At 50.6% G+C, this 69,312-nt stretch overlaps 2 protein-coding genes and 2 pseudogenes across 11 annotated transcripts; 1 reads left to right on the top strand and 3 right to left on the bottom strand.

Annotated features, from left to right (window-relative positions):
• Positions 1–4,450: 4,450 nt before the first annotated feature.
• On the bottom strand, positions 4,451–5,180 carry LOC306648759 (archaemetzincin-2-like; annotated as a pseudogene). The gene has a single exon. The product of its transcript is annotated as an archaemetzincin-2-like (transcript).
• Positions 5,181–7,185: 2,005 nt separating this feature from the next.
• Positions 7,186–9,773, bottom strand: LOC306648760 (vomeronasal type-1 receptor 4-like; annotated as a pseudogene). The gene has a single exon. The product of its transcript is annotated as a vomeronasal type-1 receptor 4-like (transcript).
• Positions 9,774–17,557: 7,784 nt separating this feature from the next.
• ZSWIM9 (zinc finger SWIM-type containing 9) lies at positions 17,558–36,425 on the bottom strand. Of its 4 annotated transcripts, none has more exons than XM_079119046.1 (4): positions 36,307–36,425; positions 34,806–35,089; positions 30,742–31,054; positions 17,558–20,383 (listed from the first exon to the last, which is right to left on the bottom strand). In XM_079119046.1, exons 2-4 carry the CDS (start codon positions 35,078–35,080, stop codon positions 18,386–18,388), a joined length of 2,586 nt encoding a protein of 861 aa, XP_078975172.1. In that variant the 5' UTR covers positions 35,081–35,089; positions 36,307–36,425; the 3' UTR covers positions 17,558–18,385. The 4 variants fall into 4 exon arrangements, with proteins under 4 accessions (XP_078975172.1, XP_078975171.1, XP_078975173.1 ...); XM_079119045.1 differs by having other exon boundaries at positions 36,134–36,312; XM_079119047.1 differs by lacking the exon at positions 36,307–36,425 and adding an exon at positions 36,130–36,246.
• Positions 36,394–68,670, top strand: LIG1 (DNA ligase 1). 5 transcript variants are annotated; one of them, XM_079119041.1, is made up of 28 exons: positions 36,394–36,540; positions 41,398–41,456; positions 42,607–42,696; positions 44,992–45,127; positions 45,631–45,757; positions 48,197–48,307; positions 50,445–50,552; positions 51,250–51,375; positions 51,624–51,699; positions 53,340–53,420; positions 53,662–53,718; positions 54,285–54,457; positions 55,171–55,337; positions 55,581–55,657; positions 56,107–56,198; positions 56,396–56,495; positions 57,242–57,327; positions 57,966–58,081; positions 59,160–59,255; positions 61,053–61,163; positions 61,637–61,708; positions 63,434–63,578; positions 63,685–63,767; positions 64,856–65,008; positions 66,431–66,484; positions 67,154–67,297; positions 68,233–68,325; positions 68,441–68,670. In XM_079119041.1, the coding sequence occupies exons 2-28, from the start codon at positions 41,440–41,442 to the stop codon at positions 68,522–68,524; spliced, it is 2,775 nt and encodes a 924-aa protein (XP_078975167.1). In that variant the 5' UTR covers positions 36,394–36,540; positions 41,398–41,439; the 3' UTR covers positions 68,525–68,670. The 5 variants fall into 5 exon arrangements, with proteins under 5 accessions (XP_078975167.1, XP_078975168.1, XP_078975170.1 ...); XM_079119042.1 differs by lacking the exon at positions 36,394–36,540 and adding an exon at positions 36,575–36,598; XM_079119044.1 differs by lacking the exon at positions 36,394–36,540 and adding an exon at positions 36,921–37,080 and having other exon boundaries at positions 51,253–51,375.
• Positions 68,671–69,312: the final 642 nt, after the last annotated feature.

Below are 69,312 nucleotides of genomic sequence, written 5' to 3'. Positions count from 1 at the left end.
TTCATTTCAAGGATTTCCATTTGGGTTTTTTTTTTCTTTTCTTTTCTTTCTTTTTTTTTAATTTTAATTTTTATTTAGCTTTTAATTTTTTACAGACTGCATTTTGATTCATTGTACCCAAACAGGGTACATAATTTCATTTCTATGGTTGTACAAAATGTAGATTCATACCATTCATGTAATCATACATGTACATAGGGTAATGATGTGTGTCTCATTCCATTTTTCATACCCCCCCTCTCATTTCCTTCTACATATTCTAAAGTTCCCCCATTATTCTCTCATTCCCCACCCCCACCCTCAGTATATATCATTCTCCACTTAGGGAAAACATTTGACCTTTGGTTTTTTGGGCTTGGCTTATTTCACTTAGCATGATATTCTCCAATTCCATCCATTTACCTGGAAATGCCATAATATTATTCTTCTTTATGGCTGAATAGTATTCCATTGTGTAAATTTTTTTTGAGAATCTTTATCTCTTTGTTGAAATGATCTTTTGCTTCCTGCAGTTGCTCTTTCAACTGTGTATTGGTGTGATCATTCATTGCCTGCATTTGCTCTCTTATCTCATCCTTTGTTTCACGAATCATCTTAATCATGTATAATCTGAAGTCCTTTTCTGACAATTCTTCTACCATCCTGTCATTGGACTCTATTAATATAGAATCTAGATTTGTTTGGATCATTTTCTTCCCTTGTTTTTTCATGTTGTTCGTGTATTTTCCCCTCTAGCTGTGCAGATCTGGGGTATTGCAGAAACCTGCCTATAGGCTTATAGTGATCCTATAGGTTTCCAAAACCTTTTTTTTAAGGGGGAGATCAATATTAGCAGTTTCCAGTTCAGACAGTATGCAACCTGAAAGCAAATAGCCCCTATGAGGACATTAACAATATTGTCATAATAAACAGAATGAGTTCAATTATTTTATTCAGTATAACAAACAGATTTGCAATAAGATCGGCAGTTTCTAATGGAGGTCAAAGAGGATGTGAAGGGGTATAGGATGTAGCTGTTAATGGGATAAGAAAAGAAAGAAAATCTACACTATAACAGTCAGATAGTATTCAAACCTCCCAGTCTTCAGTAGCCTGATGTACAAGAAGTACCTGACAATGAGCTTCAAGTCTCCAGCAGGTGTCTCAGGATGAGATTTGCCCCACCTAAAGATGGGAGATATGGCTTCCAGGATTATCCAAAATGGCCACTCTGACTTCCAAATGTGTTGGCAAATTGGGAGCTCAGCTTTGGGTGAGCTTATATATTTTGACCAGCTCGTGGTCAGCTGGAGGTCCCGGTTGGTCAGGCAGGGTTCCTGGAGGTGGGTTGTGGTTGGTCTGGTTGCAGGATCCTGGAGGCAGGGTGCAATCAGTCAGTCTGGGAGTCCTGGTGGTAGGGTGCAGTCAATTGGTCTGGGGGTCCTGGTGGTGGGGAGTGGTCAATCGATGTAAGGGCCCCAGAGGCAGGGAGTGATCAGTCTGGCTGAGGGATTCTGGAGATGGGACTCAGTCTGTCCAGCCAGGTGTCCTACAGGTGCTGACTGTTGTTCCCATATGATTTCCTCTATGGATGTTCTGTGCACTATTCAAAGTAAGGGTTTGATGTCTTCCAACCATACTGTAAAACTATTTCTCCATTGCCATCTACTGCTTGAGAGGACTAGTAATGGAATCACCATATGATCTAACTATACCACTCCTATCTACCAAAATGTATTGAAGTGAGCATACTATAGAGATACCTGCATGGCCATGTTTATAGTAGCACATTGGTCCTTGACCTTTCAGAGTTTGATTATTATAGTCTAACTTGGGCAGAACCTGCTTACCCGTGACCTTCCTGTGCCTGTATTTGAGCATCTTTCTCCAAGTTGGGCACATTTTCTGTTATTGTTTGTTTGAATAAACCTTCTAACTCTTGGTCATACTTGAGTCCATCTTTGGCATCAATGGCAGGAGGATTGGCCTTTTGATGGTGTGTCATACAGCCACTAAGTTTTCTTCGGGCTCATTATTTTTACTTTTTTTTTGCCTCTGTGTGTTTTCAAGTAGTTTGGAGTCTTTTTTTAAGGCGACTGGTTCTTTTTCTAGTTATGTATTCTGCTGATGATGCACTGTACTATTTTTCACTTCTTTATTTTGTTTTTCATCGCCAGGATTTTTGTTTGATTTGTTAAAAACCACAGTCATGGGGCTGGGGATATAGCTCAGTTGGTAGAGTGCTCGCCTCGCATGTGCTAAGGCCCTGAGTTCAATCCCCAGAACTGAAAAAAAAAAAAAAAAAAAAAAACCGCAGTCATAGGTCAAAATAGACAACATATGGAACCAATCGAGATGTCCTCAGTGAATGAATGGATGCATGTGTACACAGAATGAAATACTACACAACAGTATAAAATAAAACCATATAATTTACAGTAGCATGTGTGAACTGGAGTACATTATGTTACATGAAATAAGGAAGACAGAGAGAGAGAAATGTCCACTTTCTCTCATTTGAAGTAGTTAAAATCATTGATCTGAATGTAAAGATCACTGGAGGCTGGAAATGATGATTGGAAATGGACAGAGGAGGCTGGGTAAGGGGCACCAAAAACAGACAGAATCTCTAAGTTCCAGTATTCTATAACACAGGGGGTAAATATTCTCCACAAAGCATCAATACCCTACAAGATATTTTGTGAAAAACTGCAAGAGGGGCTCCTGCAGTCTCCAAACATAAAGAAATGATAAGGAAATTAATATTATAGCCACCCTGATTTGAAGAATACATGCTGTATATATGTGTTGAAATATGAAATAACACCAGGGGTGGTGGAGCCTGACTCTAATCCCAGTGGCTAGGGAGGCTGAAGCAAGAGGATCTCAAGTTCATAGCCATCTCAGCAAAAGTGAGGCACTAAGCACCTCAGTGAGACCCTGTCTCTAAATAAAGTACAAAAAATGGCTGGGGATGTGGCTCGGTGCTCAAGTTCTCCTGAGTTTAATCCCCAGTACTGCTCACCCCCAAAAAACAAAGAAATATCAAATATCACACTGCACCCCATAATGATGTACATTTATTAAATTTTACCAAAATTATCTAACAAATAATCCTGATTCAGGGTAAGATTTGGGTTTTTTTTTCTTTATTATGAAAATTTTTAATTCTTTCATGTTCCTGTGCATATTTAAGTGATTCTACAAAAGATAAAATGAAGAGTTTGTGGATGTACAATGTTTGGGATGATATTCTATCAGTATACATTATACGGATTTGAATCTTATGACAAAAAAGAAAAGAAGGAAACACAGAAAAGAAAAATGGAGGCTGCTCATCATGAACATCCACACCAGGCAACAGGAAAGGAAGGGGTGGACAGGAGGCACACAGAGGATCTGGGGCAGTGATGGCACTTCCCATGACGCCCTGTGAGGTGCACAGGCCATTCTGTCTGTCAGAAGGCACAAAGTGGCTGGCAGAGGAGTGCCCACCTGTAATACCAGCTCCTGAGGTGCCTGACTCAGGGAGGGCTGCAGGTTCAGGGCCAGTCTCAGTAATGAAGTGAGACTGGCTCAAAATAAAATTTTGTGAAATGGTTGCTGATGTAGCTCAGAGAAAGAGTGGCCCCAGGTTGAATCCTCCCTCTCTCTCTCTCTCTCTCTCCCTCCCTCCCTCCCTCTCTCCCTCCCTCCCTCTCTCTCTCTCTCTCTCTCTCTCTCTCTCTCTCTCTCTCTCTCTCACACACACACACACACACATACACACATATACACACACAAGTCATAGAATGAAAAAAACCAGGAGAGAACCCAGATAGAAATGATGGCTTGGGATAATATTAATAATAAATATGCTAATATATGTTCCATCATTTTGAGAAGTGTTCCACCCTGGTCAATAGACTGAGATAGGGGAGCCTGTTGACCTCCATGATAGGGGTAAAAGGTAGGCGGCATTCCATTCAGTTATGCCATGAACCCAAAACTGGTCCCAGAAATAAATTTCACAACAAAAAGTAAACTAAACTTCTCAGTGACAAGTCTGCCTGTGTCCTGTGTTGAAAACGTGTAGCATCCTTAACACTTTTTTCTTCAATTATTATTTTAATGTGCAAATGTTTCTTTTAATTACTCCTTTCTGAAGGTGCTTATTTGTGAACAGCAAGGCTTTTTATGATCCACTCTTTCCATTCCTTAAAGGCTTCCACCGGTCTTGGTGAATTCATGTTTTCACAACTGTGTTCTGGAATTGCTCTCGGTGTGACACCAGGAACATCATGCACCCTCTACACCAGCACTTTCTATCTCTCTGCAATATCAAAGTCAATGGCGCGCTGCAACTCGTGTAGACAGACAGGACAACAGTCAGCTTCCTCCAAATGGCAGAGTCTGGCATTAGGCATGTGAGCTACTGGCAGCCTCAAAGTCCAAATATGTGTCCAATCTCAAGGGCTAAAGTCTTACAGGATCACAGCAGCAAAATTATTTCAGAAATAAAGAAGTTATCACAAATGAAACAGTCACTGAAATATTTTGGGGGGGGGGATTCTTCACCGTGCCTTTGTAGTGTGAGCTATGGAAATCACTGCCACATCTAGCGGAGCTGAATATCCTTATACCATCTGTCAAAGTAGCCTGTCCAAAGACAAAATTCCAGATGTCTCTTGGATAAAAATCAATCATTGTTATTCCCACAACACAGAAGGCATCTTCAGTTTTCTCCTGTTTTAAGAACTTCAGGATATTTTCTGCATGAATTTGTAAATTGCATGTGTGATCATTCACTCTGAAAGAACATGGTGTTGCAGAAACAGAAACCAGTTCTAGGAATTTTACAGTTGAGCCATAGAAAAGTGCTGCACAGTCACCCTTGAGCCATTTAATATGTCCTTCACTGGTAACTCTGGTGTTTCCTAGAGATCCAGTGGATGGTACATAAATGCTGTGCTTCTCTGGAGAGGGTATCTCTCTGTAAGGATTACTGAAAACTGTTGAAGTCTTGGGGAGCCTCAGGATGATAGGTGACCAATCTGTGGATGCAAAGTAACAGGTCCAAAGAGATCACTGGTTGGCTGGAAGGCTTCATTCATTCATTGCTGTTCTCTATCATCTAGTTCCTCATACTGTATCACAAGCACTGGATTCATAGAGATGAGGGCTGTCTTTAGTGTTTGTTCAGAGTGATGTAATATTTGCATAAGGACAGGTCCCATCCCTTCACATCATGTTCTCATGTACAATATGAGATAGGGTAGATTAGGGACCCTCTTCCCAGGCCCTACTGAAGCCAGAGTTTTGCAGTAAAACTCAATTTACCACTTGCATTGGCAGGTAGCATCTGCAAAGCTGCAGGCATCTGCAACTAAGAAAGGTGGCAGCTGACCCCAGAAGCTCATCTTCAATTTTTTCTTCCTTTTGAGTTCTTGTCCCATTAGTTCAGAGAATGAAACCCACAGACCAGGATGAGTGATGTGAAGGTGGAGTTCACTGGAGAGCAGAACACTTGCAGCACAACAGAACCCAACAGCAGGTTCCCTTGGGCCCAGTATGCTGACCTAGGGGTTTATGCAGCACTCAGTCCACCTTTATGATAATCAGGGTTTGGAAACATACGAATGCTGTGGATCAATTCCTCAGTCCCAACTGTCATTCAGGTCTGCCCCACTTCCATTTTCTCTTGGCAGGTCAGGAAGTGGGAGGTTGATGTCATTGAATGGGGCTGCAGGAGTCACTGGAGGGTACATCTGCAGTGGGCATCCCTACTGTTTGCAGGCCAACTTTCCATGGGATGATGGGTCAGCTTGCCCCGGCTTGGCGCTGACCTGCCAGTCTGCAGCTCCACCACTCAGCTGCAGCTTCCCTGCTGGGACCAAGAGGCTGGTTGTGTGGGTGGCAGCCAGGGAACCACGTCACTGTCTCACCCTGATCAGTACAACTGGTGAGGTTAAGGGCCTCCCTTCCTTTCTGTCCCCTCATGCAGGAAAGGAACCGTGAGCCATGGAGTTGGAAAAATTGGGAAAGGATTCAATCTACAAATCCCTGTGTGTGTGGCATTCTGAGGATCTAGAGAAACCCTGACTTCAACAGAACAAGGACTTCAGGTAGGGGAGCTGAAAGTGAAGAACAGGGGTGTGGGGCAAAGACTCTGCAAGGTCCATGGAGACAGCACAGGGGAAAGGGTGTCACTGCCTCCCATGGAGAATTACTGAGAGAAGACACACGTCAACCCAGACATGAGAGACTGCATCCCGGTAGGAAATCCCATTCTAACCTGAGTGGGCATCACAGTGGAGAAGCTTGTCCAGACATCAGAAACCCCCCTGGCAGCTCACTGCACGTTCAGGAGTGACTCTCCCAGGCCTCCCAGTTCTCCTCCCCAGCTCGATGGCCAGAGCTCTCCTCCTATTACAGACAGGATTCCTGCACCATGAGGAGCCTATGTGGTCCCTTTGGTTGTCATGTCTGTTTTACACAGCTTTTTCAATATTGTGACTAAAAGAGCTGACCAGAACAATTTTAAAGGACAGAAGATTTATCTGAGGGCTCCCAGTTTCAGAGGTCTTATTCCATAGAAGGCTGGCTCCATTCCTCAGGGCTCAAGGTGAGGCAGAACATCATGGAGGAAGAGGGTGGCAGAGAGAAGCAGCTCGCATCGTCAGAAAGCACAGAGAGAGAGAGAGAGAGAGAGAGAGAGAGAGAGATTCTACTTGCCAGATACAAAATATATACCCCACAGCCATGCCCCCAATGAACCACTCACTCCAGTCATACCCCACCTGCCTCCAGTTACCACTCAGTTAATCCCATCAGGGAATAACTCACTGATTAGGTTAAGACTCTCACAACCACATCATTTCTCCTCTGAACCTTCTTGCATTGTCTCACACATGAGTTTTTGGGGGACACCTCACATGCAAGCCATAACAATGTCTTATGCCCTCAGGACAGTGGTGCACATCCAAGCCCAAAAATGTAAGGTGGGCAATGGGCATTGGTGGGATACACACGCAGGACACTTTAATAGAAGTACGATGCAAACCGCAAATTGCATTTTACATTTTCTTGTAGCTTTATTTAAAAAGAGCAAAAGCAAACAGATAGAATTTCAACAGCATATAGAAAATACATACATTTTACTCAAAATGTCATAATTCAGAAATGTAATCAATGTGAAAATTGTTCTAGTGATACATGTATACATTTATTCAAACTAAGAGTCTATTTTGAGTGCATTTTAGATTATAGAATAAATAAATTCAAAGGGCAGCATTTCAAGTGCTCAAGTACTACATGTATCTCTTTTACCCAGATGAATCATAAGGGACTCTTCTCTTTAAACACAGGAAGTCAGTTCAGCGTTTAAATAGTCCATGGCAACCTTTTATTTTACTCATTGAAAAGATTGAAATAAATTGAGAAATAATTTTATTATTTTTCATCAGCAACAATGGTCAGATGTTTGGGTAGCATAAAGATAAAACTGCACTAATCCCCTCCAGCCTTGGAATTCTCATGTGCATAAAAGGAATAAAGAGCCAAAGAGTCGTTTGAGAAATAAAAGAACACAAAGCAACTTACAAGCAGCAGGATGGTGCAGGTGGCTCTGTGTTCAGAAGATGTCTGGGAGAAGAGGCGGGGGCTGTGGATGTGTTGGGCTCTCCTGTGGTGTCTGAGGAGGAGACTCACCATGTACAGGCTGGTGCAGACCATGAGGAGCACAAATACCAGATCTCGAATCATTTTCATACTCATAAATATCCCTGAGTTCTGGTTGCCTAACTGCCTGGTTTGACAGTGTGCAACAACACAGCTACAACCAACCAGAGTGAGATTGCTCCTGGCTGTTATAGTTTCAATGATGTGGATGTAAATGAGCATGTTGAGGATCCAGAAGAAAAGGAATGAGGGACATGTCCATATAGGGAGCCTAAATTTAAGCCACTCCCACTTAGAGTTACTGGGACTGACCATGATGGCTTGAAATGCATCAGGAGAGAGGTGGTGCAGATGGAAACACCCCAGTCACTCTCTATATATACAAGACTGCTTTGCAACCAACATCATCCAAAAATCTTCTTACTCCAAAAGATGATGTGATATCTGGTACCAGTTTGCACATGATGGTCAAGGTATTGGCCCATGTGAGCTGTGAGAAAATGGGATCCACATGAGGCCGAACTAAGAAGGCGTGCATGTACAACAAGAAGAAGAGTGAGTTCCCCAGGACACCAAGGCACAGCTGAGAGATGAGAAAATGCCAAAGATTGTGTCCCTTGGAAACATTATCTTATTATTCCTTTTCAGTGCTGGGAATGAAATCCAGATTTTTGTGCATGCTGGGAAGGTGCAGTATCATTGAGCTACACCCCCATCCCAGGAACATTAACTTAATGATGGCTTAGAAGTCCTAATGAGGTAAACTGGGCCTGCAATGAAAAATGAAAAAGAAGGTGAAATTCAAGCCACCTCACTGCATTCTAGGATGCTGAGCAGAGGACATGTGTCCTGCATGAAAGGCTGGTGTGCAGGTTATGAGACATGTTTTCTTCTGAGCCCCAGGCTGTGTTTCATCTTCCACCTACATTTCTGTAGCCTCTTCTCTCTGAAGAGCATGATCATTCTACCAGACAGACAGACTACCCTGTGTTCTTGAACCTCTGTCTTGGAGTACTCATGGCACACATGAGTACTTGGAGGAAGCTCCAAGTCAATGACTGCCAAACGCTCATCCTAAACAGTATTTTCCACCTGGGGACTTTTCACCTCCCTCCCTACCCATGGGTCAAACAGCAAGGATCTGAGATATCTGTGGTTCTCAAAACTTGTACAGAGCTAATGGCATGCAGAGGCCAAGATGGCTGCTCAATGTCCCACAGTGCTCCAGACAAACTCCATAACATAGAATATCCAGCAGAGTCAACACTCATACCATGGTTGATAATCCAGTCAAACAAAGGCCCCTGTACCCTGAGGACCTATGTCATGTGTAACATCCACCCTTTGGCATGATCTGTACTGCAATGATCCACCCTCATTATCCTGTTAAGGAAGTAGTGCTTACATTTTTTATTGAGCTCCCACAGTGTTGGAGTACTGTTCCTCCACAAGCCTTCCACCAGCTATGCAATTTATGTTTTATGAGTTTCACTTGTTTGAAATTGTGACTCTTGACATGGTTGACTATGGTGACCATACGGACATTTTTGAAAATGCATATTGTCTTTAATATGTGATATAATGGTTTCAGGTTCAAATGTAACTACAGTGATCATCCATAACAGTAGAGTCAAAGATCAACTTCAAAAGATACAAAAATTAAGTGATAAAATCAACATATTTAAAAGTAAAAAATTTTATGCTATAGTTATAGAAAGAATTTATTTACTATGATAAAAATATCAACTACATCCATGATATTGAATTGTGGTTTAATATGGAAAGCTTTCCCTTTCAGATCAGAGTAAAGATCTGCTCTCAGTAATTCTGCTCCTTATGTTTGCAGAGGGGCATTATTGTCAATAAAGGTACAGTTTATAATAATTGCAAAGAAACCAATACTATCTTTCTTCATAGATATTAAATTTTATGGAGAATAACTGCAGAAACAATGACTAAATTATTTGAATTATTAGAGGGATTATTTAAGGTTATGGAGAAGAAAGTCAGTATAAAAATCATTTGGATGACTGTATTATATCACAAAACTATTATTAGAACACCATTTTCAGAATGGTGTTCCATTTCAGAATGATACCATTTAAATAGTATAGAATAAGACAAATGTCAGAAATAACATGATAAAAAGATGTTATGCTTCCATTTGGAAATGATGTGATAAATTAAATGACTATAGCATTTTAGTAAAATGAATTTAATTTTTAATTCTTTAATTTTTAAAAGGTGATATATGTATTATATTTATCATTATATAATATGTCATATATATGCTCTGAAAGCACAATAAAACTACCGGTAGAGTAGAAAAGAGAGGAATAAAATGCAATAGATGTAAATTATCTGAAATGGAAATAAATACACATCAATTGAGCCACTGAAAATGAAGATGAGAGCATGAGAAAGATCACAGAACCCGGGAGACCTAGGACTGGCAGGGGACTGCGTGGACTTCACATAGGTGTTCAGAGAGAACTCAAGACCTGCATATCGAGAGAGGGCGGCGGAGACTTCAAACAAAACTCAATTGATTCGTACAATGATGGATATGCAGAGATACAACGAATCCTAACACAAAACACACGGAATGAAAGAATGGAGACAGCACAGGCATAAATGAAAGAAGAGAGAATTAGAGATAGAACTAAGACAGGGGAACACAGAGGTACTTCAGAACAGAAATATTAGAAAGCAAAATGTGAAGATAACTGGAATCTCTGTGTGTAATGGGAACACAGACACCTCGCTCTCTCCTGAGGTTGAGGGCCGCAGGGTCCCTGTTCCAGACAGTCAGTCTCCCAACACAGTGAGGCGTTTTGGAAAGGCTGGGTCTGGCCCACAGAGACTGTATTTCAGGAACAGAATGACAGGACCTCTCCTCTCGGGGGATGTCGATCACCTTGTCACCTGCTGCCTCGTGACCTTGTTTACCAGGAATCATTTTGATGCACACAGAGGAGCAATGGATCTTCTCCCAGATGCACAGTGACTCTGGGCGTAAATGTTAGGTTTATTAATTGGGAGTGCCGAGTCATCACTGGAAGATGTGTCTTCCCTGGATGAACTTCTTCAGAAAGTAAACTTGAGGATCTAGAAAACCACAAAAAGTTTCCATGCAGCTGATGGATCCCAGCTGACCCTGAGCAGGACTGCAGAGGACATGCTTGCTGCTCCAGGGGAGGCCGCTGTGCCTCCTTGCTCCACGCTCCATGCAGCACAGGCCTGGCGCAGGGCAGAGGGCTATACTGCAGCCCTGACATTGCTAAGGATTGTAACACACTTGGTTTATTATGGAATTCTTTTACTGTTTTAAAACTGTTTGCCACTACATAAAATTGAAATTGCACCCCAAATACCACTGTTAATTTTTTTTACACAATATACAATGCAATGAAAATAAACAAAAGTAACGCATGTACATATTCAGTACAGAGTAATTAATACAATACTGTCATTACTCTGAATACCTAAAATGTGTAATAATATATTCCTTATTTTGCCTAGGGGTCAACAATTCTAAATGTTTTATATATTATCCTTTACTTTCTAAATTTAATATTGGTATAGGTTTGATTTTAGAAGCATGTGTGTTTGGGGTTTCATGGACTTTCACTTTTTATAGATGGCAAAAATTCTGTTTTACACTCTGTTGTGCAATGGTCAAGTATGGCTTCAGGAAGAGACAGAAGGGGCTGAGGAAAACAAAGTTCATTTTACTCACAGGTCCTAGAGACAGGATGGTAAGTAGGAGTTCAGGGACACCAAGACAGGTATAAGAAAGATGCCACTGGAGGACAAATGGGGAGACAGTCTATGTTCTGTGCACTGCTTGCCCTTGTGCTATAGCACAAACCCCAGCAAAGTCACTTTCAGATGGTTTTATTTTGTCTATTTGTGATTTCTATCTCAAATACAGCAGACTGATTTGGTAGCACCAAAAGCTAGTAATGCTAAAGACTACTAGCCCTGAGACACACAGCAGCAAAGAGCTGCTGAAGAACTCCAGAGAATGACCAAGAGCTACAGGAGAGCTGCTGGGAGGCATTAGCTCTGGCTGTGGTGAACTGCTAACAATAAGAACCAAGAGCTACTGGCACTCAGAGTTTGGAGCTGTTAGTTGCACTAAAGGAGCTGTACTTTGCTTTTCTATCCAAACTGAACAGAAGAACCCTCAGCCACTTGGTAATGATAGCATAAAAATACTCAATCACTAATACTCTTTCACATATATGAATACATAATGTAGGCCAAGATCTAGTTACACACATGGTACCTTCGAAACTCTCCCATTTTTTAAAAAATCAAATATATACAATAAATTCCCCTGGTAGATAAAAAAAATTCTAGAACTTCTTGCTCATTTATGTATGAATGACTGGGGAAATAAAACACTTTATGCACACTTATTTGAAGACTTGGTGGACACTACAGAAGAAAATGGATTTTATTTGAATTCCTGAATTGTAATGACAGATTTGGAATTAGGTACAAACAGGCTTCCAAAAATGAATTTCAAGGTGTTACCAATTAAGTTTGTTTTTTCCATCTGTCCAAAGACATTTGGAAAAAAATTCAGATGAATTCATTGAACATGTGATATGGCAGCTGTAAAAACTTCAAACTACAAGTGACTTGTCTGCAAAGACATTCCTTCCAGGAAACTTGAATGAGTTAAAGCGTATGTTCAGGTAGAAGCCAGCAAAGTCACAGACAGGTTGGAAGAAAACCACAAGGGCAGAAGCATAAGAAGACACACAATGGTGCTGCCGTTGGAGCGCGGTGTTATTTCTGCCATCCCAGCGGTGTGTAGATGAGTGCGCGGCGAATGGGTTTCCACGTGAGCCAGACGACGCGGGAGCCTGGGCAGTTATGCTTTTATTCTTCTGACGGACAGCACAAGAACCCACGATATGATTACAATTTTAAAATTTCACTGAGACTTGTTTTGTGGCCTATGTTGTGATCTATCCTAGAGACTGTTCCATGTGCTGGGGAGAAGACCACTTTCTGTAGCTGTGGAATGGAACATTCAATAGCTGTGGCTTAGGACCATTTCATCTAGGGTGCTGCTTAACTGTGCTGGCTGTTTGTTGATCTTATGTCTGGAAGATCAGCCCATTGCTGAAGGTGTGGTGTTGAAGTTCCTATTATTGTGTTGGAGTCTGTTTCTCCATTAAGGTCTATTGATATTTGCTTTATATATTTGGGTGCATATATGTGTATATATATATCATACGTACAAAATTGTTGTTTTCTCTTGCTGAATTGTCATGGTTTGGACCTAGAATGTCCCCAAAGTCTCTCATGTTCAGAGGCTGGGCTTTGGGAAGTGATTGCATCATGAGGGCCCTGACTTCACTGCTGGAATAATCCACTGAAGGGTGAGTGGACTACTGGGAGGTGGGACCTAGTTGGGGTCCACAGGCCATGAGGGGTGTTCCCTGGAAGGGTTTTCTGTCTCCAGCCCCTTCTGTTCTCTTTCTTCTGCTGAGAAATCTCCTGTCGACCATCTCTCCCAACCGGTGACACCCCCTCATTGCACGCACATCAAGGTGCCCACTCCACCACCCAACTCTCCACCCAGTGGTCTTCTGCCCACCCAGAGGCCCCACCTCCTTTCTCTGACAAAGGTCTTCCAGTCCCCACTGTACCCTCCAAAAAAGAGTCCCCAGTAGCTCCCTCCACTCCTTTTAGAGCCCTTTGGTCTCCTTTGCCCTCAGTATTTCCACCCCTCCTCCATGACAAGTGATCTCAACCACCCAGATGGTCCCTTCCACGCTCAGGGTCATTCCCTTCCTTCATTTGCTGGAGATGCAGAAGAGAACAGGCAGCAGGTGAGGCCAGGACCCACGGTGAGGTGAGGCAGGGAAGCCCCTCAACCCCTGGCTCCCAGTGCCCTTCAGATTCGGCCAGTGTCTCCCACGTTGCCGCCTCCCTCTTGCTCTCCACCCCCATCAGTGCCATGCTGATGCCATGCACCTGTGTGTCCAGGACACTTTCAGTTCACAGGGCTCCCGTCCACTGGAGCACTGGGCAGCAGCACTTCAGGCTGCCCCAGTGCACACACGTGGGGTATTTCTGGTGTAGGGGCTGGTACTTAAGAGGTTGACTCAGTTTGACCAGTAGCAGGAGACCCTCTCCATGCTGCATCACCAAACTCCACTCAAACATCAGCCCAAAGCTTCAGACTCTCAAAAAGAAAAAGGACAGCTGGGCATGGTGGCACATGCCTGTAATCCCAGCATCCTGAGAGGCTGAGGCAGAAGGATTGCAAGTTCAAGACCAGCCTCAGTAACTTAGCGAGGTCCCAAACAACTTATCAAGGCTCTGTCTCAAAATCAAAATCAAAAGGGCTGGGGATGTGGCTCAGTGGTTAAGCACCCCTGGGTTCAATCCTCAGTACAAAAAAAAAAAAAAAAAAAAAAAAAAGGAAGGAAGGAAGAACAAAAGGGAGGGAGGGAAGGAGAGAGAGGGAGAGGCTACTACAGAATAACAACCAAGCACTGGTGTGTCCACATGCACACTAGATGGTTTAAAGACATTACTTTCAATTCTCAAAACAACCTTAGAGGGTTACCATTACCACTTCCACATGGCAAAATTCATGCTCAGAGCAGAAGAACCTCAACAAGTGGGTGACAGAAATCAAATGGAATCCGTTACGCTGACTCCACCAGGCACTCTTTCTGCTAAAGGAGAGCCAGTGACAACAAAGTGCCCTTGTTCATTCTACTTCCAAGCATCTCTTGATCCAGGTGGCTCTCTCTGACTCTACTAGCACTGTCCGCCCATTTTAGGGCTTCTTCATCCTGATATCTCTCCTAGGGATGCCTGCACAAGTCTCCTGGCGGGTCCGCCTCCATCCTTGCCCCATAGTTTATTCTCGCAGCAGCAGAAGGACGTTCTAAAACATGTTACTCTTGCATTAAAGCATCCAATAGCTTCACAGAACATTCGGAACTAAACTTGACATGCAGGATCCTGCATCTATATCTCATTCAGTTCTCACCCTCTCACTTCGCTCCAGGCAGGCTGGTCCCCAGTCGCCACCGCAGGGGACCAGGAGCCCCCATTCCTATACCGCTCTGACTCCACAAAACCCCAGTCCGTCTCAAGTCGCCTTGGCCTTTCTGACCACGGGATTCTCAACACCTGGCAGTGCCTGCACTTCCTAGGCGCTGCACAGATAGCTGTGAAATGAGGGGTTGAGCGCCCCAATTGTCCCTCCTGCATTTCCACTTCCCTCAAAGCATCCCAGTTACCCGATCAGGTACCGATTTCTTGGTGATCTCCCTAGATCCCCTCATTACAGACGAATCTCAAAACATTCCCACTCCTTCGAAATACCCGCATCCCCTAATATCAGCTCAACTCCCTTATTTCAAACTGATTCCTCCATCACGCTCTCCATTCCTCCAAGAACACCCCAATTCCCTAGTTGGTACTCTCATTCCTGGCAAAACGTCTTTAATCCCCTTCTCCTTTCCCCTCACCTAACCCCCCCTCCCCCCACGGTTACTATGGCACCGTCGACCTGTGGCTCCACCCCCGTCTGTGCCAGTCAGGGACCGCCCCCCGTTGCCATGGAGACCAGAAGACCGCTCCTCCCTCCCCCAGTCTCCCTCATCCACAGACACGGCACCCTGGGCCCAGACACCTCGGAACCTGAGAGGCATGGGGGACCCAACGTGGGAGTCCTCCTCCGCACTCCTCTCCCCGCCCCCGACCAAGCGCCAAACGGCCGGCACAGGCTCAGACGCAGCGCCCAACATCGGATCCTACAGCGCGCGCGCTCTCTGCCAAGGGACGTGGGTCCGGAGGGCGGGGCGGCGCTCGGCCTCCTGGGAGTTGTAGTTCCGAGGCTGCTGCAGCTTCACTAGCGATGATCCATGGGTGAGCGGGATGAGGGCAGAACAAGGTTACCGAAGACCAGCATCTCAGAGCACGCATGATCGTCACCAAAAGCAACGAAAAAATGACGAGACGCCAGCCCTCCTAACTAGTTTTCCACTTTTATTCTTTGATTCTTCTAACCCAGAGTTTACTTTGCACCAGGCACTGGTGTACAATAGAGAATAAAATCGATCTCTTATTTTGGTGTTTGGGGGAGATTGTTAATAAACGCAAACACAGGTCAGTGGAAAACACGGTATGTTAATAAGTGACTGGGTGCTTTTGGTGATGCATACTAATTCATTTATTCCCCCCCTAAAGCCCTGAGGTAGGTACTATTATTATTCCCAAGCCTTGATACAGAGAGGTCAGGCAACTTAAGGCCACATGGATGGAGCTGGGATTTCATACTTGATAAGCTTAACCACAATGCTAAATGGTAAATAGCCCTATGGTATAATTCCAGGAAGTGGTGTTGATAAAGTAGAGAAAGAGGGTAAAGTGACTTTGGAAAGAATTCTCAGGGATGGCCTTCAGGAAGATATAATCCTTCACCAGAGAACTGAAGGGACTGACTTTACTTGTGGGATGGACATGTGGGATATAGAGGTGGTATACAGAGGACTAAAGGCCACTAACCTTGGTGGTTGTTTTTTTTTTTTTTTTTTTTTTTTTTCTTCTTCTTCTTTTTCTTCTACTTCTTGCATTTCACAAGAGCAAAATATCATTATACATGTTGCTACCTCTGCCGAGAATGTACTTCTTCATCCTTTTTTCTTGGACAACAAGTCCTTCAAGTTTCAGTTCTAGAAGAATCATCTGCCCTGGCCTGTTCTGCTGACCGTACACCTCTTCCTGCTCTGTATTTCAAATGAGCTCCCAGGAAATGTTGATGTTGCTGTTCTGTGGATCACACTTTGAAAAGAGAGAGTCTACTCAACCCCTAGACGGCCCAAGACAAAAGCCATTAAGGGCTCACTGTTCTATATCTCTGAAATGCTGATGTTAACAAAGCATTAATGTACCCAAGATAAAAGACACCTTTATTAAGTCCAGTTTCTTCCTTGAGATTTACTGTATGGGTGCTGGTAGAAAAGTCTTTTGGGATCAAGCCATGATACCAGAATTTCAAGTAGCTATATTTCTTGGCCAAAAGACAGAAACTTTTTTGGAAGGAATTCACAAAGAACAGGAGAAATGAGAGGGGAAACCTGACATTGTTGCAGCATTCAGCAGCAGCTGAAGCCATGGACTTCTCACAACCTGAACCTCTGAATTGTCTTTGACCTCAAATTCCTTTGTTGCTGCTCAAAGTGTCCCCCCTGACCTGTCAGCAACTGCATCATGCTTAAATTGCAGGGCCCACTCCAGATCTACTGAATCCAAACGCATCTCAACAAAAGCTTGAGAAGTACTCAGTCACCTCAACCTGGAATTTATACCCTGCATCAGTTGTGACAACAGAAATCTCACTGAACTTCCCTCAGTCATTAAGATATCTTCCACTTAAGAAGTTCCACGATAGAGCAGACTCCAGGAACTCCCATCAGCCAAGGATCCAGACTGTCTTCATCTTTCAGCTCAGTCCTTTAGTGTGGGCTCCTCCTCACACCAGCTCAGGGTGGTCGCAAGCAGGTCTAGACCTGACCATCTCATTCTGAGACTTCTTAGGAATGAGGGAATCTTTCTTAGAAGCTCCACCCCAACCTGAGCACTCTTTGCCTAGGAGTGGTCACCAGTCCATTCTCAAACCAATCACAGGCAAAGATGATCAGCAGGGACCAGTTGCTTGAGGGTAGCATCAATTCCCATCTGAAAGATGCCACCGTTGCACACTAGTCCAGGGGAGATGAGGCCTGAGCTGCTGTGGAGCTTGATTCACTGTGGCTCCTCCATCCACCTGGCCCTAGGAGGCTTTGTTGATAGAAAATAGAGGGATACAAGCCAGCTCAATTTTCTTCTGGGTCTGAGTCTACCACTCTCCCCCTGAAGCCATGAACTCAGCATGGAAACCAAAATAATACTGCTTTATTCCGGTCTTGAAGCACAACAGTCCGGACAGTTCCCCTCCCTGCAGGGAGAGTCTCCAGCTCATCCCTCCAGACTCCCATTGCCCTTTCCCCCTTTTCCAGGAATGGCCAAGCAGGAGGTGAAGGAAAGCCAAGTCTCCAGGTCTTGGAGAAACACCCAGATCATTCTCCTCTCAGTTCTCTCTCCAACTCTCATGACTTTCTTTTGTCTCGTCCCCTTTTTAAATTCCCTCTCCTCCCTGTCTCCTTCCCCCTTCCTGGTCCCACCCTATCCTCCTCTGCATTTCCTTACTTCTCTCCCACTTCTGCATCTTCTCGAGTCCTCTCTGTCTCCCCTCTCTTCTTCTCTCCCCTTGCCCCTCCACGTCTTCCTGTTCTTCTTCTCCAGTGCTTTCCCCTCACCCCTGCACTCCCTGCCAGGACCAGTTTGCTTCTGTGAGAACCTCCCACATCCTGGTGTCCTCCTTTGCCCTCCAGCTCCTGCCCCTCCCCCAGCTCAGCCCCTTTCCTGCTTCCCACCTTGGCCTGACCCTGTTCACACCTTTCATCACATGCGCCCTCTTCTGAGGGCAGCCCTCTGAATCTACCCTGGCCATCAGCACTTTCCTCAGCTATGGCTCTAGGACCTCAGAGACCATTGCCAGCTTCCCCCTTGGACCTAGAGAGGCAAACTGCCAAGATGAGGTCCCTGGATGACCCAGGAGGTGACCAGAGGGACTGGGGTACCCTCCTTGGCCTCAGCACTGTTATCTTTGGGATTGAAGAATGCCCTCCAAGTGGAGGGTGGCAGGTGGAGCCCAGAAGGGTCAGGGCTCCTGGGCGCTCCCCCAGCAATCCCTGAGCAGGTCCATGTGGAATAAGGCTGCCCCCGTGAGGAGGCGTGCTGCAAAGAGGTGCCGGCAGGGCAGGCGGCGAGCTGCGTGGATGGAGCAGCTACAGTGGGTCAGTGCCCCGTCCAGGAAGAAGTCTGAGGTGCCATCCTTGAGAGCAAAGCCAGCTCCAGTCCAATGGAAACCCCGGGTCCCATGCTGCCTGGCAAAGGCCAGCTCCTCAGCCACCAGGTCTGCCAGCTCTGGCCCACAGGCTGCTCGGAACTTGGCCAGTGGCTCCCAATCTACCTCCTCCTCTCCTGAGGGGCAGCAAAGCCTCTTTGGTTCCCTTGGGCCTTCTTCACTTCCTTCCTGCAGGGCCACCCTTACAGGCGGGGACTCACTCCTCATCACTGCCCGCTCCGGGTTGCCTTCCAACACAGTCCCCATGGGGGCAGTGCACAGGACTCCATTCCCCAGCCCTGGACCCCTCCCTCCTCTGTCCCTCGACTCCGGTGCTTGTCCTGCTCTGCTTGTGGGGCCCACAGACCAGGCTCCCTCTCCTTCCCCATTTGCCACACCTGTGACCCTCGTGTCCTCAAGCTGGACCACAACTATGTCCTCCAGGCCGCGTCTCCTTTTGACACCCAACTTCCCTCCCCTCTCTTCTGCTAGCTCTGGCCCTCTCCTCCCCTCCCCTCCCCACTGGGGTCCCCTTCCATCTCCCTTCTCAGGGACCAAATCCAGGGGCTTCTCCAAATGGAACCCCCTCCAGTTTCTGAGACCCAGCCTCTTGCCCTTATCCAATTCCACCTGATGCCCCTTCCAGTCTCCAAGTTTCAGACCACTTGCCCTTTCCTCCTGCAATGGGCCCCCCCTCCAGGGGCTTCCTTCAAGACCCCCAGCCTTCTCAGACTCAAATGGGGTTCTTCCCCTCTTGTCTGTGGTCTCTAACACCCTAATCCTTTGATCCTCCAACTGGGCCCCCCTCCAGTCTCTGACCTCTGGCCCTCTCAAGCGACCTTTCTCCAGCTGGGCACCCCTCCAGCCACCCCCATCCAGCCCCCTCACCTTCTGGTTCTCCAGCTGGACCCCTCTCTGTTCTCTCGCCTGCAATCCCTTCCCCTTCTCAGTTTCTAGCTGAGCGCCTCCCCAGTCACTGGTCTCCAGGCCCCTCACCCTCTCATTCTCCCCTTGGGTCCCCCTCCCGGGCAGGCTCTCCAACCATGTTGAATCACCATCAGCGCCCTCAGAGGCTGCCTCCCCCGCCGCGTCCGCCCACTGCATGGCCACCAGGTCGCGAAGGCATTGGGCCACACTGTGTGAGGGACTGAGGCGGCGCAGAAGTCTCCTGCGGTGGCCACGCACCAGGGCGCAGGCGTCCAGGTCACGGGACGCCTCATAGGCACGGAAGCGCACCCACATGTCATGGCGGGGTGCCCAGTTGTGTTCGAAGTATTTAACAAAGGCGGCCGGGCCCTGGGCACGTAGCTCGGCCAGGGCCTCGGAGTAGGCTGCATAGGATGACGCGCCCGCCAGACGGCAGAGCAGTGGCCACAGACCAGGGTCCTCCTGGCTGGCACCTCCCAGCTCCTGAGCCTTGCTGAAGAGCGTCTCGAGGCCCTGCGCGCGGCAGATCTGCACACGCGCACAGGGCAGCAGTTGGCGCACAGCCCGGAGCTGCGCTGCCACTTCGGGTCCCGCAGTGAGGCAGCGCACTCGGCCCTTGACGTCAGGTGCACTCTGAAGCAACGAGACAAGCACAAAACGCAGGAGGCTTGGCGTGCCGGGGCGTGCCACACAGCATGCAGCCTGACGTGCGCGTCCTGCGCCATCCACGCACAGCACGGCCAGCAGGTCCAGCGCGCCCTGCAGTCCCGGCAGTCGGTCCACCAGGAGTATGCGTGGGAAGCGCCGCAACAGCGCCCGGGTGCGCGATGTCAGGAAGAACACAGTCTCTACCATAGCTTGGTCCTCTACGAACACCAGCTTCACCTGCGGGCGAGGGCAAGGAGGCAGGAAAGAGGTCAGGGAAGGCTGGGGCTGCCCCCCAGCTCCCCAGACGGCGGTTTCCTCCTTTGGGGAAACACGGAATCCATTCATTCTCACTTGCATATGCATTTACCCTTTTAACCAGCAGGAGGCAGTGTAGGGAAATGGCAAACAAAACAAAACCAAAAGAATGCAGATTGTCTGGGTTTGAGATTCAGGCACCAAGACCTATTAGCAATATGATATCTGCATACACACTTTTAGGCGAAGCTTCCGTTTTTCCTACTGGGGACTAAGTGTTAATTCCTTCATGAGTTGTCAGGCGGCTTCGAGCAGTGACTCTCCAAGTATGGGCCCTGTATAGCACCAGCCGACGGACAGACATGCACCTTTTTGGGCTTGCCCCAGACCTACTGAGGCTGCAACTCTGGGTCGAGGCCAGAAATCTATTTTACTGCTGGGGCTTTCCGGGGCTCAATTAGGAGGTGGTCTGCTATTAAATGGCAGATTGAAGAGGTAGATGGTCCAGATTTGAGTCCTGCCCCCACCATGTCCTAACTGCTTGATTTTATCTTTCAGTATCTTAGTTTCAGTTCCTCCTTAATCCCTCTGGGTTCTCAGACTTCTTGCCCTAGGAACTGAATATTCATTCCTTCCAGCCAGGAGAGGCAGCAACTGTTAAAAAAGCAAAGCCCCCTGAGGCCAGACTGCCTGGCCAGTTGTCCTGGAATCCCACCCCCTCCCTACCTCTTCCTGGCTGAGTAGCTCCCACAATTTCCCAAACCTCCCTCTCATTTGTAAAGTGGTGACAGAGTCCCTCTGTGTACACCCTGCAGTGGGCAGTGGCAAACCTGTAATCCCAGCACCTTGGAAGGCTGAGGCAGAAGGATCACAAAGTTTGAGGCCAGCATGCACAACTTGGCAAGACCCAGTATCTGATGATGATGATGATGATGATGATGATGATAATAATAATAATAATAATAATAATAATAATAATAATAATAGGGCTGAGTATGTAGCTGGGTGGTAGAGCAACCTTGGATTCAATCCTTAGTACCACCAAAAAAAAAAAAAAATCCCTCTGTGATTGGAAGGATGAAATGCATATAGAACATTTCCTGGCACAAATAACATGACCACCATTACTCATTCGACAAGTTGTAAGTGCTCTCTAAGAGTTGAATATTATAATAATGATCTCCGCTGCAACACCACCATCCCAGCTAAGCCAAGGTCCCATCTCTCTCCCAGTCCTGTGGGACACAGCACTTGCCATCCTCTAGGACATGCTGTCTTTATTTGCTAATTCACCTTCTGCTGTTCACCCTCCCTAAGATGTAAGCCCCACAGGGCCAGAATGTTGTTCCCTTTTTCATCCCTGATGCTCTTCACAGTACCTGTCCCAGGAAGCCAACTCAAAACATCTGGAGGGAGGGAGTGAACTAACGCAGGAGGGCACAGTGGTATCCAGCGGCCACTTCTCAGGAGTGCAGGTCAGCTAACAGACTCTCCATTTGAATCTCAGGTTTGCCTTCTTTTTAGTTGTGGGACCCTGGGCAGGTGACATCCCCCAATGGGCCTCAGCTTCCTTGTCTGGCAAAATGGGCATCTGTTTAAATGGGGATGTCCTGGTGACGCTAAAAGGAGGTCAGTCCTGTCCAAGTCTTGCATTAATGCCTGGCACGCACGAATCCCAGCTACAGACCGTTCACCCCATGCTCAGGCCCCAACGCACAGGGCTGATGCTTCTTTTCTCTCCTTCCCCATCCTCCACGTGCAATCCACACCTAAACCCCAGAACTGTTCCTCAGAATGAGTCCAGATCCTGGCCACTTCTCCCTGACCCCATGGCCACCATCCTGGCTGGGGCCGACACATTCTCCTACCTAGATTATTATAGCCATCTCCTCACTGGGATCCCAGTATCCATCTTCACCCTGTCTGTTCCCCAAAGTGGCAACAAAGAAGCATTTTCAAAACTCCCATCGGATTGCCCTGCCCACTGCTTGAAAGAGCTTCCCAGGCCTTCCCATCCCACTCCAATGAGGATCAAGAATCCATACCACAGTCATGGGCCTCGGGAGATGCTACGGCTTGAATATGGATCGAGTCGGAGGGCTTCAACCTCGTTCACCAGGGTGGCAGCACCGGGACGTGCCGTGGGTCTTTAAGAGGTGGGGCCTGGGCTGGGGATATAGCTCAGTTGGTAGAATGCTTGCCTTGCAAGCATAAGGCCCTGGGTTCAATCCCCAGCACCACAAAAAAAAAAAAAAAAAAAAAAGTGAAAAAAAAAAAAAGAGGTGGGGCCTGTTGGGAGGTCCTGAGGTCACTGGAAGTGTGTCCCCCCCAAGGGAAGTGAGGGACCCATCAGACTCTTACTCTTCCTTTCTCTCTCTCCCCTTCCTGGATGGACATCTGGACACTTGCTTTGGCATTCATACCCACCACGAGGTGCCATCCTCACCAGAGCCCTGAACCAGTGGGACTGCTCCACCTCGGACTTGGACCGTGCAGAACCTTGAGCCAAACACTATTTCCCAGGCAGCCCAAGCCCGGTATTGGTCATGATGATACAAAGCTGACTATTAGGAGGAATCAGCCCTTGTGATCTCATCTTCTGTCTCTCTCCCACTTTGGTCTCTGCCACTCTGGTCTCATTATTGCCCAAAGGCCACTTGATAGGGAGGAGAGATTGGGAGTTATGAGTCAGGGTTCCCCTATATCGTGCCAGTGGCTAGGGTCCCTCAGCCAGTCCCTAAAAGAGCCAATGCACAGCTGCAGGAGGAGGCAGGATTGAATCCTGTTTAACCACACATCTCTCCACGAACCATTCTGCCACCACCATCTTACAAGACCATTTAAAAAGTGATGCACTATGCTCAGTTAAAAAAAAAAAAAGGTCTGGTATAGTTCAAAAAGAAGAATGAAACTGCTTTCTAACCCTGAAATAACAGATTCATCATCTTAAAGAACACTGGAATTCAACATATATATTTTTTTTTTAAATCAGTACACTTACCATTGCCTGAGTTACTAAAGTTAATGATTTTTCAACCATCATTAATTTTTATACTATAATTTTCTCAGTAGATGTTCAATCTAGACCTGCTCTGTCCTGCAAGCCATGAGTCACATGTTTAAATTTTAAGACTGGGGATGTAGAGCCTTTGCCGAGTATGAATGTGTCTCTGGCACTGCAAGAAAAAAAAAAATTAAACATATAAAAATTCATTCCCTCAGTTGCACTAGCCATATTCCACATGTTCAATAGCTACATGAGGCTAGTGTCTACTAGACAGCAGAGATATATGACATGTCCATTATCACAGAAAATTTCATTGGACAGCAGTGGTCTAGAAACTGACTCAAATATAAAAGCCATAATGGGTTTTTAAAAAGTGAACAATTCTACAGAATTAGGTAAGTTCACATCTTCTCCTCCCTGGGAGTCAGGAATAGACGGAGACAGTAAAATGCATTTGCCTTGAGACTTGTCCAGAGCAGGCAAACCCTAGACTAACTAGAAGCTAACTTCTGCTCTTCCAGGGAATACTCAGATTCCTGATCTTGGGTTTTCTTCCTAAAAAGGGGTCTATAAACTTTTATTGCATTTGCACTTGTTCCTTAAGCAACATTTACTGAGCACCTACTGAATGCTTGACCCCATGCTAGGCCTTAAGGAGACCAAAAGAGCAAGGCAGGCCCAAGTCCTGCCCTGCTGGACTAAGCAAGTCAATGAGCAATAGGACAGAGGGCACTCCTTTCAGCTGAGAGGCACAAGGATCAGGAAATTAAGAGCTCCTAGACCCAGAGCCAGACTGTCACAGAAATCCGAATCCAGGTTTGTCTACTACCAGCTGCGTAAACTTATGCACCAGCTGTGTGACTTAAGGAAAGCGTATTTCTTGCCCGTTCCTGTCTGCAAAGACGGGGAGCATAGCTGCATCTACACCATAAAGATAGCATGAAGGCTAAATGGGTTAATGTGCGTGAAGCATGCAGGCAGCGCTGGCGTGAGTGCTCACCAAGTGTTAGTGGTTACCTGAGCATGCGATGCAGGCTGAACAGGAAGGCTAATGGGACTGGGCTGCTGGGGCTCCCCCGGTGGAGTTAGGGTCATCACTGAGAAGGGACCCTTATTCCCCATATGCTGCAGATATGCACACTGAGGCTGAAAGGGCCCGGATGCGCAGTGAAGGAAGAACTCAGCAGACCTGGGCTGTCCACACCCTGCACACTTCAAAGAAAAGGTTTGTCCTTGGTCAGCTTCTGAGGGGGCCCCTCGAGCCCCGTGGTCATTTTGCCTGACAACATGTCTCTGTTCTGCAGCCTTAGGACACATCAGGCAGTCAATGCTAACGCTGTGATTCATGGTGGGGGCCTTGGGCCACGCTGTATCCCGTGGACCTCTGGAGAGGCTGGAGACTAAGGTCAGGCACGTATACATGAAAGACCCCCACCGAGAACCCTGGACACCGAGGCTCAGGTTAGATTCCCCAGATGGTAATGCTTCATGGATGCTGTCACCTGTCACTGGGAGAAATATGGACACATCCTCCCCTCTAGGCAGGACACCTGAAAGCTCACACCTGGCCTCCTGGGTTCCACCCTATGTGCCTTTTTCCCTTGCTGATTTTAATCTGTATTTTTTGCTGTAATAAATGATAATGGTGAGTCTAATGATTTCTCTGAGTTCTGTGAGTCCTTTTGTGAATCACTGAACCTGGGGATGGTCTTTGGGACCCCCAACTACTCCAGGGGAGTAACCTGCCAAGTCCACGGAATTAGCAAGTGGTCGGGCTGAGAGCCACGTCCAGGTCTTTAGGAATGGTTGGGGATCAAAGGCAGGCTAGGAGGAGATGTGTGGGTGGCACTTAAGGGTTGGTGGCAGTGAGGAAGGTGGGACCTGTAATGAATGTGCTGCTCTACCACAGGCTCACTGAGAAGTGTGATGTGCTGAGTGCAGGTCTGGACACCGAGGGGAGCAATAAGGCATCCCAGAGAGGGAGGGGACAGCCAGCAAAACCAAAGGAACAAATGTAAAGATGACGTCAGGCGCATAAATCACTCAGGAACACGACAGCATGTGTGGAGCGAGTTCCCTGCACCAGGCACAGTCCTGAGCACCAATTCCTGCAACCCTGACGACCACCCTGCAAAACAGAATCACCTCCCACCTCCTGGTGCCCCTCTCTGTACTGGAGACTGAACCCAGGGATGCTCTACCACAGAGCTACCCCCAGCCCATAGCTGTCAATGGACCTTTATTTTATTTTATTTCTATGTGGTGCTAAGGATGGAACCCAGCACCTCCCACATGCCAGGCAAGCGCTCCACCACTGAGCCATGACCCCAGCCTGAACCCCCAGCCCTTTCTGAGACAGGGTCTCATTAGGTTGCTGAGGTTGGCCTTGAACTTGTGATCATCCTGCCTCAGCCTCACAAGTTGCAGGGATTCTCTGCGTGGACCACCATGCCTGCCTGGGTCATCTTCCTGTTCTGGATGGGGAAATTCAGACAATGAAGTCCAGCTGCTTGCCTGGAGCCACCCAGACAGTACTGCCAGGCAGCGCAGGGACTTGACCTATCGGTCGTCACTGTACGCTTCCGACTTTGTGAAAGTGACCAAACAGGTTTGACCCAGCGTTTTCTGGCCTGAGGCACACAGTTCATGTGGGGAGACACAGAGCCCAGGGAGGAGCAAATTTTGAGGACCCTGCAGGTATCAAATTTTGCAGGTATCATCTCCAGACACACAAGTTGGTGGCAGAGGGAGCAACTGCCTTAGAAGGCAGATTCTACAAGTGCCACACCAGAAATCACAGCACTGTGTTCTACCTATGCCTCCTCCTATATCCAGTCCATCCTCCCTTTAACAGAAGATCAGAATAGTACTATTTTTCACTCTGATCTGCAGGGGGTTAAAAGTAGCTGAAGAGCTAACACCTAGAGGGCTTCCTACTTTCTGGGTACTATTTTCTCCTCTCCCTGTTAAACACAAACCTACTCCTCAGACAGCAATAAGGCGTTCTTTCTTGTTCTACAAGGTGTAATCTATTGTTATCGTCCCCAAACTGAGGCTCACAGAAATTAAGTAGCCTGTTCATAACTTGTCAATGCCCCAAAACCAGTACACAGCACAGCCAGAATGGGTAAAAAGCACATATCAACATAAATTAAGTTGCAAGCTGTTAAGTCCTTCCCAAGATGGCTGATCTATTCCAAAAACGGGCTCTTGACATAGAGACCACGCCTGCTGGGAGATGCAAGAGGTCCATGAGTCCACGGAGTAGGGGAACCTGAATCCACATCTAGGCAGGGCTTTGAGAGGCCCTTGGTAAAGTGGCTCCCCAGAAAGTCCTTTATCCTCTTCCAAGTAACTGTAGGTCTTCCTCTCCCAAGCACTTGGCAATCATGCACCTATCCTCACCACTTGCAGGCAGGGTCATGTGATTTGCTTTGGCCAATGAAATGTGAGCAGAAATTACTTTAGGCATGACTCCCGGACACAGCCCTGATAGCCCTCCCAGACACATACAGTATATCCTGTCCTTCTAGGTCCCCAGGTGAAGGATTAGCAGTCCTTCCTGCTTCCTCTCCTGGTGGGTGAGCAGGGAGTAAAGCTCAGTGAGCTAAACTACTGAGATGCCAGGGTTGTTACTATAGCAGACCCAGGCCTGACAGGGTCTTGAGCCGCTCCATCAATTGCCCCTTAATTTTTCTTTTTAAAAGAGACACAAATGGGTATAGTACATTGGGTTTATTTCCCATTTTTCATTTTCTTTTTAAAAATTAATTATTGGAGCTGGGTGTGGTGGTGCATGCCTATAACCCAAGGGACTCGGGAGGTTGATGCATGAGAACCACAAGTCTGAGCCCAGGCTCAGCAACTTAGCAAGGCACTTCTCAAAATAAAAAATAAAAAGGGCTGGAGATGCGGCTCAGTGGTAAAGGCCCTGGGTTCAATCCCCAGCACCAGAAAAAAAAAAAAAAAATTGCCTGAATGTGCACATTTCATGTGGCCCAAAAGTGAAACAGTAGAATTCATGTAATTAAACAATTAAATGTCACACTGCCAGCTCTTCCTTCTAACCATCCTGTTTCTCCTCTCTATTCCTCCCCCATCCACTTCTCTTAGCATGCTTCTAAAGTTTCTGTGAATATAAGCAGCACACCTGCATGTCTTATTTTCTCCACTTTATATGGAACATGGCACATTATGTGCAGTTTTGCAACCTGCTTCTTTTTTTTAACTTAAAAATGCATCTGAAAGATCTTTCTGGATCAGTGCCTAGAGTTGCTCTCATTCTTTTTTTAGTACTTCATAGTATTCCATGGTTGGAAGTGTCATGAGTTAAATAACTAACCATTACCCGCTGGTGACATGCTGATTGTTTGAATCTTTTGCTTTCACAAATCACAATGATCAACCTTGTACCCAAGCCACTCCACAGTTGTGCTGCCCAATTTTGGACTGGAACCTCCAGAACTGTGAGATAATAAACCTTTCCACTTTATAAGTTAATTGCCTTGGGCATTTCATTACAGTGACCCAAAGCTGATACAGTCTCCTTTGGAAGACTGCTGGGAAGTGAAGAGAACAATGTCTGACTGTTGCTTAGCCTGGTCTAGGAATGGCAAAAAGGAACTCTTTTTTACAATCACTAACATATTAACAATGCGGAACTCTTTCAATAAATCTTGTAAGTAAAAGAAAGCAGGGTGGAAGTGTGTCAATGATGGCCTGAGCACAACTCGCTTTCTCCTGAACCTCAGGTATATCTATAGAAATGGCTTTTCACAACCTGAAAGACAAGGCAACAGGACAGATGTCAGGTATCGAACTTTGGAAGCTGGAAAGCAGATGAACAAACTGACCCCAACCCAGCAGATGGGGAGTCCTGAGTACCAAACACACAGTCCTCCTACGGACCCGGCAACCTCTGGCAGGGAGAAGTCACAAGGCAGGAGCAGTGAAGAAGCAACTTGACCTCTAACTCCCCCCCTTCCCTCCTCCTACCCTGCCTGCCCTTCCCTGTTCCTGAAGACAGGGTAAAGCAGAAAGGGACACTGGCCTTGGGAACATCAGGCCATTTAGAATGAGGGAGGGGGAATCCCATATGGGACTGGTGCATCTTGCTGACTGAAAAACAGCTTCCCGGCCCTCTTCCCCATGAGGTTCCTGGACATGGGCAGCCTGGCCTTCATCCTCCAGCCAGGAGACCAGAAGTTTCTCAGGGGAATCTGACCAGCCCCAGAGGAAGAACGAAAGCCCCCTGGCACTCCCCAACACAGAGAGCTAGAAGCAAAGTGGTGTGCAGAACACGCCGCCCCACTGAGTGGCAGGGGCGGGGGAATAAATGTGGTTAAAAATACAGAAATGCAAACTTACCTGAACATTTATAGCACTGTGCTGTCCAATGCAGAAGCCACCAGACACTTGGGGCTGTTGAAATTTCCATAACTTTGTTTTAAAAATCCAGTTCCTCATTCATACTAGCTATGCTTCAAGTGGTCGATAGTCCCAGGAAGCCAGTGGCTACTATACTGGACAGCACAGATGTTTCTATCATTGTAGGAAGTTCCACCGGGCAATGCTGGACCATAGAATAAGAAGATAGTAATAGTAAATCTATAAGCAACTGGTAACTCTGGTGACCTGAGGAGAGGACCTGGGGACAGGAGGTGACAAAGGGGCTTTTCACTGATCCCAGTTTGGGTTGGCAGCATTCAAAATGGAAGTTTAAAAGTCAATCCCATTGCATGGATGGCTTTAATTCATGGAAGAGCTGCTTGGCACAGAAGTCTGAAAGGGTGCTTCTGGGGAGACTGGCCAAGGTTTATTTATTCCATGGAGACAGTGGATAACAGCTACTAGCTCTGTGAGGACCAGGGGAGTAGGGATTTTTTCAGAGCGGCGAAAGACTTGGGGAAGGCCCCTACCCTTCTGGAGGCTGGAATTGTTGGAGTGGGGCTGGGTCTTGCTTCCATCTGGGGACCAGCACAGCAGTGAAGACTGTGGGCCTAGGTCCAGACTGCAGGTCCCAACCTAGCTTTGCCACTAAGTAGTTGTGTGACTTTGGGCCAGTAACTTGACTTCTCTGTGCTTCAGGGCTTTTGTTCCTTTGTAAAATGGAGATGGGAAAGTTAACTCCTTCCTCATTCATCTGAGGTGAGATTTAAATGGATGACAACAAGGACTGGGATGAAGCTCAGTGGTAAGCACTTGCCTCACATGTGCGAAGCCCTGGGTTCCATCCCCAGATCCAAAAAAAAGACAAGGAACAAAATAAGGAATGACAATACATAAAGCATTTAGGGTAGTGCCTGGTATAGAGCAAAAAAGTTAGATAGCATTATCAATATGATCAGGCTGGTTACTGGTCAGGTGAGAGGTGGGTTGAGTACTCTGGGCCTGTGCAAGGAGGATGCCTTCACATCTCAGCTTCACCCTGAGCTGGGGTCATTTCCATGCTTTAAAGACAAAGGCACAGCCATGTGGAGATACCAGTTTTTGCCCTTGTCCTTTTTTTTTTTTTTTTTTTAAACTTCAAGTCCACCTACCTGTGAAGGTGGATCAAAAAAAGATGGAGGGGCAGCATCCTCAACTCTCCAAGCTTGCTCCAGCCTCTGGGCCTTTGCACTGGCTGTTCCCTCTGCCTGAAGCTCTTCCGTCTGACGACAGATGGGCGTCCCTTCCCTTCCCTCCATTTGGTCTTCCCCGCATCCCCTCTCCTTCAAAAGGCCTTGCCTGACCACCCAACCCACAGCAGCACCCCTGCAGCCTTCAGGGAAAGCCCTCGCCTTGCTCTGTGTTACAAGTCTCCACTGCGTCACCTTCTACAACACAGCACCTTCCTTCTCATTCTTGATTTGGGTGCTGAGTTCAGGGAAGTCTTCACCTCTCAACACTCATCTGATTATACCCTCCTTATTGGTGCATTTTCTGTCTATGTGGTTTGACCTTAAGAAGAACCAGAGAGCATCTTCCACCAGCTTTGGCTTCATCTCCCTAGGCCCCCGGCTCCACTGAACTCCCATCACATCTGGACGTCCTTGTCCACTGCCGCTTTCTCCCACTGGAGTTGCAAGGTAGCCGAAGGCCACAAATGGCTACGCAGATTTCAACGGGTTGAAATTAAATGCATTCAGTCCCCCATCACACTGGCTGCCTTTCAAGTGCCCAGCAGCCCCACATGCCGGGCAACAGCGCACGATCAGATCACGTCCACCGGACAGAGGTGCAGCAGGCCGCACCGGGGACCACGTCTGAGCTAAGGAATGCGCGGGTGCAGGGAAGGAGTGCAGGGGAGAGCGGGTGGGGAAGGGATGCGCGACTCAGGTCTCCCCGACCCTACCTTGGCCTCGGGGTCGGTGCGGAAGAGCCCCTCCAGCACGTGCAGGGCGTCCAGGACGCCGTGGTCGGGGCCCTTGCAGTGGGACAGCAGGCGGCGCACGTCGGCCGGGGCCACGAACTGCTTGGAGATCTGGTTGGTGATGCGCACCGGCAGGCAGGAGTTGGCCAGCAGGTGGCCCGGGCGGAAGTGGTGGGCGAACTCACGCGGGCAGGCCGGGTGCGAGTGGGTCAGCTGGCACTCAGACACCACCAGGCGGTCCCGCAGGGGGCTCAGCTTGACAGTGATGAAGGCCGGGCAGCTGGGCTGACGGGGCCTGCGGGAGGAACCACCACCGCAGTCACATCCCTCGGCTGCCCTCTCCTTCCTCTCCGTTTTTCTCTTCCACTTTTAAATAATTAAGTTTTAATCACAGAGAAGAGTCAAGGGCCTTAAGAATATGCCAGCGGTGTGATCTTGGGCAAGTCACTTCAAGTCTCTGCGCCTCAGTCTCCTCATCTATTCAAAGGTGGGTTAATAATCATCAGACCTTAGGACTGAGGATGAGAAGGGCTGATACATGTAAAGCACACAGTAAGCACTAGGAGGTTGTGAAAATTCTGTTCCCACCACCAGCTCTGTCAAAAGTGAACCAATGCTTTGTTATATTGCCTCCAAAAAACATCAGCAATAGTCTGTATCTGCTTATGGTTTAGCAATAACAACATGGCAAGTTGAAGCCCTCCGTGAATTCTTCCCTAACAAATCCCTCTTCCTCTGCCCTCAGAGGCAACCACTACCAAAATTATGTACTTTACCTTCCCATGTGTTTTTGTGTGCCCATAAACAAGGGAAGGCATGTTTCTCTGTTTTCAAACTTCATATACACCAGGGGTAATGACCAAGGAGATCAAAATGAAAAGTCCAAAGAAATATCACTACACACCAGCAGGATGGCCCTGCCGACGAGACTGATGAGGAACGTGGTGGCAGGAGCCTATAGTCCCAGCTACCTGTCAGGCTGAGGCAGGGTCACTTGAGTCCAGGAGTTCAAGGTCAGTCTGGGCAACACAGCCAGACTCCTCTCCTGTCCCAAGCAAAACAAAAGAAAAAAGCACTACTTAAAAAGAGAGCGAGAGAGCGAGAAAGCGAGAGCGAGAGCGAGAGAGAGAGAGAGAGAGAGAGAGAGAGAGACTGATAACATCCAGCCTAATGAGGACATGGAGCAGCTGGAACTGTCACCCAGTGACGCAAGCATCAAATGGAAAACTGTGTGGCAGTATCTTCCAAGCAGGGCCTACACCTTTCCTGGGAGCTTGCCATCCTACTCAAGATAAATGCCACCAAAAGAGACATGCTGGCTTGTTCACAGCAGTAACCAAACATCCAACGAGCGAGAAAACAAGTTTGGGGCGTATCCCAAAAGTAAAATGCCAGCAACACTAAGAATGAACAGACTGTTATGACCTCCAACACCACAACTGACCACCACACCCCTGCTGTCAGGCCAGTCGCAAGGCAACCTGAGACGGGATTCCCATTTATATAAAAGTCAACAGCAGGCAGTTAACCTCAGTTGGCAGTGATCCTGGAGTGGTTGACCCTCGGGGGAGGCAGGCAGTGTGGGGGGCGCTTTTGGAGACTGGACACTTTCTGCTGGTTGTTCTGGGTGCTGGCTACATGTGTTTAATTTGGGGGGAAAGTCATCATGTTGCCCAAAGGTTGAGCAATCCTGACCTAGAATGGGAAGTGCCCAGAGGTGGAGGAGAGGGACTGGCAGCTGGAGAGCTGGAGCGGCAGGAAGGGAGACGTGGAGAAGGTCACCGTGCAATCTCTGGGAAGGAGTAGCCAGAAAGAAAGCCCTTATGCTTCCTGGACCCCACCAGGATGCAGCCCCCTCTCCAACCTCCCAACTCTCCATTCTGTCTCTTATGTGGCCTCAGAAGGATTTTGCTGCACCCGACGCTCACAGAGGGATCTTGCTCACAGCCATCTGGGGCTCCCTGGCACCCCCAGGATAAAGTCTCAGCCACTGGACTCAGGCCTACCAGGTCCAGGTCTTGACACCATTCCAACCTCACTTCCTGCCTTTTCTCACACTGACTTTTCAAGTCTCAGACTTTGGCCCCTGGGCCCTGACACTGAAGAGACCCTGCTGGGGAGGAGGGTACAAGAGCTCAGAAATGATGGCTCCAAGTCACTGACCCCCTCTTCAGCTCCCGACTCAGGGACCATCCCCCTGGTCCAACTGGTCACCAACCCCATACCCAGGGCACTGTCCCCATCTACTCCATAGCTCTTTCCTGACCACAGGCTCTGATAATCGTACAGCCCTTGGGACATTATCTGTACATACTAAGCACCATGTACTTACTAAGTCAAATGCTGTGCATATGTAAAGATATATACAAAGTCCTTTGAGGTTCTAGTTACTGGTCACCTCTTATAGAAAGCCTTCCAGAACCATCCTGTAAGCTCTCAGGTACAGCTGACCACTTTCTTTTTGTCCTCCTCAATCTCACTCTCAGATCTATGGGCCGCTACTTCTATTTATTTATTTATTTGGCTTTGTCTTCTCCATTAGATTCTGAGCAGATCAGGGGCCTAGACCAGCTCTGGGTTCCAAATGCCCAGCAAAAGGCATGCACACAATAAGTGCTCAATAAGTATTTGTCACATTGAATTGGGTCCTGTTAGTAAAGCGATTCCTGATTAGGCCTGAGCTGCTTGCAAGCTCATGTTCTAGACTGTCATTGGACACTGTTCTGCCTTTGGCTCTGAGTCTCTCCTTTTAGAATAAGGAGAAAATTAGAGAATAGTAAACCCACAACAAATGTTTAAATAACTGCAGGTGAGGACAGCTGTGGAGTGCCCATTTTGTACTGGGTGCTCTCCTAACTGACACATATCAGCTCACTCAATCCTCAGCAACCTATCAGTCAGACTCTTTAATGCCCTCCATCTTCCAAGTGAGGTAACTGAGCCAGAAAAGTGACGTCATTTTCTCAACAGCACTGACTCATCATCCAGAGAAATAGTCCACTCTGTGCTTTCAACTCCGGTTACCACTTATTTAACTAGCTGCCCTGGGTCCCAGGGTAAGTGCCTATGGCATCCTTACAACAAGCCCTCTGAGGCAGGTACTGTGACAACCCCATTTCAGAGCTGAGAAAACTGAGGCTTGGAGATGTGAAGTCCACTGCTCAAAGACCTGTCCAGTAAGCAGCAGAGCTGGCCTCAGGCAGCCTGAAGGTATAGCCTGTACTTTTAAAGCATGCTACTCTTGTCTATGGCTCCACAACCCAGGATCTTAAACTCACACCTGCAGGGGCCAAGCAGGTAGAACAAGGAGAGTGAGAGCACAAATCTGAAGCAGCAGAGCCACAGGGTCTGGTACAAACCTGAGCACCAAAGACCCAAAGAAGAGGTGGCTGTCTGCTTCCTTTCCTGTCCAAGGGAACCTAGAACTCAGCATTGTCTGGGGAATCATCTGCTTAAAATGTGGATCAATGAAAACATCCCTGGCCCCTGGTGAGTACTGGCTTTCCAGGATCGTACATGGGTCCCTCCTCGTAGCATTTCAGTTGTAGAGAGCTACCTGTGAGCTTGTTCTCTTAACGTACATCTACCTGTCCACTCTGAAAGTTCTAGAAGGGTAGGGATTTTGTCCCTTGCTCAATGCCCCCAACCCCATCCAACTTAAATACTCCAGGTCCCAACGTGGGACCTGGTCCTGTATTTACTGAATGGAGGAATCTTTAGGTCTTGTGGCTTTCCTTCCCTAGCCTGGTCTCCTACTGTTTTTGGTGCAAAACATGGCTCTCCTACTTCTCTTGCTTGCTCTGGTTTCTCTGGAATTTCCTGTGAATCTTGTTTTCCTGTCTTTTGGTTGTGTCTCCCTCTGTTAAAGTCTATAAACTGGGCTCCATCTCCCTCTTACTTAGGCGTCCTTCCTTGACTTGCGGCCTTTCAGTGTTTAGCAGCCTCCGTCAGGCTCTCTCCCTCACATCGCTGGGAGCGGGGCTCGCTGCCCATCCCACCCACTTGTGCCCCTCCCCTCTGCAGGGCAGCGGCCCAGGCTCACGCACCATGTTGTGGGCTGGCTGGATGCGCGCATGTCCTTGCACACCAGCAGCACGTAGCTGTACTTGAGTACGTGGATGAGCCTGTACAGTGGGGGTGCGCTGGCCCAAGGGCTGCGTGCCACGTGAGTGGAGCTCTTGACTGAAAAGACCACCAGTCGCTGCTGGCACCACTTGTCAAAGAAGCGACTGAACTCCGCCCAGGAGAAGAAGGTCCGCTCCAGCAGCTCCTGCTCTTCCTTCCCTGCTGCGGGGCTGGGATGGGGCTCTGGCAGTTCCATCCTGGAGCCCTGGGTGGAGAGGAGGAGTAGTGCTGTATATCAGAACCATCCCCACCGGGGTACCTCATATTCTTAGCCCGCCCCATCTATGATGGTACTTCTACCCATGGGGACTCCGGCTGGATGCAAGTTTTTCTCCATATATGAATCTCCACTTCATCTTTCTTCTCTCCTTAACCCATTTCCCCCTGGCTCCACTGGAACCTATTTCCAACTCTGGTCCCATCTCTCCTAGATTTGAATCCGAGGTACAGTTGGGCTCCTTCTCCCAAATATGACCCTTAAACTCAGATGCAGATGACTCCTTAGTTTCTGAACTTCCAGACAAGGTTTCTTCCCCTCTGGATGTGTCTCCCACCCTTGGCAGTAACCTGAGTACCCCCATTCGTCTGGAACTCCCCTTTTCGGGTGCCCACACTTGGCTATAACCCATATCCAGCTGTGCCCCTCTCTACAGATGCTCCATCTCCAGATGTGTTTCCACATCCAAGCAGATCCCCTCATCCTCAGGCATATTCTTCGTGCACCTGTAGCTCCCTCCTCCCATATGCAACTGTTGCCTTTCCCCCAGATGTGACCCTCTGAGCCATCACATTCAGCTGTGGCTCCTGCTTCCCAGAGATGCTCTCATCTCCAGATGTGCTTCCCACGTCCCGTCATGGACCCTTTGCCTACAGGTGTGTGGCCCACTTGTGGAAAATTCAACTCCAGAAGTTATCACCAATATTCATCTGTAGTCCACCTCCTCCTAAGATGCATAGCCCAAGAGGTCAGGCTGTGGTCCCTTCCTCCCAGCCTGAGCCACCGTCCTTTCCAATGTGCGTCTTGGTTCAAGACAGGGCCCTTGATCCTCAGATGGGCTTCTTCACCCCAGATGCTCCCCCCACGTCCTGCGCCTTCCCCTCGCTCCTACAGCCCCTTCCAGCCGTCGCCCGCCTCCCCGAGCCCTCCTAGTCCCGCTCGCCGCGGCCCCTCCCAGCCCCGCTGTCCCACCCAGCTGCACCTCTCCGCTTCCCCAGATGTGCACCCTTCTCGCCCCCCCAACGCACCTACCCAACCCTGAGCGGCGTCCACCTCCCACAATGCCCCGCGCCGAAGCTGCGCCCGGCCCTCGCTCCCGGGATGCCCTGCGCGGCCTCCCGCCTCTCTTCCCGCCGTGCCCGGCGCGGCGGCTTCCACCGAGCCCTCCCTTCCCCCACGGTCACCCCCGAGACCTGCAGCCATACCCGCTCAACCAGGGAAGGGCAGGCTCGGGCCACTTCCCAGCACGCTGTGCGGGAGGGCTTGCCCCGCTTCGCCCCACTTTCGGGCCGCCTCACGTTGAGAAGACTACGACTCCCGGCGACCTCCGTGCGTCGACGGCGGCGCGGACGGCGCCCAGGGCCCGCCCCCCGCCCCCCGCCCGCCCCGCCCGCCGAGTTCTGCGCGCGAATTCTGTGGCGCGAACTTGGGACCGTCGGGTGCGCGGCGCCGAGCTGAGTGCGGCGTCCGGGGCTGCGGCGCGCGGAGCGGCGCGAGGCAAGCGGGGCCGCGGGCGCGGGGCTGGGGCTGGGGCTGGGGACCGCAAGCGTGCCGCACGCTCCGGGCCCATGGCTTCGGTGGGTTGGGGTGGCGGCTGAGGAGCCGGCATGGGGACGCTGAGGCGAACGGGATCGCGGTGCAGAGGGGAGCGCGCGGGCAGCGGGCTGCTGGCCGCCGGCGGAGAGGGGCAGGCGGTGGGTGACGAGGGCCGCAGCCGGCTGTACGCGACTGGGTCTGCCGAGGGGCCGGGGCGGGGACGGGGACGGGGAGAGGCTCGTGGCGGGCGTGGCCAGTTGGGAAGCGCCGTGGAGGCGGGGCCGCCTGGAGGACCCGGGGCGAGGCCCGGCGGGGTCAGCGCGGGGCCGTCGCGCGGGACGCGGGCCGCGAGGGTGGGGCCGCGGGACGTTGAGGGCGAGGTCCAGTGGAGGCCTCGGGGCCCCGGAGAATCTGGGCACGAGGGCTGACCCTCCGCATGGCTGGTAAGTGTCAGGGAGGAAGCAGGAAGCAGGACAGGGCACCCGGCGGGGACAGGTGCGCCGGGGGCGCCGCGGGGCCTCTTGTGGCCCAGTGTAGCAAGGAGGCAGAGGGGAAGCCCGGAGTGGCGAGGGGGAGGCAGTGGGCGAAGAGGGACATGTGGAGAGGGGGCTGGCCTCGGAAAACGAAGGGGGAACTGTGGAAAATGGGATCAGGGTTCCTGCGTGCCCTCCAGCCCCATTTCTTCCCACCTGAGGGGGAGGGGGCATGAGGGAAGGTTGGGAAGGTCAAGTCTTGCTTTTCTTTTTTGGGGAGGGGGGTGCATATGAGGTAAGCACTCTACCAACTGAGCTGTTGCCCCAGCCCCGGGAAGGTCAAGTCTAAGAAGGGCTCCTTAGTTTCCTTTTGACCGTGTCCTCTGTGAGCCCTCAGGCTGCATCTTCCCACTGTGAATAGTGAGGGAATGGCGAGGTGAGGGGATGGGCCCTTGGCCTTGGCCGGGCAGTCACGGAAACCACCCAGGACGCATATAAGACAGAGCTGCCTGAAGGGAGGAGGTGATTCTGCAGACAGCCCAGGCTTGGGGTAAGAGCTGTGGGTGATTCTGAGGAGCAGTGGGCAGCCGGTTTGGTTGTAGCAAAGGACCTGAGGAAATGGTTTGGGTGCTGGAGGTAAGGAGGGCATCATGTTACCTGCTGACTGCCTGAGAGGACTTGGGAGCTTCTGCTAAGCCAAGTGGGAGGAGATGGAACCCTGGTGACCTGACCTGTGTCATAGCAATGGAGTGGCCAGCTGTGGTGGACTGGGTTTGTCATTTGGAGATACAGCCAGTGGGTCTCACTAGTGCATGAGTTTGGGGTGTGAGAGAAAGTGTTGGTTAGCAGGAGCTCCAGGGCTTTAAAAAATGTCTTTAAATAAGTATAAGACATTGGTGTGGATTTTTTTGCTGTGGATTTTGAACTAGAAGTGGAGTCATGTAACTGCCACAATCAACTTTCAGTTGTTACCTCTAAAAATTGCCTTGCAGCCCATCCTTCCCCCAGCAACCACTGCTTTGTCTTATCCCTGAAGCATACCGGTAATTTGTTGCTTTTTGTGGCTTAGTGCTATAAAGGAACTTTTAGTACTTACTCTGCAGGCAGGGAAGAGTCTTTTCCAACATATGTACCAATCATCTTTTTCCCAGAGGACATTCAGATCGTTGTCAGAGTTTGACAGTCTTGGGCAGAGCTGCTGTACACATTCCCTCAGTCACCCCTGGTGGCAGGCAGCCAGAGCATTTCAGGGTTGTAGTTATGTAGGTGGGCTGTGGTGTGGAAGCTTGCCTTTCTCTCCTGACTGCTTTCATTTTCTCCACAGTGTGGTGGAGCAGGAGAGTTGATGGGCTAGGGAAATGTCTGGCAGTTCCCAGGGATGCTTCAGGAGCAGTCAGCAGCTCTGCAGGTGCAAGCATGGAGCAAGTGGACAGTGGAATTAATCTGCTTTATGGTGTTTGTCGTCATGTAAAAGTTGCAAAGTGAGGGAGGCAGGGGCAAGAGCACCAGGATGGGGCAAGGCCAGTGTGAAGAGGAAGCCTTGACCACCAGGCGTGAGTACAGGAGCTGAGTTCCTTTAGGAAAATGACTAGAAGCAGAGGGTGTAGCTGGCTGGAGCATGAGGTGTGAGAGACATATGTGGGCAACCTTCGTGGGTAAGTGGTGTTTCATGCCAGGCATTGAGCCCTGAGCTGGGAATTGAGAAGTTTTTAGTCAAGTTTCTTGATTGGCTTATTTGTTCATTTCTTCTTCATTTCTTTCTTTCCCTGTGTCTTTTCTTCGAACCCCGACTCTTCTTTCTTCCTTACTTATTGCACAACTGTTAAGTGGAACCTGTGAGCTTTCCCAGTTATTTTTCTTTTTCTGTTTATAGAAAAAATAAGTGAAAAAACTCAGCATGTATGCAGTAATGGTAGAAATTACAAAAGTGGTATGAAGAATATCTGATGTTTGGGAAATAATTTTTGGAGATGGGGTAAATCAGGCACAGCCCCATCTCTCCGAGCTCCACGTGTGATTAGAAGACAAACTCAGATCATCCTCACCAGAACACAGGGTCAGCCAAAGATGTGTGAGGAGAAAAGTACCTTTTAACCACCAGAGGTCAGAAGAGTGAGCATCTCTTACAGCAGGTGCCCAGGGAGGCTTCCAGAGGTGGCAGTGGTGTTCTCAGCACTCAGTGGGGCAACAAGGGGCTGGGACACAGCAAGGCAGTGCCCAGAGGGAAGAGCCTGGAGGAAGTGGAAAAGTTGTTCATATCTTAGATTTGTCAGTTTTTAGATCACTGTTTAGGGACCTTCTTTATTTTTCTTTTTATTTTGTTTTTATTTTCCCACAATTTTATTGTTGCACTACAGGTGTACATATTGATGGGATTGGTTGTTACGTGTTCACACAAGCACACCATATGACAACATAATTTGGCCAGTATCATTCCCCAGCACTTCATCCTCCCTCCCTACCTCCCTCCCCTGTTTCTTACAGATGACTGTCCCATCAGTTTCCAGTGTTTTCTCATTACAGGTGGTGCTCAGTGAGGAACTCTGTGCTCACATCGCTTTGCCTACGTGTGAGTGTTTCTTGGTGTTGCCATTCTAATGGCAAGGACAGGCGGCCGCCTTGTCCCCCACCAGCCTTTCAATGTCAGGTCAGCCATGAAATCCCTGGGGAAAGAGAAAGGCGCTTGGGCTCTTAGCCAGCCACACCTGGGTGCCAGGCCCTGCTGGAGCCTCAGCCATGTCCCTCTGTCCTCAGTACCTTCATGTGGAAAGTGGGACTGATCACACCTCTTAAAGGGCTGACTTGAGGATCAGTTGGGAATGTGACCAGTTTCTCTCACTCCAGGTCAGTGGCTAACTTTCTTCCTCCTTTGCTCCTTGACCTTATGGTTCAGGGGTGAGCTGTGGAGAAGGCAGGTCGGGGTGAAAGGAACTTGGTCTGGTCGAGTCCCTGTTCCTCTGTACCTCAGTTTCCTAACTGGTATCAGGGTTGTTGTGAGTTGGAATAACAGAACGCAGAGTTTCTGCAGGGGGTCCTCAGCAACATCTGTCGTCAGTGTGTCTTTCTCTCCTTTCTCCTCAGGATTTTGGTGGCTGATCCCAAATCTCTTTTTCTTTGTGAACCGTTCTGGAGGGAGTATAGCTCACTTGCTCCCCAAATGGCCTTAAGGAGCCCTGTTTAGAAATTCAGGTTTTCTGATTCCAAAATTCTGTTTGAGTTCCTGGAATCAGGGCTATTTTGGGTGAGGCTGTGGGAGATGGAGGCAGACATAGAGGCAAGTGTCACTGTTGGACAGAGAGTGTTGTCCAAGATGCTAGAGAGGACCCCACTGGCATCACCCCACTAGATGTCAGAGATTCCAGCTGCCTACCCAGAGGTCTTGTGCTACTTCTTGGCTTTATTGCCAGTATTCATAAGATTCAGTTTCACTTCCAAATTGGTAAAAAAAAAAAAGGTGTGATTTCTCTTTCATCAAATTTCATAGACCTCTGGAATTATATTCTTGGACTTCTGGGTCATGGGAATGTGCTGTGGACACCAGATTAAGAATCCTGTTAGGTTGCTTTATAGAAACCCTACTGACTTACTGATTTCATTAAATAATAAATTTGTGTTAGAAATACTTAAGTTTTAAAAATCACATTTCAAATGCATACTGTATTCAAGTGGCCCTGCACACAGAGGGTACATGATACACAGTCTCCCTTAGTGACTGCCCCCAAGAGCACAGCATCACCTGTTGCTTTCTCCCAACAGACGTGTTCTGTGCGTGTAGAATCAGAGACACTTATACTCTTCCTTTTTTACATAACATTAGATTTTTTTACTGCCTGGTGTCCTCCCCTTCATTTCAATCAACATGTTTTAGAAATTTGCTTAACAGCTGAGTTTTATAGACCAGTAGGTGCGATTTTATTAACTACATATTTCAGTCAATTCAGGACTTTATCTAACACCTATAACTAATTTTTCTCTAACCTTAAAACTTTAAAAGAAAGGAAAACAAAAACCTCATATCTTCAGTGAATTCTTCGTATTAGTTGAGAAACAGTCTCCATTTGGTAAAGGAGACACCTTCCCTTTTTCTCTGATGTACAACATTTATTCTTCACCAGTAAATCTCACTGGCAAATACATTTTGGTTCATAAAAATGGGAGTTTCTTCTTGAAGAGGAGACTCCTGTTTCTGAGAGTGGTTTTGTTCTTTAGTTTTTTCCCTAAGGAAGAGTTCTCTGTTTTGGCCTCTGTACAACCAGTATCTTCAAGTCTTGTGGATTTCTGTTTCAGGAACAACTGACAAGAAAAAAGAAGTGAGAATTCAGTGCCATCATGCAGCGAAGTATCATGTAAGGACCCTGCTGTCCCGTCCCCCCACCCCCGACCCCACCACCATGCACTCAGACCCCCCCCCCCCCCTCACCCCCCGCTTCTTGTTCCAGATCTGGCCTTTTCTTAGAACTCAAATTAGATTTCAGGTCATAATTGCCAGGAGTAGGATGGAGAATGGGGAGGGGAGTATTATAGATAGGAGTGTATTAACCAAAGCTGTTTCCACACACCCCCACCCACCCCCCGCTGCCCCAGGAACATCTGGTTATAACAGCTTAGGGATGGGGGCTTTGCACTGGTACCTAGTGGGCAGGAGTCAGCACGCACTGAGCATCCTTTGCTGCATAGGACTGCCATGTGGTAAGCCATGGTCTGGCCTCAGGCAGTAGTTGCTAGGCTGAAAAACCCTGTAGTAATAATGCAGGCGGTCTGCGAGAAAGAAAAGGACTACTTGACTTACCTAGTTGAAACCTCGAGTAAATAGCCTTAGGCTTAATGGGATCCAGTTGCCAAAGCTTTGTCACTGGGACTCTGACTCTTGTTCAGCTCTGCAATCTTTGATGTTGTTGTCACTTAGGCAGACTTGTCCCGGATTAGCAATCCCAGAGGAAAGAGGATGTCTCTCTCCCTGCTGTGCCTGAATGAATAGTCAAGTTTCAGGGCTGTGCCTGTCCCTGAGCAGCCACTGTGGCCACAGGTGTGATTGGCCAAGCCTAGGTTATGTGTCAGTGTCTGACTGTAGGTGAAAGGTCAGCTGTGCTTATATGAGCCGAGAGAATTGTAGGGGAAGAGAGATCCCAAGAGGAAAATGGAGGGGCCCTTACCAGAAGCATGAAATGGATGCTAGACAGAAGCAGATCTGGGCAACTGCTGGAGAAATCTGGGAGTCAGTGGCTCACACGGATTCCAGGTTGCATTTTTCCCATGCGGTGAGGAATCTGGGGTAGTTGGTCCTCAATTGCTTTATGTTCTGTTGCTTTGCTTCCTTTTCTTCCTTCTTTTTTTTTTTTTTTTTTTTTTTTTTTTCTCCTTCTCTCCTTTTTTAGGCTTAAAAAAAAATCTGTGCCGGGTTGGAAAGGATTTCAGAAACTGTAGGGTGCAGTGCAGATAGGAGGGGTATTGGTGCTGTTATCATTTCCTTTTTCCCCCCCTCTTGTGTTCCTCCAGGTCATTTTTCTACCCCACAAAAGAGGGTAAAGCAAAGAAACCTGAGAAGGAGACAACCAACAACAGCAGAGAGATGGAGCCCCCTCCAAAGTATGTACAGGGACCAGGATGTGGGATATTCCCTCAGTTGTCAAAGTTCTGTGGGTTGCAAGTCTTACACATCTCCTTCAAAATATCTCAGGCTCCAAAAGGAAATTTTTTTATTCATGTAGCTAGAAGTCATAAGGCAGGTCCAGTTTCAGGCACAGCTAGATCCAGGACCTCAGAATTGTCTTCAGGGCTCTGTTTCTGCATGTCTTGGCTTCATTCTAGACTAGGCTTATCTACAAGGACATGGTCTCAGGGAAGACCTTGCCTGGGTCATTTGATCACCCTTGGGCCAGTCAGCTGGCTAAAGCATGTACTTAAGCCAGATTTAATTCCTGTCCTTCAGTCAGGACCCTGTGCAGTTTTGCTTTCTGTGCCCCAGTTTCCTCACGTTTGATGAATAGAATATCTAATCTACACCAGGCTGAGGTAGATTCCATGAGTGAAACAGATGTACATTTTGTAGAACAGTACTTTGTGAAAGGTACTCAGTAAGTGACCAGTATCAAGTAATGAATTTTTCCAACATCCTGGATTTTCAAATCTAGCCCTTTAGTGTACACATTGCTATAGTTATATGTGCATTTGGTTTTATTTTCTATGGTTTATTTAATTTGAAAAAACAGATCATACTGTGTACATCTGTGTACACTTTCATTAACCTGTCGCTTTGACTGACTTGTGAGGTAGAGGTTTTTTCCTACCCATGAGCACTGGCACATCTTATTCCTTTCACCCTCTGCCTGTGCTCCATTTTATTGACATTCTATAGAAATTGTTTAGTGTTCCCCTACTACTGAGTATTTTAGTTGTTTCCATTTTGTGGTTGTAACAAGTCTGCTACAAGGAGTAATCTATGTGTCCTTGTGCATGTGTGCAAACATTTTTGTTTAACAGGTAGCACCACGTGTGGTGTTATACGTGGTAATTATAAAAACATCAGCTCAGAGAAGTAGATAAAGCAAAAATTTAAACTTCTTCTGTGTTCACTTCCCAGAGGAGCTGCTTTAGCTAGTTTGTGATAATTCACCCAACACAGTTATTGGCATTTTGCAGGTTCTCAGTAAATACTCCTTGAATGAATGAATGTTCCCCACACTTTCTAACAGGGACTAGCTGGTCACTCAAGTAGCTGGCATGATGCCTGACATAATAGACTTGCAATTTAAGTGCCTTTAGTTAGTTTTAAAATAACAAAGTAGGGCTATTGAAAATGCAAGTTGCTTGTGCGTTGTTGGCAAACACTAATTTTTCTTTACATTTCTGGATTCACTATTCAGAAAGTAGCTATCAAGTATCTAGTATGTTATAGACCCTGAGGGTTCAGTGGTGAGCAAAATGGATAACCATCCTCCCAGGTTCATGGCGTTTTTTTTGTTTTTGTTTTTGTTTTTGTTTTTCTCAACCTAAAAGCCATAGAATCATCTCTTGGCATTGCATATGAACCTTTTGCATTCTTCATAACGGTGTTCCATGAAGTGAGTGTCCACACTAAAGTTGTGTAAGTGCTGGGCGCTCTGTTCAGACCGTGAGCTCTGCGAGCTCTGCCTGCAGAAGCCCAGAGGCACAGGCCACATTCTCAGTGCCTGCATGACCTCCAGCACGAATGGCCCCTGCATCATGGGGGCCGTGTCTGACCCTCACAGATCTGGAGCTCAGAGTCAGTGTCAGGGAGCAGATTGGACTGCTTTAACAGTTACCTGAGTCCCTGTGAGTTCAAGTAAATGTCACCCTTCTCTCATAGGAGACCCCGAGCTGTGGGGCAGTGTTGGGCAGGCGGGTGGCTCTGTACTGCCAGGCTGTCCTGAGGGCCCAGGCTGCTGCCCTCAGCTGCATTGTCTGTGAGTGGGCAGTCAGTTCTGGGGTGCAGCAGCATAGAGGGATGGCAGTCAGGAGCAGGTTGCGAGCTTCCACTGCCACCTACATCCTGTTGGTCAGAACTTGTCACTTGGCCATACCTTTCTGCAAGGTGACTGGGGAGAGTCCTTGACCTGGTGGCTTAGCCTTGGAGAAACTCAGGGGCTTCCATAACTAAAAGAAACTGTCTCCTAGGGCATGTGGAAAGCCAACCTTGCCCCTGCCCCTAAGTATGGCCTGTCACAGGATGGGCACTAAGAGGGCCTCTGGAGACCTGGGACAGAGAAATGAATGAATGATAGGGAGCATGTGCCAAGGAGGCACCTAGAAAATATCTGCTGACAGCTTGAAAGGCAGAAAGGGAGAAACGGAGGGAGGCAGCTGGAGCTTTGGAGGCAGTGCCGCCATGCTGCCTAAGGCCCACATGGCCCTCTCTTCCAGAGTGGCACTGAAAGAGCGGAATGGAGTGCTGCCCGAGAGTGACTCACCAGTGAAGAGGCCAGGAAGGAAGCTGGCCCGGGTCCTGAGCAGTGACGGGGAGGAGGAGGATGAAGCCCTCACCCCACCCAAAGGCCAGGTAGGTCCCCATCAGCCTGCCCCTTCGTACCAGAAGAAACCCTAACTCCCATTTGCCTGTGGACCTGGGACATTCCCCAGGAGTGGGGCAGGTGCCCTAGTTGTGCCCTGGAGCACAGAGCTGTAGGTGTCAGTGCAGCAGGCCACCAAATGCAGTCCTTTGACCTGCAACCAGGCCGGCTGGAAGGAGCTGGGAAACGTGGATTTCCTTGGGGCCATCTGTGCATAGCTGGATGTCATATTCTGCTACTTAAACAACATTGTTAATGGGTTCATGGTGGGGAGAATCTGGCACCAAAAACTATGCCGACAAATGGAGAGATGGCCCAGTGGGACAAGATGCCTGAACTGGGGCCAGGACTGTGGGCCAGGAAGGAGAGAGGCTCTGAGGGCCAGGCACAGAGAGGCTCTGAGTCCCAGCTGCTCTCAGGTGTTGGGGAACTGAGCTTGACAGGTGGTCCCTCCTGCCTCCCCTCTTCTAGAGCTGTTTTCTTCCCTTTCCAGAAGCCTGTGCAAGACTCCCCACAAGGCTCTCCTCCCAGTCCTGACATGTCTTCTGGGAACAGCCCCTCCCTCTCCAACACCTCCCCCATGGACATCTCCCCATCCGGGATCCCGAAGCGTCGCACGGGTAAAGACACCAGGGCCCCTGCCCTTTCAGCTGCTATTTTTCTTCCAGCTAGAATTTTTGCACCAGGCAGCCGTCCTTACCATGGCCCTGATCTCAGCACTGGGGTCAAGAGCATGGCCTCACCATCCACTGGCTGTGTGACCTTGAGCAGATGACTTATCTTCACAGAGCCTTGGTCACTTCATCCCTTACAGAAGTGGTAGTCTTTACAGCACCAATGGCACAAGATGCCGGGGCTTGGGGGTAAGAAGTTAGTATAAAGCACTCGGACCTGCCTGCCCTCAGGCAGCCCTCAGTGGACACTGGTCGTTGTGATTGTTGTGTGCAGTGATGGAAGCTGCAGAGCTCAGGGAGAATTCTAGTAGACAGGTTGACCAAGCCGAGCCCAGAAGGGCAAAGAGGAGCCAACTGGGAAAGGAGGAAGGAAGAGCACTAAGGCAGGAAGAGCATGCGTTGGAAATCCTTGGGGCTGCTGGGGGTCTGGGGTATTGGCACAGGGAGTGCAGGATTGAGGGCTCTGAGCGTGGAAGGTGGAGGAGGTCCTGCACAGCCAGCCTGAGAAGGGTGCCTTTGTCCTGAGGGGAGGGGAAGGAAAGGGAGAGGTGCATGACACAGGAAGCTTGGGTCCCCACTGCACCTGGGGCCCTCTGCGCACTGGGAGTGAGGGCACAGTGCTGAGGAGCTGAAGTGTACTGTTGAGTCGTTGTGATTAGATTAACATTCAAAAGCCAGTATGAGCTGAGCATCCCTAATCTAAAAATCCAAATTCTGAGACTCTCTGAAATGAGAAACATTTGAGAATGACATCAGTTAAGCTGGTAAAGTTTATACAAAGAGTAAAAGATGAAAACTCCAAAATCTGAGGCGCCTCTGGTCCCAAGCATTTTGGATAAGGGAATTCAGCCTGTTTGGGGTTCAGTTAGTTAGTGAAGATTTTGCAGTGCTTTAGCAACAACTTGGATGTGTTGGATCTGCTTTTTCAATTGTAAATTATATGAGACCTAAAATCAGATAAAGTATTTCTGATGAAGACTGTATGCCCAAGTTGAGATGTTCTGTCATGCCATTCAGTTTTGAAGACTTGGCTTAAAAAAAGAATGCCAATACTTTATTATTGCAGACATGTTGGGATTTCATTTTGGATGTATTGAGTTTAGTAAAATATGTGATGAAACCAAGTTTACCTGTTTTGGGGTTTGTGTTTTTTTGTTTTTTTTTTTTTGGTCTTTTGAGTTTTTTTTTTTTTTAAGTGGCTGCTCTGCAGTTTAAGGTCATGTACGTGCTCACTGCCTGTCACCCTGGGTAGTGCTGTGGCAAGGCGCACCCTGGGAGCTCAGAGGAGGCGACAGCTGGGCTGTCTTAGAAGGGATAGGGCTGGCTGTGCTGAGAAGAGGCAGGTGGAGAATGCTCCAGGCAGGAATCACCTGTGCAGAGGCCTGCAGTGAGTGGAGCTGCTTGTTTGGTACATTACTGGTTTAGCTGAAAGAGAAAGCTAAGCAGGAGGATGGTGTGGAGGAATTAGCTCAGGAGGAGAGACTCAGGAGGGTGAGGTGGACATCGGGAGACCCTGTCCTGGGAAAATGGACTGGGGGGTCTGGAAGGGTTCTGAGCTGGGAGAAACAGTGTTGCCGTGGCTGATAGAAGGTCCATCTGTATGAAGGAGCTCCTGGGGGCCAGGAGACCAGGGAGGAACTGATGCAGTGGTCTAGATGGGCCATAAACATGAAGACGCCTGTGGCTGCCTTTGAGCGGTGCTTTCCCTCGGGTCGCATGTGTTTGGGGTCCTGTAGAAGCAGACTCTAAAGCCCTGAGGCAGGATTCAAGTGCAAGATGTTTCTTTGGGAGGGGCCAGACCACAGACATGACGTAGGGAAGGGCAGCAGCCACAGAACATGTTATGAGGTTGATTACCACAGTGGATAGCTGGAGCTCATTTTGTGTGACACTAGGGAACAGCATAGACGTAGGCCTCAAGTTACCCCCAGGCTCAAGGGAGCTAGGTGGTCATGCCCCAATTCCTGTCAGTCACTAGGGCAGGGCCTTCACATGGCCTGTGTATTTCCTGCCACTTTCAGACTTCTGAGCTTCCATAAAGCTTCCATTTGGAACACACAGAGATAGTAGGACCCCAGGGATGGCCAGTGGGTACTGTGAGCACCTGCTGGTGTCAGGTGCTAAGCCACCACATCCATCTGATCACTGTTTACTTGTTGGGATTATTTCCGAATGTTGGAGAAGGAGGTACAGAAAGTTTAAGTAACCTGCTTGAGGTCACCCAGCCAGGAAGCTGCAGGACTTAAAGGATGAGGGCTGCACTAGGGCAGTGGCTGTGGGCAGGTGCAGAAGGCAAGAGGGTCCAGACTCTTCTCAGGGGCCCTGTCAGTGAGGTCTGCTCTCTCAAGGGCAGGGACAGCCACACTGAGCCCTCTGCCTTCCCAGCTCGGAAGCAGCTCCCAAAACGATCAATTGAGGATGTCCTGGAAGAGCAGAGTGAGGACACGGACAGAGAACCCAAGAGGAGGAAGCTGGAGGAAGGTGAGGCCTCAGGAGGTGAGAGCGCTGTACGCATGCGTCTGCTCCCAGGCATGGTGGGGTCTGGAGGGCTGGGGAGGAGTGAAAAGTCTCACCCTCCCTGATTTGGTGCCTGTATCCAAGAATCCAGGCACATCAGTCAGAATTCCACACATAGCACAGGAGCTTTGCTCTTGGAAGCATTTTGGAATGCTGGTGTTTGGCCAAGTCTAGTGTTTTGATATTAATTTTATGGAAAATATTTCTTTTTCCTTGAACATTTTACCACAAAGTAGAGATTTCTAAACTTTCTTGGTTCACAGTACCCTTAGTGTCTTGGTAATTTTAAGGTATTACCCCTCAGCTAATACCTTAGGAGTTCCATTTATTCAGTAGTTGTCTGAACAACTACTAAAATACACACACATTGAAAGAAAAATAATACTTGTATTTTATTTTTAACCACAGACATTACTAATGGGAGGTGCCCTGGCTACTACACAGCATCTCAGAATGAAAGACAATAGAAAACCGACCCTCATGATTTCCTGTTCCACATTGGTCTCAGCACAGTAATTTTTGTTTGTTTGTTTGTTACTGTGAATTGAACTTAAGAGTGATTTACCACTTGAACCACATCCCCAGCCCTTTTTATTTTGAGATAGGATCTCACTAAGTTGTAGAGGCTGACCTTCAACTTGTGTTCCTCCTGCCAAAGACTCCTGAGTTCCTTGGATTGTAGGTGTGCACCACCACACCTCCCTAGTACTTGATTCTTAGAATAGCAGCCAGCAAAGACCCAAGCGTGCAGAGATGCAGTGTTGTTGAGAGGAATATGATCTCACACAGTCTCCCTTCATATCTGAGAGAATTGGTTCCAGGACCCTTCCTTGGGTACTAAAATATGCCAATGTACAAACCTCTTACATAAGATGGTGTGGCAATTGCATAGAACCTACATATGTTCTCCTGATACAATGTAAATGCTGTGTAAATAGTTGTTGCACTGTGCTTTTGAGGGAGTGACAACAAGAAAAATGTCTGTACATGTTTTCCTCAAGTATTTTTGATGTCTGGTTCATTAAATCCAAGGACAGGGAACCCTATGCTACATCAGACCAACTAGCAATACTGAAAACTGAAACAGGCCAAGCTGGCAGTGCTAGACTGTCCAACGATGTCACTGGGTTTCCCCTGAGAACGGGAACTGCCCTGACGCTCCTCAGGGAGTTTCCTGCATGCAGAAGCAGCCCTGGGGACCTGATTATTGACCACTGGGGACCTGGAGTAGGTTCCTCCAGCCACACAGCCTTCACCACACCAGGTTTTCATTTCTTTCGTGAAAGATCTCTATTGGGCTCAGTTTATCCATGGCAGATCACATTTGGTGGAGACTGAATTTTCTATTGGCACTTTCTAGTCAGTAATAAATTTTACCATAAAATTAGGAAGTTTTAGTCATTGTGGTTGCCCAGGGATGGAAGGGTGGGTAGCCTCTGTCTGTTGAGGCGTATTTTTCCCAGTTAGCATGTACAGTTTTTATGGTTGGCCTAGAGGTATGGTTTTTTTGTCAGTTTTCAAAAATTTTGTTTTTTGTGTATAACAGGCTATCATATGCATTTTGAACCCTTTCAAATTCTATTTTGAGGTGAGTTATTTTCAAAGAATAGTTTATGAGAAGATTTGCATTTGTTTTTCCACTGCACAGGCGAACATTGGGCTTGGATTTCTTCAGAAGTCCCCGCAGCTCATGGTCAACCAGGAGCTGACAACCCCCCACACTTTACAGGGACAGTCATCCCTTTGTGTCTGTGGTACTGGTTACTGGAAACCCACAGACACCAGAATCCAGGGTGCTCTGGTCCCTTACATGAAATGGCACAGTATCTGCACAGAGCCTACACCCTTCTTGTCATACTCTGTAAATCATCTCAAGATGATTCAGAGTACCTGGCATAACGTGAACACCATGAGAAGACTTGACACTGGGTTCTTAGGCAATAGTGACAATAAAAATAAGTGGTCCGTGTTCAGTGTAGATGTACTTTTTTTAAAAATATGTGTATTGAATTCACAGATGCAGAGGGCAGCTACACTTGATTGGTATAAGAATGAACAACAGAGCATCTGGGGTATCAAAGTCGTGTTTTGCTCTCTGATTTTTCTGTGTCATCAGAAACAGAGTCCCCAAGAGAAAGCCCCACAGAGGCTGAAGTTGTAGAGATGGAGGAAGAAGAGGAAGGCAAGCACCCTAAGACACCCCCTGACCCTCCAGAACCTCCCAGTGAGTTTTTGATCCTCCTCCCCCTGCCCCATCACCCTGGTTTTTGGGTTGGAGTCTGGGGGATGGTTAATTTACTCAGGTGTGGATTCTTCAGCTTGTTGCTTGTATGCAAAATCTGGGAGAATCGGATTCTTCATCGATACATCGGGCTCTTTTTTTTATATAGTTATTTCTTCCCCAGATCTGTGGGAAAAGAGGAAGGAACCAGTTACCAGTATTTATAGCTTTTAGATGTCTTAGGTGCCAATTAAATGGATTCATTGAGCAGTGATTCATTGAGTGGGCCCTACAATCCAAGTTAGAGGCCTCTAGAGGTCGGACTTCACAGGCCATGGTACAGGCGCTGCACTCAGTGTCCCCGAACCCACATCAGAGACAGCACTGCAGGGACGTTCTAGTGATGCCGTGTTAAATCTGATTGCCTGCAACTGCAGGAGAAGGGAGACCTTCTCTTCCAGCCGTGTCGTGACTTCTTTTCACCACTCCTAGGCCTCCAGTTTCAGGCCAACTTCTTTGATTCCAGTAGTCAGCACCGGGGAGTAAACACCAGGCCCAAGAGGCTCAAAGCCTGGGCTGCAGAAGGGAAAATGGGAGAATTAGCTACATTTCCCACCAGGCAAAATTACCTGGGGGGTCAAAGGGCAACAAGTCTAGAGGTGGAATCAGTGGGCATCACTGTCTGCCCTCTATTACTTAGAAGCAGAGACCCCAGCAAAGACAGAAAGCACTGCTGCACCTGAGGCGGTCAGCCAGCAGAGGTCACAGGAAGAGGACCGGAGCAAGCCTCCCCCCAGAGCCCCCAGGACGCTCAGCAGTTTCTTCAGTGAGTGTCTCTTCCCCTCCTCTCCCTGGGCTGTGCAGGCAGAAGGCGAGTAGGTCTATCTCCAGAGAGCACAGCCGGTCTTTCTGTCTGTCCCTCTGACTAGAAAGTCTGACCCACTGTTGTAACCCATTGCCCTGAGTGATCGCCACCCTGAGTAACTACCCCGAATGTCAGAGTGATGCTGGGTGCAGGACGGGAGGCAGTGGCTGTCAGGTAAAAACACCCACTGTTCCTGGCTTCATTCCTAGCCCCCCGGAAACCGACTGTCAAAACAAAAGTGAAAGAAGAGGAGTCAGGTGCTCCGGGAAAGAACGAGGCCAAGGGGTGAGTCGGTGTTTGGTCTCACCAGTGTCTCCTGGGCATGTTCCCTCCTCTCCATCCCATGGCCCACTCGGCTCCCGCTTCCTCCTCGTGCAGGGCTTGGCATGTTGGTTCTCTCCTCTGGAGAGCATTAGGTAATAAATGTCTCCAGCTTTGCTGGCCACATGTGGCTCCGGTGGCAAAGCCATTCTTAACTCACATGCTCAAAGCGTCGGGTGGAGTGGGCCCACCCTGCCCTCCAGCCTCCAGTCTGCCATCCTGTCTGACCCCCACAGGGCTGGGAGCATCTTTGTAACACCTATAATTGACCCTGCCTCAAATGGCTTCCCAGTGTCCCCAGGACAAAGTCTAAGCCCTTTGGCCACTGAGCGTCCACTCCATCTCCAGCCTTCCCCTCTGTTCCAGTTACACTGAACCCACCATATTTGGAGGATGCCTCTGGTCCTGAGTCCTTCTCTATAGTCCTGGGTGGCCTACGCATGGGGTTAGACCACAGAGCCACCCCTCCCTGTCCTGGCCCCCTGATGCCCACACTGTGTTGGGGTCGTGGGACAGTGAAGATTTAAGCAACCATTTCATTCTAAGTGTTAGTTCTTGGAAGAGAAGATGCCTGGGCCCATCCATGACATCTCATAGACAGACAGAAGTATTGGATGATCAGAGGGTGGACAGATAATGCCCCCTAAAGTACTAAGATCAGACCCCCATCCTTGCCTTCTCAGAACCCATCTGTGGGTCCCCAGCACCCAGGATGAGTGCTGGGCTCCTTGGGGCCCTCGAGATTGCCTGCCCACCTTGCTTCCCAGCTCCTGCCAGGGCCAGGCTCCTCCTTGCTCCCCCAGCACACCTTTTCCCACCAGTTTCCCTGCTTCTGAATACAGGGGCCCTGCCTCGAACACTGTCCCCAGCCCACTCTGCCCTCAGGCTCCTCGTCTCTCACCTCAAGGAAACCAGGTGCCCCTCCCGCTTCCCTCCATCAGAGCCGGTGTGTGTCCCCAGCACCGAGGACAAGTGTTCCTTATGTCCAGTCCCATGGCCAAGGGCCTCCCCCACCAGATTACACGCTCCTTCCCTCAGGACCAGGGTCGCTCTGCTCTCGAGGTCCAGTCACTACCAAGAGCCCCATCTCTGAATATTGCTGCCCTGGAGATCAAGTGTCTGGCAAACCTCTGAGGGACATTCCAGATCCAGATAATAGCAGAGTGTAAACAGCAAGTGAGCAGAGTATGTCATGTGGCAATAAGTTTGTAGTGGAGAATGGGCAGGTAAGGGCCAGGGAGAGCAACTGGGAGGAGCGGGCTGCAGGGGTCAGGGGAGTTAGGAAGGCCCCACTGGGTAACATGAAATTTGAGTAAAAGACCTGAAGGAGGTGGGGGCATGATCCAGGCTGAGAGAATGTAAGTGCAAAGGTCCTGAGGTGACAGCTGTGGACATCTAAGGGCAGTGAGGAGCCCACGTGGCTAGAGGAGAATAAGCAGAAGGGGCAGTAGCAGGAGATGAAGTCAGGAGGTGATGGGGCACAGGTCACTGCCCTTGGGCCCAAACCTGCCAGGCACCTAGCACACATTCAGGAAACATTCGGGGAGGAATGGTGGCTGTGACCCAGAGTTCAGTCCAGTTCAGTCTCCTTTTTGTACCCACAGACTCCTGCACCCATCAAGCTACAATCCTGCCAAGAACAACTACCACCCCATCGAGGACGCCTGCTGGACACCAGGCCAGAAGTGAGACTCTGCCTTCCCAGACTGTCCCCTAATGCCCCTTGTTGTGGGAGGCACCCGCCAGGGCCTTGTGTGGAGGAACTGACCATCCTGCCTCCTGTCCTGGGGCACAGTCAGCAGTGTGGAAGGGGACAGTGGGCAGTGAGCAGAGCAGCCTTCACGCCCCGGTGTTGTTAGCAAGCGAGCAGGCGGATGCTGAGGCACCGTGGGGGCCATCCCAGCGGCTCTCACCTCTTCCTTTCAGGGTCCCTTATCTGGCTGTGGCCCGCACGTTCGAGAAGATCGAAGAGGTTTCTGCTCGGTAATTATCAGGCCTGGGTGGGGCAATGGCCAGGTGCTCCTGGACATCCCTGCATCACGGTGGACACTGCCTCCTGCTGCCCACTCCTCCACCCTCCCTTCCCCCTGACACGCGTGGCCCCGGTCCACAGGTCTATCACCCGAGCGGGTAGCATTTCTGCCTCATTCTGTTGGTCAAAGCAGGACACAAGGACCCACCTAGAGTTGGGGGGTCAGGGAACAGGCTCACCTTGGGGCAGGAACTGCAGACAGTGCGTGGCGGTGTTCAGTGGGCTCTCACCAGCTGTGATTTGGTCTCGCCTCCGTGCCTCAGTGCTGGTGGAAGGAAGTGGGTCGGGTTACAGGAGGGCCTTCTCACAGCCTCCCCCACGGAGCCCAGGCCTGCGCACACTCTGCCACCCACGCCCTTCCCTGCCAGGGAGCCTTCTGCTCTGGGTGTGCTCGTTAACGTCAGCTGGGTGGCTCCAGATCCTGCAGCTGCTGTCACCCTTTCCTGTCCTCTCCCCACATCCCGCCCCTTCCTACACCTTGACCTTGAGGCAGGTATGAGCCCTGTCCCTCTTTCAGGCTCCGCATGGTGGAGACACTGAGCAACTTTCTGCGCTCTGTGGTGGCCCTGTCACCTCCAGACCTCCTCCCTGTCCTCTACCTCAGCCTCAACCGCCTTGGGCCACCCCAGCAGGGCCTGGAGCTTGGCATTGGTGACAGTGTCCTCCTCAAGGCAGTGGCCCAGGCCACAGGTGAGGGGTTGTGGAGGACCAACAGGAGGGGAGCTCAGGAGAGGTGGAAGGACGGGAGAGCTGATGGGAGTTGAAGGGGGAGCCAGGGAGGGAGGGCTGGAGAGGGCCAGGTCCCGATGTCACCTTGAAGGGGGTTGTAGGGGCTTCATCTCTGCATCCAGTGCAGACTGGGAGGGCTGCGCCACAGGATCTGTGGGGTCAGGGATGTTGGTCAGTGTCACGACCAGCATCTCCGTTCTCCCAGCCTCCTTTACCTCTAGGGGCGTCCTTGGGGCCCATTCTGGACAATAAGTAAGACTAAGGGACATCCCACGTTCAAATTGGTGACATCAGAAGAGAGTAACAAAAAAACAAAACCAGCAGAAGGCTTGTGTTTGCTGCCATGAGACATAAATGCCACCTAGGAGTGGGGCACCCTGGCCTCAGCTCTGGCGATCTCCCATCTGCACACACTGCCCACCCATGCATCCCCGACAAGGCCCTGAGCGCCAGCCGCTCGCCATGGTCTGCGAGCAGGTCTCTGGGGCCTCTTAGGCCTGACATGGTGGTTGACAGGTGCTCCACAAGCCGAGCCAGCCAGGTGGGCAGAACCTCCCAGTGGGGTGTTCGGGGCCTCGCCAAGCATGAGGGGTCCGAGAGCACAACCTGGCCGCCAGCCGTGGGAGCCGCGTGGCCAGGCGTGCCCTCACCATGCCCACCCTCTCCCCAACAAGGTCGGCAGCTGGAGGCGGTGCGGGCGGAGGCAGCCGAGAAGGGTGACCTGGGGCTGGTGGCCGAGAGCAGCCGCAGCACCCAGAGGCTCATGCTGCCGCCGCCGCCCCTCACCACCTCCGGGGTTTTCGCCAAGTTCTGTGACATCGCCCGGCTCACCGGCAGTGCTGTGAGTGGGGCAGGGCAGCTCACCCGGGGCCAGGACGTCGGGCTCCCCGGGCCAAGTGTGTGGCGGGAAGGCTTCTGACTCTGTGGGGACCTGGCGTCTAGAACTGAGTGGACGCTGCTGGGCAGAGAGGGAGGCAGGGAAGGAGAGCAGCTGGAGGCCATGGAGGTGGGAAGCGGGGAGAGGGTAAGGGGAGGAGGTGGTCTCCCTTGACCACCAGGCACTGTCATCTCTCCCCTGCCCCAGTCCATGGCCAAGAAGATAGACATCATCAAAGGACTCTTCGTGGCCTGCCGCCACTCGGAAGCCCGGTTCATTGCCAGGTGAGTTTGCGGATGAGGGCGCACCTGGCAGGTGAAGGTAGGAGGCCTGGCGACTGGAGTCCCTGCTAACACGCTGGCCTGCTGACCTTCTTTAGGCCTGAAAACAGGAACAAGAGCCAGACCTCGAGCCCAGTTTCCCCTCACAGACTGACCCCTCCCTTTGAGGCAGGACCCTGGGCTCTTGGCCAGGCCTGCCCTGACCAGTGACACCTGCCCTGGTACGACAGGGCGGTGAGCACACAGCCATGAGCTTGCTGTGACAATAGGAGCGAAATAATGCCAAGTGCTTCACCCATCTGTTCTCCCAGGGAGGCCCTGGTTTCCTCCTCTCTGGACAGAGGGGACGTAGGCATGCGAGTCACACCACCTTCCAGTCAGACAGGCAGGAGCAAGGCCCTGGGACCAGGTTGGGAGGGAGCCAGCCACAGCACATCCTGCCCTCTCTCCAGGTCCCTGAGTGGACGGCTGCGCCTTGGACTCGCAGAGCAGTCGGTGCTGGCTGCCCTTGCCCAGGCTGTGAGCCTCACACCCCCAGGCCAAGGTGAGCCCCGCCGGCGCCTCTTCCCGTCCATCACTATTAGTGGTCTTCCTTCTCCTCAGGAGCCCATGCCCCACCCAAACCCCACAGCTCCCGCCGCTCCAGCTGCTTCTCCCCGAGAAGGGTGCCCAGGTGTCTGCGTCTGTATTCCTTTCCCAGCAGTTAACTGCCCACTGTTGCCCTGGTGGGTCTTTTCCTAGAGTTCCCCCCTGCTGTGGTGGATGCTGGGAAGGGCAGGACGGCAGAGGCCAGAAAGACTTGGCTGGAGGAGCAATGCATGATCCTGAAGCAGACGTTCTGGTGAGACCCAGGGGCCTTGGGTGCTGCAGGAGTGCTGAGGAGCATGGGTGGATAAAGTGGTGACAAAGATCAGGAAGGTGGCAGACGTGAAGGGCGGTGACCAGAGGGAAACAGACGCTGACCTGGAGTGAGGACAGCAGGTGTCAGGAGGCCTGGGTCTGGCCAGGCTTCACAGGAAGAGTCCTAAGAGACTCAGGGAGGGGCTGGAGACTGACCCATAGCAAAAGCTTGCCATGGTCACAGAGAGGACATGATGGTGAGGGCCTCAGAGCAAGCCATGTAGCGGGACCTTGGCCAGCAGCTGGCCTGGAGCTGGTGAACAAAACTGTATCAGAGACAGGAGGGCCGCAAGCAGCTCCACACGTGCTCCCAGGTACCTACTGGGCCAGCTGGTGAGCTCAGGCCCAGACCAGATAGGTGGGATCTTTGCAGGGCACCTGGCACTGACGAAACGGGTTTAACTTGGTTGGTTTCCCTGCGTAGCTGTGTGGAGGATCACGGGCTTCATGGGGAGGGATAGGGGTGACATTGGGCCCCCACTAAGGGAGACAGTGACATTGGTGACTGAGGGAGGACACAGGGTGGCAGGGGAGCCGCAGTGTGGTTGTGGAGACAGGCAGAGGCATTCACGGGCCCAGCTCAGAGTACGGGCGAGAGGCCCTTCCCGCGGCGCACGCAGCCACCAGCACAGTCCTCAGGCGTGCGGGTTCTAGTGAATCCCCGTCTTGTTCTCACCCCTACCCCAGCGAGGTGCCCGACCTGGACAGACTCGTCCCTGTGCTGCTGGAGCATGGCCTGGAGCAACTCCCGGAGCACTGCAGGCTGAGCCCAGGTACCACCCTCGGGCTCTCGAGCTGGCCACAGCCCGCGCCTGAAGGAGAGGTGCAAGGGGGCCCTGACAGCCACCCACTGAGGACCTAGAGCCCCCTCTCCCCACCAGGACTCAGTCCTGCTCCCTCGTCCTGCGACCCCTTCCTTGCCTCCACAGCTTCCTCTTCTGAGTGGACAGGGTGTGGCAAAGCTACTGAGGTAGCCTAGAGGGCAGTGGGTTGTCCAGAGAGAGTCTCTCCCACACACAAGTGTCCAGAGCAAGGCAGGTGGGCTCTGGGTGGCCCCAGGGTCCTTCTGTCTTGTCCCTCTACCATCCCAAGGTCTTCGCTCTGCCAGGTGTGAATTACCACATCCTCGTGCCAGAGTCAGGGGAGGCAGCCACGTTGCTTGTAAGGCTGTGGCCAGACGTTGGGTACATGCTCTGTGTGCCTTCCAGTCGCCTTTCCCGGCTGCCAGGGAGCCTGGCAGGTGCCGTCCCAAGTGGGGGCCCTTCAGAGAAGGGGAAGCTTTGTCTTCTGCAGCACTCAAAGGGCAGCAGTCCTGGGCCCGTGGCCACGTCCCCCAACACCCCCTCTGATGCAGGGACTCCTCGCCGTCCTCTGCCCCAGACTCCCCTAATGTGCTTCCCCTTGCCCCCAGGGGTGCCCCTGAAACCAATGTTGGCCCATCCCACTCGGGGCGTCAGCGAGGTCCTGAAACGCTTCGAGGAGGCAGCCTTCACCTGCGAGTACAAGTACGACGGACAGAGGGCACAGGTAGGGGCGGGCACAGTCCTGGCTCTGCATGGAAGCACCAGCCTAAGCACAGAGCCTGCCTCTCACGAGCTGCCTGCGCCTTGCTCGTCTCTGGGCTCTTGTTTCCCCTCCGTAGTGAGCGTGGTAACCCCCAGCACACACTAGCTTGTCGAAGGGTAGCCCACACCAGTCCTTACCTGCAGTGGGGGAGGTCCATGATACCTGCTCCACTGGGGGCTGCTGTGCGTGAGGCCATCCCAGGAGATGCCTGTGTGACCCTTAGTGCACTGACATGTATGTGTTCTGTGACCTTCAGATGCCCTTAATCCTGGCTCTAAGCCTGTGGGTCTCCTGTCCTGGTGGGCTCTGGGCCTATCTCTGTGTGTACCGCATGGGGTGGGTGGGCAGTCAGAGCAGGTGGTGTCTACGGAGCTTTGAGAACGTTGTAAGCAGGAGATTCCATGGACAAAGCGTCACAGGCAGACGCTTTATCTTCCAAGTAACACCGAGAAAAAAAGAAAGTGATTTACAGAGTGGTCACGATTTTAAATATAGAACCAGTTCCTGAGGTAACACCATGAGCTGGCTTGTATGAGCCCCACATGGGATGGTAACTGTTAAAATAATCAACTATAGAAACCAGGGGCTGGGTGCTATGGCGAACACCTGTAATCCAGCAACTCAGGCGGCTGAGACAGGAGGATTATAAGTTCAGAGCCAGCCCCAGCAACTTAGCAAGGCTCTAAGCAACCCAGACCCTGTTTCTAAATAAATTATAAGAAGGACTGAGGATGTGGCAGAGTGGTAAAGCACCCCTGGGTTCAATCTCCAGTACTAAAGAGAAAAAGAAAATAGAAACAGAGGAGCAAGCGTATTGGGCTTCAGACCAGTGTGTGCACTGGAAGCCAGGGAGATGGCCTTCGGTAGCAGAGGTGGACTAGAGGGGGTGGTGGGGCAGGAGGTGCCAAGGGGACAGTCACCCAGGTCGCCTCCTTCAGAGCCTCTCAGCCTCTGCCAGGAAAGTAGGGTCTGAAGAGAAGAGAGGGGCTGCCTGGGGTGGGCTGGACTCTAATGTCCTCTCCTCACCCCTTAATGGCAGATCCACCTTCTGGAAGGCGGGGAGGTGAAGATTTTCAGCAGGAATCAGGAAGATAACACAGGAAAGTACCCTGACATCATCAGCCGCATTCCCAAGGTGGGCGCCCGCCTGTGCTCTTCAGGTCTACAGTCGTGATGCAGAATGGCGGGCCCTGCAGCCAGCAGGACCCCTGGGCCCCATCAGGAGATCTGAGTGCATTTTCCTGACGTAACAAAACACTTACTTAAACAGATGCTGTTTTTTTCCAAATGTGGGTGGGCAGTGCAGGGCTGCCTCGATGGTGGGCTGGTGTCCTGCGGGCAGTGCAGGGCTGCCTTGATGGTGGGCTGGTGTCCTGCATCCAGTTCATTTCTGCCTGTCTCCTCTGCCCTCAGCTTTTCTTCACAGTGCTTGTCCCCTTACTGCCACATTTGCAGACAAAGTGAAGGGGTCCAGCTTCTGGCACTTCCCAGGTCTCTTCCCCACCCCTGGCCATCACTAGGTGCCATGGCTACCCTAGAGCAGCATCGGCCTGGAAACTGGGATGGAGCCCAGCAGTCTGTCTCTCAGCAGGAAGGCAGGGGGAGGGCTCAGGGGGGCTGCAGGGAGCCAGCCTGGAGTCTCGGATCATGAGCCCGAGGTGTGGTGATGCTGGGCCGTGGAGCTGGGGGTTCCTCTACACCTGGGGTGATCTGGAGTCTGTTCTAACAGTCCCCCATCAGGGAGCACTGCCCCTTGCCTGCCCCTATTCAGACAGGAAATTGTTTCCTCCAATGAGCAGGAAGCAGTGTTGAGGATTCTGCCAGTAAGAGGCAGCAAGGGCAGTAGGGCCTCCATGCACACCAGTGGAGGCTCAGATAAGCTCATCAGCAGACGTGCTTTCTCAAACCCTGGCCATCCAGCCCTGCCCCTTTGCCAGAGGCAGCCGCCAAGGCGCTTTTGTCTCAGGCTGGTTTTGTCTCTGGAGCTTCTGTGGGAGGCATCGTGCAGTCCACGGTCGCCTGTATCTGGCCTCCTGCTTGCTCACTCAGCAGGTGTTACTGGGAGCCTTGCTCAGCCCAGGTGTAATATGGGTGGCCCTGGCCCAAGCTCGTATCCTTGCAGGCAGGCAGACCTCTGTCAGGGTCTGCCCTCTGGTTCTGTAATTCCACATGGAGATCAGAGCTCTGAAGAAAAGGACCAGCATGCTCTTAGCTGGTGTGAGAAATAGACTTGATTTAGCCTAAATGTCAGGGAAGTAGAGCCTTTGGCCACGGGCCCAGGTGCAGATGAAAGGTACCCCTGGAATTGTCTGAGGGAGAAGAAAACTTCCCGGGTAGACCATGGACAAGACAGGAGAAGGGTGGGGACAGGCATCTCAGAGGGATCAGCCTCTGCAGACATCATGGTGGGACAGGCACAGCCCATTTGAGAAGTGGAGAGGCTGACGTTCTGGGGTGAAGAGAGACTGAGGGGCGGATGCACTGGGGGAGAACCAGGAGTGATCGAGGAGAGTCCCCACAGCTCTGGGGAGTTGAGGGTGATTTTTAGCAGGGTTGCCTGGTGATCCGATTCAGGGTTTGTCACAGTCACCTGTCTGCTGTGAAGAGAGTGAATTGCTAGGGTGTAGAGAGAACCCCCAGGACAGGGCATCCTGGGCCAACTGTGGAGAAATAAAAAGGGGTGGCTTAGGTTTCAGGGGAAGTCACAGATGTCCTTGGGATTGAGTGTGGTGGAGAGGAAGTGGGAGATGACGGGCTCCTGGGTGTCCAGCTTGAAGGACCCAATAGTCCTTCCTCAGAGAAGGTAGAAGAGGACCTGTATTCGTGTCTTGGGATGAGTTTTGGAAGAAAAAGGCCATTTGTTTCCCTGTCTGTTTTCTTGATCTCTTTCCCAGCATCTCACCAGCCCTGCATCTCCTCCTCCTCTCTTCAGATTAAACTCCCATCAGTCACATCCTTCATCCTGGACACGGAAGCTGTGGCTTGGGACCGGGAAAAGAAGCAAATCCAGCCATTCCAAGTGCTTACCACTCGCAAACGCAAGGTAGTACCAGCCTCCCCCAACACCTGCCATGGTTCCACACCGACCCTTTCCTGTCAGTCTGGATGCAGTTCTGACAGCCTTTGGTGAAGTGGCCACCACGCTCCATCCCGGCGTCCCAGTTAGGAAGTGGGAAAAGGCCCTTTCCTGCATCTCACTCATTTTACTGTGAAAGTAGATCTGCCCTGGAAGGCCCCCAGGCTTTCCCTTGACCACGGACTGGTCAGAATTGTGGTCTGTCACCACCATTAGCTGCAGAGGGGGCTGGGAAAACAGACCTGAGGGGAAGTGAGGCTGTTGGGGTTTGCTAAGAGCCATCGTGACTCGGGACCTGGGCCCAGCATCGCTGCCTTCACAGGTGCAGCCACAGCTCGGGGCCGGGAGAGTAGGTGGCTGGTGTGCCCCAGCACAGTGGGAGGGGACGCAGCCTCCCCGTCTCACTCACCCACTCCTCCTCTCTGTTCTGCCCCAACCAGGAGGTAGATGCCTCGGAGATCCAGGTGCAGGTGTGTCTTTACGCCTTCGACCTCATCTACCTCAACGGAGAGGTGGGTTCCACTCTGGCTGGGGCCACCAAGGGCTGAGGGTGAGGCGTGAGCCTGGGGTGGCAGAGTGGCTTCCATCACTAATTTTGCTGTCACTTAGCTAGGAGACCGTGCTCAGGCAGTGCTTTGAGTGTGATTGCAGGACCCCTGAGGTCCCCAAGCCCTTTTAGGGGGTCTGTGAGGTCCTCTGGCTCCACATCTGTGGGAGCAGATTTCTCTGTGTCTGCCACTCAGACCTGCATTGCAGCCATCAGAGTGCCTAAGCAGATGCGCAAAGCCAGACGGTAAGGAAACTGGAAAAACGGAAGAGAGCAGCACCTCTCTCCTCACTGTTTTTTTAAATATAGGTGTTTTATAAAACATGGTGTTTGGGATCTGGAGCGTGGGTCAGTGTGTAACACTTGCCTAACTCGTGCAAGGCCCCTAGACTCAATCCCCAGCACTTCAACAACAAGAAAAACCTGCTATTCAGATGAGCATATTGAATTTATTCTTTAAATGAATCACTATCATTCAAATTTCCTATTTTTAATTTCTAAAATGTTCAATATCAAGAAATGTAACCCACATAAACAAAGACTCTTTGGAGTGAGTTCTCAATGCTTTCTAAGAGTGTAAGGGGGTCCCAAGACTGAGAAGTCTGAAGACGGTTGCTTTGGGGTACCCACCAAGTATCTGGGGAGCCTCATGTGTCAGGAGCATTCTCACCCCAGCCTGGGAGAGGAGAGTCGTCCTCCTCCAAGATGGGTAGGAGGGACTAGGAGACTGCTCTCTTCCTCCCCTTGCCTCTCCCAAGATTCTTCCGCTCACATGACACTGGGCAAGGAAAGGGCTGACCCCAGTATTGGGAGTATATTTATATCCTGGCGAGGACAGAGTCCATTCAATCAAGCTGCTAAGACCAGAGAGCAGGTCAGCTTCCACGAGGCTTTTGAGTTCCTGTTATGGCAGACGCGAGCAGAGCGTCCACCAGTAGACAAGGTCTCATCCAAGCTTGGCAGCCCATAGCCACGTCTGTCCCATCCACCACCTGGGTTTGTAACTGAGGCTCTACTGGAACGTGACCGGGCCCATTTGCTCATGGTCTGTGGCTCTCTGCCCTGCAACAGCAGGGCTGGGTGACTGTGACAGACACAAAGCCGGGAATACAGTCGCCTTTGATTCTTCAGTATCCATGTCTGTGGGTTCCAACAGCCTAGGATTGAATATACTCGCAAGAACTGCATCTGTGCAAATGTATGCAGATCTTTTCTTGTGATTACCCCTGTTCACGCAGCGTTGCAGACATTTACGTGTACCTTGCACTAGGTATGATAGCTAACAGAGAGATGAGTCAAAGTGACTTGCGCTTTATACAGATACTGCACCATTTTATAAACTACTTAAGCATCAGCAGGAGTCCCCACAGATTCCAGGGGACGATAGTATTTACTCTGATTCTTACCAGGAAGCAGCAGCCAAGCCCTGTGTGGATGGAGTATGTTCTTGGGAACAGGGTTACTAACCTAATGGCCACTGGCTTCTTTTTCTCCCTGTTGGACTGGCATTAACGAGGTGCATAGAGGCCCTTCCAGCTCCAGCCAGGCCACACCTCTGCCTGATGCTCCTGAGGTCACCGACTAAGCTGGGTCCACCCTCTTGTTGATGACCTGAGCATACGATTCCCTCTGGCCTCAAGATCGGGGCTGCTGGCCTCTGTTTGCACAATGGCGTCCCTCCCCTCCCCAGTCCCTGGTCCGTGAACCCCTGTCACGACGCCGGCAGCTGCTCCGCGAGCACTTCGTGGAGGCGGAGGGTGAGTTTGTCTTCGCCACCTCCCTGGACACCAAGGACACTGAGCAGATCGCTGAGTTCTTGGAGCAGTCGGTGAAAGGTGAGGCAGCCGCTCTTAGCTCCCACGAGCTCCCTGGCCTGCCCAGCCTTGGTGAGTCCAGAAATGCCACTGGCCATCTTCTGTGCCTCCTCCTGTGCCTCCTCAGACTCCTGCGAGGGGCTGATGGTGAAGACCCTGGATGTCGATGCCACCTACGAGATCGCCAAGAGGTCACACAACTGGCTCAAGGTGATTCCCGCCCCAGCCTGCCCACCCAGGCCTCACGCCGGTCCCTGTGTCACTCGGTGATGTGCCTCCAGCTGCGCCCAGGAGCCCTTCCCTCCATCCCACCCGCCAGATGCCCCTCAGACCTCCTGGCTAACCAGCCCACCAGGAACTGGCTGTGAACCTCTGGCCTCAGCCCTGGGAGCTGTGGAGGAGGCCAGATGGGGCTGCACCATCCCTAGCAGGCTTCCCTGTTTAGCCAGGAACCTGGAAAGGGAGTCAGCCAGACATGGATGGGATAGAGTGACCTCAGGGCCAGTGAGGATGGGTGTGCTCTGCATCATCCAGAAAAGCCCTTCAGGGGCAGTGTTTGGATGTGGACCTGGGTGACAGGAAGGGCTGCCCACATGGAGGTTGGGGCAGGATATTCAGGTACAAAGGCCCTGAGGTGAGAGGTGTGTGCAGGGCACAGGGTGGGCCAGGCGGGGTAGAGTGGAAAGTGGCCCCAGGTCACACAGCCCCTCAGGCCACCATAAGATCAAACTGGATTTTCCTCTGAAAGTTTTGGGAAGCCTGCAGGGGCTTCATATGGGAAGTCACATATCCAGTTGCCATTTCGTGGGGGTCCTCTGGCTGCACTAGCTGGGGCCAGGTCTGCTGGGGGCTGGAGGGGAGCTGGGCGGACAGGATGGGAGGATCAAGCAGGAGGACAGGGAGCTGAATTCGCAGGCCTCTGTGTGTTCGCCCTGGTCTGCGTCCCCTCCTGGACCTGAAGCAGCTATGGGCACAGACCTTCCTGCCTTGGGAAGTGTGCACTCGGGCATCCACAGGTGGTGCCTCACGGCTGTTTTTGATGAACTGGATAAGTGTGGTCCTGGACAGGTGAGCGCAGGGGTCGGCCTTGGTTGTCAGGACAGAGGGAGAGAGGGCTGCAGGGTGGCCTGGGGGGCCCACCTTGCCCCTCCCTGCCTCAAGCCTGGAGGCTTTTCCCAGGTCTCCTCGTGGTGTTCTTCCCGGAAGTTCCAAGACATCCCAGTCCCTCCTCAGCCCACCGATGAGCCTCCAGCAGTGAGGGTGCCTGGCCCCTACTCACCTCTGGCTCCTCTCCCCAGCTGAAGAAGGACTACCTGGATGGCGTGGGCGACACGCTGGACCTCGTGGTGATCGGCGCCTACCTGGGCCGGGGGAAGCGAGCCGGCCGGTACGGGGGCTTCCTGCTGGCCGCCTACGACGAGGACAGTGAGGAGCTGCAGGCCATATGCAAGGTCCTGGGGAGAGGTGCCCACCACCGAAGCAGAAAAGCAGTAGATCAGACTCTGGGGGCCTGGGCCAGGCTGTCACCTCCTCCATGGGGGAACGACCGTTTCCTGGTTCTGTGTGTTTTTCTGATTCTGTGAATGAGTCTTGCTTTGAACAGAAAAATAGGCTCATCCAGAAGGTACGCGGAGGGAGTGGAGGAGCGGAGGTGCGGAGGTCAGCTGACGGGAGGGAGAGGCCCTGGGGGCCAGGCAGCTCCGGGCCTCCTTAGGGATCTGGGCTTCACCTCTTTCTCCATGGTCCTGTTTGTCCTGTGTTCTGGCTTCATCATTGCAGTGTGGCTGCAGGTGTTCTGCTGTCATGGGCTTCATGCCCCAAGCTGCAGGAGGAAGGCTGGAGGGCAAGGAGGGGCGACTGCCTGCCCAGGCCAGGGAGCACCCTCTGCCCAAGTTTCCTGTCAGTCTTACTCCATGGCCCACCCCCATCTGCAAGGGGTCCTTGGGAAATGTGGGGTTTGTTTTTTAAAGTTTAGAAGCGTTTTAGAGCTGTGCACATTGTGACTGGCCTTTCCTATGCATTTCCTGTTTTCCCGTATCCAACGACTTTGGGTCTTTTGTCATAGAAACAGAACAAACTACCACCCAGAAAGAATCCCACTGCACGAGCATAGAAGCAGAGGGGGGGGTGTTTCATCACATTCTTATCATGTTGCAATTTTCTAAGTGATTTTCTTTTCTTTTTGTCTTAAAAATGACTTCATTTCAAATGCTGTCCTGGGTTTAATAGCATGGTAACCTGAGTTACCTGCACAGGAGTCTGGGGGCCAGGTCCCATTTCCTGAGCCTGCGCCCTGTCATGGATGGTTAGACTCCTGGCAGCCTCACATATGTCGTCAGCCCACATCAGTGATGAGAGTGATCTGTGACTCACCACATCTTTGGGCACCAGTCTGTCATTTATGTTATTTCTGTAGCAGAGATACTTTAAATAGCTATTGTTAGGACAAGAGGGGGAAAACTTAAGGCTCAGTATAGTAAGAGAGAGTTCCCGTTGAGATTTTCTGTGAGTAGTTTAACGGTGGCCGTCTTGTCTGCTGGCTGTGACTGTGACTGGGGCAGTGAAATTCTTGCAGATTAAGATGGAAGGTTTGGGCTGGTTTGCAGGTGGGTGGATGTGGATGAGCCCAGGGGAGTGACTTCCTAGCCAAGTGGCGCAGTGAGTGACTGAGGGAGCGCCTGCTGGGTGAGAGGCGGCACCTGCCTGGGGGTCCTGACCAGTGCTCAGCATCACCCCACCCCTTTGCCCTGACTTCTGTGGACTCTGGTGGGACTAGAGTGGGTTGGGGAGTGTCAGCATGCACGGGAACAGTCCTCAGGTAGCAGAGCAGCGAGGTGCCCGCCAGCTTCTGACCTGCCATGTGCTCCCTGCAGCTTGGAACCGGCTTCAGTGATGAGGAACTGGAGGAGCACCACCAGAGCCTGCAGGTGAGCCCGGTGGCCACAGGCCTCGCCCAATGCCCTCACTCTGTACAGGCGCCTGGCCGCCGGCCTCTTGGGGCTCAGGGTGTGGGCAGGAGGGCAGTGGCAGGAGGATGGGCTTTGAAGCTCCACGTGTCCAGGTTCAAGGCACAGCTAGTGACCCTGGCCAAGAGGCCTCGTCTCCCTGAGCATGATGCATTGACTGTCCATGGCAGCATGGAACCTGGGGAGGGGTTCCTGTAGGGTGGCCTCCGAGGTGCTTGGTGAGCCCCTAGGGGAGGGAGTGTTGTGGCTGCAGGTATTTTGGGGTCTCCGTCCTGTGTGTTGGTATCTCTGGGTCCTGGCTCCACCTCTGTCCCGTTCTTTGGATCTTTCTCACCGTCCTCTCTGCGTCTCTGTCCTCCACTCTGAGGGGCCTCTGCCCATCACCACCCCTAGTCTCTGTCCCTCCCTCTGGGTGTCTGCCTCTTTTATCTTACTGTCCTGTCTTGGCTCCGGGCCCGTCTTCTTTCACCCTGTCCTCCATTCCTCGTTCCTTCTCCATCATTTTTCTTTAGGGGTGTCCGTCTCTCTATTCTTCCTCCATGTTCTTCCCTCTTGCCCTACTTCCTAATCCTCACACCTGCTAGCCTTGGCTTTGAGATCTGAGACCCTCTTTCCTGATGCATACCATAGGCCCTGGTGCTACCCACCCCACGCCCCTATGTCCGGGCCGACGGTGCCGTGGCCCCTGACCACTGGCTCGACCCCAGCGCTGTGTGGGAGGTGAAGTGTGCGGACCTCTCTCTCTCCCCCATCTACCCTGCTGCCCGGGGCCTGGTGAGTGCGGGAGCCTGAGGGAGAGTGGATCTCAGGCCCACATAGTGGTTAAGAGAGTTTTAGTGTCCAGTAATGAGGTCAGAAATCATTTCTCTAAAAAATCAGTTTAGAACTGTGACATCACTTGATTAGGGTCATGGTCCTGCCTGCAGCTCTGTAGCGACTTTTGACAACTTGGTTCAGCCCCTAGGCATCTCCTTCCAGGCCCGCAATTGCTTCCTTGCCTGGGGATTCTCCCAGCACTGAGTGTAAATTCCAAGCGTGCTGCACCGGGGTTCTGCCAGAGCAGCCCAGGCAGGAAGTGTGCAGCAGGGGGCGCCAGCGGTGGCTGCAGAGTGACACCGCACATCAGGGAGCTGTCCCTTCTAGTCCCTTTGAGTAGGGAGGCACACCTTTCCAGTGTCTGGCAGGTCTTGTCCCATCCTTCAAAACCTGGCAAGCACATTTCTGATTAGAAACAGACTCCCATTTCTGAAGGGTGGACTCCTATTTTTATCTGATTTTTAAAAAATTTTCCTCTTGTGCTGTACATTGAGTCAGGGTCTCCTGGTCACAAGAAAGAGTAGCTGGCATTTGTCCTGTGCTCACTGTGAGCCAATGCTCATGTTACTCATTTAATCCTTACAATAATGTCTACAGGGTTATCTCCATTTTATACACAAGGAGATAGCACCTCCAAGAGCCAAAGTGACTGGCCAGTGTCACCAGGCTCTGAGGGCGGCAGCTGAGTAGGAGCCCTGCGTGGGCCCAGCAGCTGGTACCTCTGAAGCACAGGCACGGGACCCAGGCTCTTCCTCAGCTGCTCTGCTCCCCTACTGCTCAGTCCCTCTGTGTGGATCAGGAAGCAGCCAGGGTGGAGGCAGGAGGAGGAGCCTGGTGGGAACGCCCAGGGCTCTGGCTAGTGTACCCAAGCCACGCCTCCACCTCCTCCCCAGGTGGACAGTGAGAAAGGCATCTCACTTCGCTTCCCTCGGTTCATTCGTGTCCGTGAAGACAAGAAGCCAGAGGAAGCCACCACCAGTGCCCAGGTGAGGCCCTTGGAAGACTGAGTTTGCTTAGCGTGGGCTTGCGTGACCAGACTGGCCTCTTCAGGAGGTGGGGGGGGCAGCAGGGTGCTGCTGACCCCCCCCAACCCCTCCTCAGGTGGCCTGTCTATACCGGAAACAAAGTCAGATTCAGAATCAACAAGGTGCAGGCTCAGACTCCGACCCTGAAGATTTCTACTAAGGCCTGACCTCCCAGGGGCTGGGACAGAGGCGGAGGAACCGGGGGTGTTGCATGTCTGCTGCTGCACTCTGGCGTGTGTGCTAGGGGTGGTGCTAGGTCTGGGATTCATTTGGTTTTTTCTTTTCAATAAATAATTACCGAACTCCTGGTGTGTGACAAGGGTCATGCTGGGCTCTGGGCTCTGGGCTCTCACACTGGGCAGCAAGGAACAGTGATGGGATCTAGGAGCCTGTGCTGTACCTCAGGGCCCTCCACAGAGCTGGTGGTGTTTGCCCCATGCTGTATGATGACAGCTGACAGTCACCAGCAGCCATTGAGCACTGCACACGGGGACAGTGCAGCCAAGGACTCAAATACACTGTTTTGTATTGGCCTGTGACAGTTTATTTTAGCTTGTTGGACCTCCAAGCATTCCAGCTGGTGGTCCCTGTCCTGAGCCCTGTGCAGACCTCAGCGATTGACCCCCTGGGGGCAGGGTGGAGGGGTGTTCCAGATGGAGCCAGCTCTGGACCAGGTCAGAGGGCAGCATGTGGGTTTGTAGGCAACACACCAGGAAGCAGCACTTCCTGCTCAGGCCTGCCAGGGCCAGAACCCATGGCTCTGCCACATGAGCACACCTGTCACAAAGCTTGCTGGGAGCCGTCTTCCAGCAAAAGGTTCACTCTGAATGGAGCTCCCTGGTGTTTTGATATCATGATGATGACCGTTGTTTTTTCCCCCTGAAAGGAAATAAAATGAGCCAGACTTGGCCATCAGTGTCTGGCGCATCACCTCATCTAACTCACCCC

The sequence above is a fragment of the Sciurus vulgaris genome, assembly GCF_902686455.1.
Source record: "Sciurus vulgaris genome assembly, chromosome: 17".
Classification (NCBI taxonomy): Eukaryota; Metazoa; Chordata; class Mammalia; order Rodentia; family Sciuridae; genus Sciurus; species Sciurus vulgaris.
Note: the sequence above shows the minus strand (reverse complement) of the source record. Positions and strands in the feature narration are given on the sequence as shown.

Coding starts and splice junctions, on each gene's coding strand:
- LIG1 (XM_079119041.1), top strand. Junction 50,553..51,249: donor TGACCCTCCAGAACCTCCCA/GTGAGTTTTTGA, acceptor TCTATTACTTAG/AAGCAGAGACCCCAGCAAAG. Junction 59,256..61,052: donor TCATCAGCCGCATTCCCAAG/GTGGGCGCCCGC, acceptor TCCTCTCTTCAG/ATTAAACTCCCATCAGTCAC.
- ZSWIM9 (XM_079119045.1), bottom strand. CDS start 36,304: ATGGCTGCAGGTCTCGGGGGTGACCGTGGGGGAAGGGAGGGCTCGGTG. Junction 35,090..36,133: donor TGGACGCCGCTCAGGGTTGG/GTAGGTGCGTTG, acceptor CTCTCCACCCAG/GGCTCCAGGATGGAACTGCC. Junction 20,384..30,741: donor GCACCGACCCCGAGGCCAAG/GTAGGGTCGGGG, acceptor CCTCGCCCGCAG/GTGAAGCTGGTGTTCGTAGA.